This window comes from Heloderma suspectum, chromosome 1 (genome assembly GCF_057233095.1).
Source record: "Heloderma suspectum isolate Gila_16-S chromosome 1, 16-S_ref, whole genome shotgun sequence".
Lineage (NCBI taxonomy): Eukaryota > Metazoa > Chordata > Lepidosauria > Squamata > Helodermatidae > Heloderma > Heloderma suspectum.
The window spans coordinates 11,985,564-12,055,144 of NC_139458.1; the positions used below are offsets into that span (position 1 = coordinate 11,985,564).

The 69,581-nt window shown below is 44.5% G+C and overlaps 1 protein-coding gene and 1 pseudogene across 1 annotated transcript; one reads left to right on the forward strand and one right to left on the reverse strand.

The window, feature by feature from the left end:
* Positions 1-18,958: 18,958 nt before the first annotated feature.
* Positions 18,959-21,556, forward strand: LOC146356910 (uncharacterized; annotated as a pseudogene).
* A 20,428-nt stretch (positions 21,557-41,984) lies between these two features.
* Positions 41,985-59,600, reverse strand: LOC146356911 (potassium channel, subfamily K, member 16-like). Its single transcript, XM_084836034.1, has 5 exons — positions 59,394-59,600; positions 58,398-58,518; positions 52,798-52,964; positions 51,565-51,733; positions 41,985-42,475 (listed from the first exon to the last, which is right to left on the reverse strand). The coding sequence occupies exons 1-5, from the start codon at positions 59,586-59,588 to the stop codon at positions 42,201-42,203; spliced, it is 927 nt and encodes a 308-aa protein (XP_084692160.1). The 5' UTR covers positions 59,589-59,600; the 3' UTR covers positions 41,985-42,200.
* Positions 59,601-69,581: the final 9,981 nt, after the last annotated feature.

The following is a 69,581-nucleotide window of genomic DNA, read 5'->3' on the forward strand; positions in this document are numbered from 1 at the left end:
GGCTCTGCACCTTAAAGGGAACAATGTCTGCACGTATCGAAGCCGAGGCTCACATCCAGCAGTGGCCAACTCCATTCTAATGTTGCTTGGCCAAAAAGCTGAAGTGGCCAAATAGTAACAGCTGTATTACTCTCTATCCCAGTTCGGATGCAGGACAAGCGACTGGACAACCTTGACAGGCGGATCAGCAGCCTAGAAATATGGTACCGTGGAAAGATCGCAGAGAGATGAAACAGAGAGCAGCAGCAGCGTGAATGGGGAGGTACAGCCTGGCAATTGTGGAAATGCCAGAGCCAGCCGGAGCCGTGACTGGGAAGGTGCAGCCTGGCAACTGTGGGAATGCCAAAAGCTGCATTACTCCTCTGTTGGGCATGATGGGGGGTGGGGGGGAGCGCCACCTGGGTTTGTGGCTTGAGGCTCACATTTGAAATTTAAGTTGGTTCCCGTTTTTTCTGTTCAGCGATTCCGCACGTTACATAAGTAAACGTGTTTTAAAATGTTAAATAAACGTGCTACGTTGTTCAGCAAATGTGTTAAAAATGAGGATGCCTTTGGGTGTGCCTACTTCATCTCTCCTTCTCCTAAAACTCACATTCCACTGCTCAGAGCTCGCAGTCCATGCTGGAGTAGGCAACATGCGGCAGCACTCAGGAACTTCCCAACAAGTACTGGGTCAGCGCTTCCCTCATGGCCTTCCCCTCACGGGACCACCTATCTTCATTGAGGCGATACTCTTCCTCATGGTTGGGCATAAGAAGTGGGGATGGGGCGTCAGTGGCAACGCATATCCCCACAAAATCAACAAAAGGGTCTGAGTCCACACTGCTGGCATGGAGGGGGCTTGTGGCAAAGGACGGAGACCCAAGGCCAACCTCAAGGCGTGGCGTTGGCCGAAGCTCAGGAAGCATGAGTGGGGTGGAAGAGATAGTCCTATTTGACAGTGAGGGGTCTGCAGGTGGACTCCCTCCCTCAGTCTAGGAGAAAGGTGGTCTGCACGCAGTTCCTGGCCCTGCTAGCGGCCACCACACAACATGGTTGTGTGGTGCTGCTGTCTTGTAGGAACAAGGCTGCATCGCCCAACGGGTGCATTGTCAGCTGGGGCACAAGGAGCAGGACTTGGGATGTGGTCCTGCTGCCGAGGGTGAGGAGCGTGGTGGTTGGCTAGATGTGACCAGTCCCCACAAGTGGGTACTGTGGGAGGTATTGTGGCAGAGGTTGGATGCTGCTGTGCCAGGAGGGCGTCTTTCAACTTCCCCATGCCAGCAAATATACCCTGTAGCAGCTGGGTGTTTGCATCCATACTGGTGAAGAATTCACAGCGCTCCTCGTGGTACTGCAGTTGTTCCCCTCTGGCAAGTTCCCTGTCTTGCTGTTCTTGTTCAGCTGCTCTCTCCAGCACAGTGACAAAACAACTAGACACCACTCTGTCCTCAGCAATGTACTCGAGCTTTTCCTTGGAGTGCTCCACCAGTTGCTGCAGTAGGGCCTCGCTCCTCTCCCCACTACAACACTGCGTTTTATGCCATGCAAGTGGGGTCGCAGGAGACAGTGTGGACAGGGGGTTCCCAATAGCTGGATCTGGGAAAAGCAGGATTTGGTAAAAGGAGGAGTTACAAGGGGAAAACTGTTATACTGACCCACTGACCCTCCCTCTCCCCTAGTCTTCCCAGTGGAATCCTGACAGTAGCCATGGGAAGCGATCATACTTTGGAAAGAACAGCTGATTTCAACCCAGTCCTATCCTACCACCCAACCAGTACTGTGGATCCCATCTCCCCCAACCCGGTCAGTCCTTGGAATACACACTGTAGCCATGGGTAGCGAAGAAACATTGGAATGAGTGGTGCATTTGAACCCGGACCTGTCCTAACACCCAATCAGCAATGTGGAGCCAGAAACTTCACTGCATTCAGGTGCCTTGTGACTCATCTACACCCTTGCAGGGATCGGTGTTCATTGCTGCTCCCTCCATGCTAGGAGAGTCAGAGCAGTCAGGAGCTACTGCAAACAGATAACGTAGGATATGTTAGGATGTGGTTTACATAGGATTTGCTTCCTGTCCCCCTCCAACCTGCCCTGCCCCCACTACATCAAAGACACTATGCAAGTAGAAAGGAGCAGGAGCAGTTGCATATACTCACCAGCCAAAGGGACATCTGCAGCAGCAACAGGACTGCTTGGATCATCTGATGGCAGCTGCTTGGCATTGTCCTCAGTGGAGGGAAGGAGCTTCTGACTGAACACTGAAGGAGACGCAGAGATAAAACACAGTGCAGGAGGTCACCATAAGGCAATGCTGAGGGGGGAAGGTTCAGCGAGCAGCAGGAACTGCACCTGTTGGTTAGTGCAGGGTGTCCTAGTGGTAGATCTCCTTGAATTGCTACATGCTGAGGGAAGCACTGCATTCCTAAAGCAATGATTTGGGGGGGGGGGATCAGGAAGCAACATCAACCGTGTCTGTGGGTTATTGCATAGCGCAGTACTGCTAGACTGCCTTGCACTGGTATGTGCTCATGGAAGCATTGCCACCCCAAAGAAATGTGGAGTCAGGGAAGGTTCAGGAAGTGTCCTCCCCAATCACAGGGGAAGGTTGAGCTTGGCTGTGAGATGAGATGTGGGGAGGGGAGGGGCTTGCCGGGACTGCAGAACCAGTGCTACCTGTGGTAGACCGCATGCCAGAAGGCCAGTAGAGATGTCGGAAGGCCAGTAGAAGGCCAGCACGTTACACTCTTCCAGTTTCCCAAAAGAGACATGACTACTGAAATGTCAGCATTAAGCACATATGTATAAGGGATGGAGAGTAAACAGCAATTTGGAGAGAAATGATATCCTTTTATTATTATATGAAAAGCAGGTACAATTTTGAAACTACTATGGATCCAAGTTATTCAGTGTTTTAAAAATACTATGGATCCTCTAGATTAGATGGGTGATGATTATATAAATATAAATTTAGATTTCTAAAGTGTCATAATCTATAAATTTACATAATCTCCATCTAGATTAGATGGACAATGATTATGAAATATTATGCAATATTTTATACATGCATTTACTGATCATTGTGTTTGTATTTTTCTAAAATAAAATTTGGAGAAAAAAGACATTCCACAATAGCTGACCGCATCGACTTAGTATAATGTAGTATACAGCAATTTTTAAAAGGGTAGCCTTCCATTAAAAATAACTTTAAAATCAATTTAATACTTCAGCACCGAAACACGATGCTCAAGGAAGGTCTGGAATGGCTTGTTGTCTTTTGATTTGGCTTGGTCTGAACAGCAGAATAGAGATGCTTTATGAATGGGGCAATGGTTTCCAAATTATGTTGCAGGAAAACCTCGATGATTCCTTAACGAGAACATTCATAATGCCCTCGTGTCCTGCTTGTGAGCTGCCCAGAGTAATCTGGTTGGCTACTGTGGGAAACAAAATCTTGGACTAGAGAGGCCTTTGGTCTGCTCCATTGGTGCTCTTCTTATGTTATAATGGTGGACATGATTCATCGAAAGACAGTTTGCTCACCACTGCAGGTCTTCCCCTGTAATGTCTTGAAGAACATTGGGTGTTTCAATTTCAGTTCGAATCACACAGGACAATGGTGGGGCTGAACTGGCCTAAACAGTGCCCCAGATGAACTGTGAACACTCAAGATCAAGGGAAAGCAGTGTGGCACCCGTGGGCACCTCAGACACCTTTTTTGGTGCCCACCAAGGTGCCTTACTCCTCCCACTTCTCTTAGCTTTTTTAAATAACAAAATGTCTTACTGGCAGCTGGGATTGCCTCAAAACAAACTGAGGGCCTCTAGCTGGTCCCATCTTCTTTTCCCATAAATGCCTGTGAGCCACACATAGGGCTCAGAGACAGTCTTAGGAAATGAAGATAGCAGGTGACTGCAGGACAATGCTTTCATTTGCAGTGTGCCCATTTTGCGGTAGTGCCCAAGAGAGTTTCTCAAATTGCCAAATGTCCCCATGGGCCCAAAATGTTTTCCTATCCCTGCCCTAAACGCACAGGACTTCCACGACAGAGTCTAGTAGACAGGTCAATATGGAACTCTAAATCCTGGTTCTGTAAAAGTAGAGATTTCAAAGCCAGAGCTTGTCGCATGCTAATCAGCGTCCCTTCTCTCTGCCTTGCTCCCAGGAGCCCCAGCCTAGGAGCAGCAGCACCACGGTTCATGCATGGAGACTGCTGCAGACGAGAAGCCTGGAGGGGGTTCGACCTCCATCCAGCTCTTCCCTCCAGAACTGGTGCGTGAACCTCGCAGGGGAAGGCCGCCCAGGGAGCTGCTTTAGGAAAGGCTTGTCAGCTTTCCCCAACGAGGCGTGTTCCAGGTGTGTTGGATGGCAACTCCTGTCATTCCCAGCAAGCATGTAGCCCAACCCACCTGGAGGCCCCCAGCTGAGGAAGGCTAGCTACGGGGGGCCCTGCCTCCACTCACCTTGACTGAGTCTCTCTTCTCTTTCTCCCTCCACCCTCTCTAGCTGTACCACATCATCTCCTTCTTGCCCATGAGGGACATGGTGGCTCTGGGCCAGACCTACTGGTACTTCCATGAGGTCTGCGACAGTGAGGGGGTCTAGCAGAGGATCTGCCATCGCCTGCCTCCTTGGCTGCGGGATGAAAACTCTGGTGGCAACCGGCCATGAAAGAGATGGGACATCTTCAACTGTCAGCATAGCCTGGTGCTGTGTTTGCAGGGGAGACAGTGTGTGAGAGGTGAGAGAGCAGCTGGAGGAAATTGCACTCCATGGAGATAAGAAGTCGGTCCTCTCCCCCACCTCAGGGAAGGGGAGGGCCTTTTGGATTCATCTCCTCCAGCCAGACTCACTTCGCCTGCCCTGGGGTCTCTCTGTCCCACAAACACGAAGGGTTTCCACTTCCACATGTTCAGCAGCCAAAAGAATTTCATCAGCAAGTCCATTGCCCAGGTGCTCTCGCACAGCTACTGGAAGTTCTTGCCCACCAAGGACCACGCCTTCATCCTGGACAGCAATGGCACCCTCTTCATCTTTAAAAACATCCAGCAGCGTTGTTCCTGCCAATACATAGAGCGGTGCTGCGGCCTCAAAGATGTATGTGTCCATAACTATGGTGTCTGGGGGGTGCTGGGAGTTGTAGTCCGACACATCAGGGGGGTGCCCGGTTGGGAAACGTTCCTGTCTCTCTCCCAGTCCCCCTTTCTAAGCCTCCTCTGTGTCCCAGTCTTGCTGCCTTCCAGGTCACTCTTATCTTAAGCCTCACCATGTTTGATGTTTTAAAGTTTTCACCATGGCTTAAAACGTTGTGCAAACCCACTCATAGGGCATGGAGACAGTTAGTAATGGGGGAGCAGGATCCAGGCAAGCACTTAGGGGGTCTGGCTTTGAGTGAAGAGCCATCCACTTGCCCATTTACAGTACAGTGTCATTCCCCTCTAGGGAAAGTCAATAAACAGGCCTGTTGCACCTTGAAGATTAATGTCTTTCACCCGGAGCTTGCATTGGCCTCCAAAAGCTCTCGCTGCAATAAATGAGCTCCCCTTTCAGGTGCCCCAGGAGAACTCTTCATTGCCTTTTTTGTAGCACTGGGCCACTCCTTGATCCCAGTTTAATGGGCAAGAGAGAATATGAGCTCCACCTCCACCCCCAGTTCCTTCTTCCCCCACTAGATCCCTGCTTAGTTACAGCCACTGTCTCTTCCTACATCCTGATGCTGGGGACCTCCTCCTTTGTTCTGCTTGCAGTTTGCCACAGACCCCTAGAGTGACACTTCGAACCACAAGTGCACATATGTGCTTGCAAGCAAGGGCTCTGGCACAGCTACCACCCACTACCTCTGTGACTTCACGACTGTCTATCTGCAATCCAGTGGGCAATCCGAAATACGTAGTAAATTCCCAGCAACACGGTGAACTCCCAGCAACAGCAACGGCTTGAATAATCTAAAACGGACTCTTGTTCATAACAGAGCAAACTAATAAACTCCTTCATTAAGTTCAAGTCACGCCTGGTAACGACTTCTAATAATCCTGCATGATAGGCATGTGGTAACTTTTGGGATATCTAAAATGAAGGACAGAGAGGGCGAAAAGAGGGGGGGTCCAGGGGCAGGGGCTGTGGAAGTGTCATTAGGCAGTTTCTTATGTGGCGCATGGATCAGAGGCGCATGTGATGCTCCAGGAGGGCAGACCCACTGCTTGGATGCATGGACAGGAGCCTAACCAAAGGTGACACGCAAAGTTCAAGTTGCTGAACGAATGGACAGGCGTTGCCAAATGAGGAGTGCCCAGCCAAGGAGCGAGCTGAAGGCGTTACCCAAAAAGGGACTGAGACTATAACTCCTGGCAGGTCCGGCCTGTTGGGAGAGAGGCACCACATCAGCAACCCAGGGACTTCCTCTGCGTGCAGGTAGAACTGCTTCTCTCCGTCCCACCCGACACACAGGCTTGAGGTCGGCTGCCCCATGCTGTGTGAATGTAAGTATGCATGGTAGCTTACTTGGCTAGGAAGCATTGTTAGATACATAGCTGAACTACTAAACTGTGTGTATGCTTGGAGGAGAATATTGGATTGTTAGAAGCATTTCCTTGAATAACTGTTACATAAATGGTGTACAACTATAAATACTGGTGTCAGTCTCAGTTGCTTCTTAAGAATTTGGGATTATAGGGGCAGGAGGAAGAAACAGTCTAACAGTCCAGGACCATGGTGTGCAGAGGACTTAAGGAGTTAATACACACAGGCTTGAACACTCAATATTGACACAACATATTATTTCCTTCGGCTGTGTCCTGTAGATAAGGGAAAGCACTCTTTGCTAGCTGCTGAAGTGCTGCTATTTGGCCAAATAGAATGAACTACTATCTTTGTGAATAAGAAGGGGTAAGATTAGGATTATGCCCGTGGCTGCCCATACCTGACCCAGAAATTTGGTAACATGGCTAAACAAGTGATTTCAGAAAGTGAGCAAGAGTGAATCCCAGCAACTATAGGCAGAAAACGGGGACACCAGCAGCAGACTGAATGAACTCTGAAAAGGAACAGCTACTTGCTTCTCAACAGCGGCAACTGACCGTGCCACGTAATCACGTTTCGTGTTATTATATATTCATCAATATATTTGTTAGTTAATTGACTGGGTTGTTTCAAATTTAAAAGATTAAAAACATCCAATAATTACACTCCAGAGTGGCTGCCAATCTGCCCTTCTTCATTGATTATATAAAACTGTTCATTTAACCTCTGTCCTCTTTGACTTTTGTTTCTAGAACTTGACCCGTGCCTGCCCTGGACCAGGCTACTCGTCTCTGGCCCCATGCACTGCCAAGCATTCTGCCCAGACCTAAACCTGACCATTTGGGGGTCTGACCTCACTAGACCCATGTATTACAGTTTCACCTGAGAAAGCAGACAAAACGCGTCGAGAGGTCCAAGCTACAAAGTTTTCTGGGATAGCCCAGAATTATTGTTTACTTCTGTAACTAATTACTAAGTACTTGAGCATTATTTATTACACTTTTATCTCCTTCAAGGAGTCCAGGGTGGCTTACATGGTCCTGCCCCTCTCATTTTAATTTATTTTATCTATATCCCCTGCTTTGTAGAAAAGATTGGCCCTGATAAGAAATTTCTCCCCTCTTCAGTCTGAAGAGTAGCCAGCTTTGTTTTCTTTGTGCTCTTCAGCTGTGCTTTGTGTGTGCTTTTTGTTTGGCTAGCGATGTATTTCACTCCTTAGGAGATAGGGGTACTAGTTAGATGTCCTTTGTCTGGCTGACAATGGGGCTTACTTCTGAGTAAACAGGCATAATAGTGAACTGTGCTTGGGATGAGTACAAAGCACAGCTTGGGACTTGCACTGAGGTAGAGCAGTGAAATGTGGGTTTAAGGAGTGTGCTTGTGCTGTTCATGGGTCAGAGATACTCCTGTGCTCTGCAGGCATGGTGTTAAACAATTCACCGTAGTTTGCCTTTTCTGCCTACTGCAACCCCTTGGCTCCACCTACTGTTAGATGCTCTCCACCCCACCAGTTCCAATGGGCACCACCAGCCACCAGTTTCAGATGCTTTGGAGAAGAGATGTTGGTGTTCCCCTGTCCTTCAGGGTCTGTCTTTATAAAAACCAAGAAGGAGTGAGGGAAGCAGCAGCAGGCAAAGGAAATATCAGGGCCAGCTCAAGTTGAACTACCCCCCAGCCCCAGTGCTTACTGCCATCAACTGCCCTCTGGGAATGAAGAAGGAACTAGGGAGACAGGAGCAGACAAAGAGAAAATTGGGGCCTGCTCCAGCTTGATTGTCCAGCTTTCCCACCTCCAGGAAATGAGAGGGGAAGTGGGGCTGTTCCACCAGCCCTCCTGACAGTCTACTTAATGTTTTCCTTTTCCTTCTCCATCCTTTTTTCCTTGCATGTCATGTCTTTTTAGATTGTAAGCCTGCCATCAGGCTTACAGTCTTTTTGGTGGATTGATTGTAAACCTCTCCAGGAGGCTTTCTTGACTGAGGGGCAGGATAAAAATCCTATAAATAAATAAATAAATAGCCAAGCAGTGGAATCTGTGAAACAGGTTCTTCTGTTTTGTAATTGCTATACTGGACAGCAAATGGATTCTCCCTTTAGTGGCCAGATTACCAGGACGATCAGCTTAATTTTATGTTAAGTACTTTCTGAGAGACAAAATCTCATGGGTTGTGGACACGTTTTTATCCGTGCAATGAGAACAAGGAAACAATTAACTATCTGATGCTGGAATGATGTTTGGAGGGGCAGATTACCGCAGGTAATTTGTTGTTTTGTATATATGTGTATTTGAGCTGATGGTACCTATGTCGTAATACCATAATACTTTGCAACTAAGATTATTGTGTTCTGTTGGGTTTTATTTCTTTTCTGTTTACTGTAATAAATAAACAGATGGACTTGCTATAGAATCACAACAGCTAGACTGGTCAACTACTTGCCTAAAAATGTAAATGCACATCTATTCTCAAGTATGATGAACCAGCTCTTATTCTCTGTTTCCTGAGCTTATACTGTCATCTAGAGGTGAGGATATGCTATAGCCCAAACTGATGTTCCTTCTGATGAAAAGCCCCTAAGAATGGCTCATCAGCAGAGCCAGTTCCACAAAACTATAATTTTTTGTTAGGCCTAAAGCCTTTGAGAGAGCAGGGGAGATATCCTGCACTGAGCAGGGGGTTGGACTCGATGGTCTTGTAGGCCCCTTCCAACTCTGATATAGAATCAAAGAATAGTAAAGATTCACATCTTCAGGGATGGGGGCCAGCATCTGGAATTTCCCTTCCTGGTCTTGCCAAGATGTCTATCCAGTTACCTCAAATGTATTTCTAAGATCCACGTAGGAAGTGGTCTGTACTTAGGTAAAATGCCATAAAAACATTTAGTATTAAATGGTATTATCACTATTAGTGACATTAGATGAGCTGCTTCATCCTTCACCCGTTGTCTTCCTGAGTCAACCCTTATTTTTTAAGGGTGATAAATTTACACCGTTTGGGGACTTGGAGTCTCAGGGCTTGCGCACAGTGAAATATCTGTTCAATTACCTCGAACCAAAAAGTGGACCTCAGTTAAAAGAACAATTACAGGAAATTAAAACCAACTGGTTCCAACTGGCCCAAATTACACATTTTACCTCAATTCCTCAAGTGAAAGCATAGTAGTACGACCTCAAACCAAGTTTGAACTCCTACTGACAGAAATTAATCCCAACTCAAAAGGTCTGGTCTTGCAAATATACAAAATGCTTATAGAAATATCAATGGGGGACAAAAATGTCGTAAGACAGGTATGGGGAAAAGATAAGTATCTCCACTGTAGAAGGTAATTGAAGAAACTATATTAAACCTGATTCACCGTATTTCAGGTAATGTAACGACGCTGGTGAATATCATGAACTACTCACAGATGACGTAAGTCCAGTCATTGTTCCTGTTGGTTGATGCTGACAAAGCCTTTGGCAGACTGGAATATCCTTCACAAAACAGCTATTGAAAATTATGGACTTTGGACCTAATTTCCATAGAATCACAAATGTATTCCATGGGACCCTCCATCCCCATCTGAAGTTATAGGACCCTTCTTGGAGCCAATACCCTGGAGACACAGCAACTGGTGGTTACAATCAAAGACCCAGTTTTTGATGTGATGCAGTCAAGATACCTCTACACTGATAGCGATTCCTATACCGCCAGCTTTACTGCAAACCATCTAGCAGTTTTGGAAGGCTCCTTCTTCTGTTCCGCTAATCCTGAGCATAAGCTACAGTAGCTCCAACAGTGGCCCACTGGCTCTTCCAGTGCTGGGAGATGCTAGTCCTCACCTCTTTGAGATGTCCAACAACCTGCAGCACCCCAACCTTTGCAGTCAGATGGGTTGCCTGCTCCATAAGGGGTTTGCTCATATTCTCCTGGATGGGGCCATTCCTGCATGCATTCCTGACTCCCCTCTTGATCAGATACGTAATTCAGGGAAATGGCAAGGGAAGGAGAAACAATAAAAACTGCATTCTGGTGACAGCCTGGTGGCCTCGTCAACCATAATTCACTGCTCTTCCTATGTCGCAGCACCTGTCACAGCTGCCTATCTGCCCAGATTTCTTGACCCAAGACAAGGGATAGGTCTATCACATGGCATATCCATCCGACCCACTACCACCAGGGTGCTAGAAGTCCTGGAAGCAGCCAATAAGCCCTCCAGCTGTAAATCCTACCACTGTGGAAATATTTTACTGAAAAGCAGGCCGAATGTATTTTAAAGATAAATAAATAAGGAAGTAGGATGAACCCATGCTGCACAAAAAGAAGTCTTGTAAGACACCATTGAAAAAGATTTTAATTTCATATTATACTTAAGATTCATAGATAAAACTTTAGCTTTAGAAATAAATGTGCATGTTTGTGGATAGGTGTGCAAACTGAGCTGAGTTTTTCCACTGCCATCTGCAACACATTATTTCTCTTCTGCAGCTTTATATAGCTTCGATGAATCTCTGAATAGGAAGGGGTATATAGAAGAGGCATCCTGGAGCTGCAGTTTTTAATTACTGTTCTTGCCCACCTCTTCTGTGTTTGGCTGGCAAAAGATGCCATTGGGGGCGGGGGAGGCCCTCAACAATGTAAGATACAATATGCGGTACCATTTAATTGAGCCCTGTCCCCTCCAATTTATACTGATGAGATTACTGCCACTATCCAATAGTTTAGAGGAAGCTTCCTATACAGTATTTACCTCTTAAAAGCTTTTTCTAAATAAAATAATGTATGAGACAGCAATTTCATGTTTCAAGTTTATTGTTGGTTAGCCTTACAGTGTTACTGTTGGCCCTGTGCCATCCCTAGTTATTGGTAGTCCCATTTAAATATGCTAAAGCTGTAGCTAAAAGGCACTCGTAGAGCACCAAGCCTGCGTCCCTGCTTACCTGGGACCCTCTTTTGGGCCAACACGTTGGGGCTGGATGGGGAAGGGGTGGAAGGGTGATTCTGAGTTGCGGGGGCTGCTTCGGAAGCCGTGCGGCACGCAAGGAGCTTGAAAGGGCCAGTCAGCACTGGCGGCTGGTCTCGGTGGGCAGAGCCCTGAAAGTGAGGCTGACAGAGGAACTTCCCTCTCTCATCCACTTCTAGGGGATAAAAAGCAGGCCTCCATGTGATGTCTAACAGTGCAGGTGTGGACTTGTATAGCACCAAGATTTTTGCTGTGCAACAATTTGTAAACTGAAGGGAGGTTTAAATGCAACATCGAAGGCTTTCAGCTTTGAGGAAAAACATGCAAGTTTAGAATGCCAGTGTGCAGTTTCCTATTTAGATTCTAGCAAACTTGTGCAATATGTTAACAATGATTGAGCCCACCATGGCATGAGCACCAATGCATAGCATGGATTCCAAACTACGTCCACTCTTCTTTGCTTGAAAATAGTTTTCACAAATACATGAGCGAACTAGTTGCGGCCTGCGGCACTGAGACCCAAACATCTGACATGCTGTTTTCCTTCTGTTGTAACTGCCATATTTTGATGCAAAGTTTATAGTCTGCAGTGTGTTGTGGGATTCTCACACTGAAGTTCAGCAAAAAAGAGGGTGATATTATCACAGCCTCAGGCATGATACAAAAAACACAAAAGACAGCGATTCTGTTTTTATCTTGTTCTCCCCAGCACACACACACACTTCACCTGTGCATTAACACTGTAGTTTATCTGAATTTTCCGTGAGGAATTAAAATGCAATTTGCCTGTATTCACAATGGTCGAGTGATTATCAGCTTCATTCATTCACGTTGCATTTCTGAAGCAACTGGTGTAAATAGGGCAAATTTTTATGCCGCTTTCTGGCCTGACTGGATCCCTTCAACATAGTACCTCATGGGGCCTTAGTTCCCTTTTGTTTTGCGTAGGAATTAGGGAAAGGTTTTATCATCTGACACAGCTTTTAGTGTGTACTGCCTTGGTGAGGTGGGTGGAGGGAGATGGGTTGCCCAGTGCCTGAGGGGCTGCAGATATCCTGAGCCCTATCCACTATAAAATCTCACTTTTTCTGGAAGCACACATGAGTTGTAGCCCTTGTTATGGCCCCCTTCAATGTAGAAATAGCCCCTGGCCATCTCTGAGGGGACAAGGCTAATGGCTTTTATTTCTCTTTGGCAACTGATGCTTCAAAACAAGGGCACAGCTAAGCGTTTTCCATTAGTTTTAAGGTACTTCAATTTTGAAAAAAAAAGAAAAAGGTCTTTCTCTTGGATTTTAAGTGATAAGAAGGAAACTTCTTAAGCATTGCCCAGTGGTGGCTCATACCCACTAGAGCTGAGGGGGCAGGCGGAAGGGTCACTAGGGGCAGGGTCAAGGGGTCACTACGATAGATACTGGGACAAACTCCATGATTCACCAGAGCCGGTTTTCTCAGTTTCAGTGCAGAAGAGTCATGCACTGGGGAGACTGCTTGCTGGAGAGGGACCAACATCAAGCGGTTGAGCATTTCCACCTGCCTCACCCCACCCGCCACCTTGGAGCCTGACAAAGCCTGCTGACTGAAGACCAGTGCTGGCAAGGGTACTTGGTGGAGAGAGGCAGAATTATGTCAAAACTCTGTGGGTATATGGGGCTTGAAGAAGGACTGGCAATCTCTACCTTCCCAGATGAGAGATATGGAAGGAACTATGACAGGAGATGCAGGTGAGAGCTGGGAGAGAGGAAGGTTGCCACAAATGCAAGGTGTGGTTGCCAACCTGTGGTTGTAGGCTAATTGTGCAGAACCCTCATGAGGAATGGAGATTTGTTTATATTTGTTAATGTTTTTGTATTGTGCTTCATTCTCTCTCCTGTTTAGTGCTCAGTTATTGGATTAGTTTAGTTTATTTGTACTGTTTTATTGGATATTATATATATTGGTAATCTGCCAACATTATAGTTGTATAATTGTAATTGTTTCTATTGTATTTTTAACTATTTCTATATATATTGTTATTTAGTAAATTATACTTATTTTTGTCCATTTGTTATGTTGTGAGCCACTTGGGCACAATTTTGTGGGAAAGCGGCATACAAATAAAACGATGATGACGATGCACCTAGACCATGTGAGCAGACTTGGTGCCAATCGCACATTTAATCCATACCGCTTTTCAAATTGCGCTACAAAAAGGGTGATTTATATTATTATATACCCCTGTAGATTACTGTACATTAGTAAGACCTCATGCAGCATTAGAACATGCGGAAAATTGCTCTAAGCATAGAAGTAGAATTTTGGATGCACCTTTAGTGAATCATTCCTTTAAATGTTCTCATGGATATACTGATTTCAAATTCTTGGTTATCAACAGAGTATATTCCTATCAACATGATTGGTGGGCTTATGATAAGGAAGCAGGGTGGATTTTTAAACTGAATAGAGTAAGCCCCAATTCAAGTTTGGAATTAGGTTTCTTTCTTTGAAACTGTGGTTTGTCCCTTGACACTTTTCTATCTATCCTTCTCTCTCATGGCTGTTTTTTCCCCTTACAATGATGGGGTATTGGTTTCCCCCATTATGTAAGTACAACAAAACATGTGATTAATGGGTGGCGTGGCAATGTTGTGCTAACATACTTAACAATCTGAAGGAGGTATCCGACTGATTTCTGAATCCGTTATGTGAGCAGTTAACAGTTCTTTAGGGATGACTATACCTTTAAATAGGATTGGCTGTAAGAGCACTCATTTTGGAAAATGCATCTACCTGGTTTGATCAAATAGCGGGTTGCAGTTTCATGTATCATTTACTGTCTAAAAGTAGGATTATCTGGTTTAAATAAACCTTACTGGGTTTTATTTTCGCAAAAAAAAATATTGTATTACTCCTTCATGTTTGGTCCGCAGATTGGCAGGCAAAAAGGAAACACCCGATAAGCTGGCATAGGAGTAAAAACATCTGACCGTGTTTGGCCTTGATAAATCCTAAACTGGTGAATTTGTTATCAAAGGTAGATTCCTTCTTGACAGTGATTAATGTTTTGGGGAAAGTAGTTTAATAAACTCTACGTTGGAGAAGCATACCATTGTGATTTGGAAAATGTTTTGAAAAATGTTTTTGTACTTTTATATGGGTATTATTAATTTATAGAACCTAAACTGTTGGATTATGATTTCAGTTTAAACACTGGAAGAATTCATATTACTTCTAACGAAGACTTTCAAAATGGGCGCTCTACCACAAGCCCATCCTGTGCATTCTTAGATCTGTGCATCTTTGAATGTATCTCAGTCCATGCATTTTGAAAGTTCAGTCCTGTTTTATTGTTTTGTATATGGGCTTAGTAGTGCCTTACTTTGCACAACTGCATAATTTTCACCAGAGTCACACATTTGATATTTTTATTTACAACACTAGTTGTGTTGCATTTATTTATTGGTGGTGTTCAGCAACTGTTACCCTTCTTGTTTTGTAGATACATTTCAACATGTAAATCCCTAACTATTGTGTAACCCTCATGTGCTAAATGTTGTTGATTTGGCATGGAATGATCCATAATTCTGAAGCTTTATTTATGCTGCATTATCTCTGCTGGCAGAATAGAACAATTACAAGAGTTTTGTTATTATGTTGAGGAGGAAGACAGCAATTTATTAAGACATGTAGGTACTAGGTGATGGACTCTTCTGTTAGCAGTTGATACTTCGCTAGTGTGCTGGAAACTTCTCACCTGGTATTTCCAGAGTTTAGAAACCAAAGACTGCCAAAAGTGCATAGGAAATACTTTGAGCTTAGGGATAAGACAAGCATTACTAATCAAGTACAAGTACAAATCTTTATTGTTTAAAGCTAAAGGCCATCACAATTTCAAATTAAAGTAACAATTAAAATACATGAGTAAGAAACCAAAAAAGAAGAAAAAAACAGATAAAATACATTACAGTAAGAATACAAAGGAAGAGAATTAAAATATTTATAATAAAGCAAGAAAATGATGCTCCCCCCCCCCCCGAACAATACCGTAGGCACAAGCCTTCCCCTAAGATTGGCTGGCAAGAGCAGTTAAATGCCTTGCCCTCAGCTTCCTGGCAGCACACGCAAATTTGGCAACCTGTAGTGTAATATAATCATCATTACCTGCCAGCAAAGAGCAAAAAAGAGCAAAGAGCATAGGGGATCTATTTTCCAAAGAATTAAGAGTATACCGGAGGAATTTGGCTCTTGGGGACTCATAGAGGGGGCAATGAAGGAGATAGTGATCAATATCCTCAACCTCACCGGACTCACATATACAAAGTTGTAGATGGAATACGACTTTTTAAAATCTTCCATCCAGGAAAGCAGAGGGCATGCTCTGTACTCTCAGGGCTGTAAATGATTTTCTTAGGGGAGGAACAGTGAGCAGGGTGCAGTAGCGCTCCAAGCCATACATTGTTTTATGCAGGGGATACCAGGTCAAGTCCCCTTCATGGATCACTGCCTTGTTGTGGCGAAGGGGCTTGCGTAACTCAGTGAAGCCATAAGCTATGCCGTGCAGGGCCACCCAAGACGGACAGGTCATGGCAGAGAGGTCTGACAAAATATGGTCCGCTGGAGAAGGAAATGGCAACCCACTCCAGTATTCTTGCCAAGAAAACCCCATGGAACGTATCACAAGGCTAAAACATATGACGCCAGAAGATGAGCCCCTCAGGTCAGAAGGTGTCCAATATACTACTGGGGAAGAGCAGAGGGTATTTCCAAGTAGCGCCAGAAAGAGTGAAGCGGCTGGGCCAAAGCCGAAAGGACACTCAGCTGTGGATGTGTCTGGTGGTGAAAAGAAAATCCGATGCTGTAAAGAACAATATTGTTTAGGAACCTGGGATGTCAGATCAATGAATCAAGGTAAGCTGGAGGTGGTCAAACATGAGATGGCAAGATTGAACATCGACATCTTGGGAATCAGCGAACTAAAATGGACAGGCATGGGTGAATTTAATTCAGGTGACCATCATATCTACTATTGTGGGCAAGAATCCCTTAGAAGAAATGGAGTAGCACTCATAGTCAACAAAAGGGTGGGAAAAGCAGTACTGGGATACAATCTTAAAAACGACAGAATGATCTCAGTACGAATCCAAGGCAAACCATTCAACATCACAGTAATTCAAGTCTATGCCCCAACCACTGAGGCCGAAGAAGCTGAGGTTGATCGGTTCTATGAAGACCTACAACACCTTCTAGAACTAACACCAAAAAAAGATGTCCTCTTCATCATAGGGGATTGGAATGCTAAAGTAGGAAGTCAAGAAATCACTGGGATAACAGGCAGGCATGGCCTTGGTGTACAAAATGAAGCAGGACAAAAGCTAATAGAGTTTTGCCAAGAGAACACGCTGATCATAGCAAACACTCTTTTCCAACAGCACAAGAGACGACTCTACACATGGACATCACCAGATGGTCAATATCGAAATCAGATTGATTATGTCCTTTGCAGCCAAAGATGGAGAAGCTCTATACAGTCAGTCAAAACAAGACCTGGAGCTGACTGTGGCTCAGATCATGAGCTTCTTGTTGCAAAATTTCGGCTTAAATTGAAGAACGTCGGGAAAACCACTAAACCATTCAGGTATGACCTCAATCATATCCCTCATGAATATACAGTGGAGGTGAGGAATAGATTTCAGGGATTAGACCTGATAGACAGAGTGCCTGAGGAACTATGGACAGAGGTCAGTAATACTGTTCAGGAGGCAGCAGCCAATCCATCCCAAAGAAAAAGAAATGCAAGAAAGCCAAGTGGCTGTCTGAGGCTTTACAAGTAGCTGAGGAAAGAAGGGAAGTGAAAAGCAAGGGAGAAAGGGGAACATATATCCAACTGAATGCAGAGTTCCAGAGAATAGCAAGGAGAGACAAGAAGGCCTTCTTAAATGAACAATGCCAAGAAATCGAGGAAAACAACAGAATGGGAAAGACTAGAGACCTCTTCAAGAAAATCGGAGATCTCAAGGGAACGTTTTGTGCAAAGACGGGCATGATAAAGGACAAAGAAGGCAGGGACCTAACAGAAGCAGATGAGATTAAGAAGAGGTGGAAAGAATACACAGAAGAACTATACAGGAAAGATCTGAATGTCCCTGGTAGCCATGATAGTGCGGTCACTGAACTTGAGCCGGACATCCTCGAGAGTGAAGTCAAGTGGGCCTTAGGAAGCATTAGTAACAACAAAGCTAGCGGAGATGACAGTATTCCAGCTGAGCTATTTAAAATCCTAAAAGATGATGCTGTTAAAGTGCTGCATTCAATATGCCAACAAATCTGGAACACTCAACAGTGGCCACAAGACTGGAAAGACAAGTAAGGCTCAAGGCTTCGCCTGGAATGTATAGGGTGCGTTTTAATATAAAGAATAACAGTAACGAAAGACAAAGCAAACAAATAAACAAATTAATTTACATGCAATTAATAGTATAATATTATTACCAATAAATAAATAAATAAGAATTATAGAAAGAGAAATTGGAAATATACCAAATATATCCATAGGTAAGCGCATTTCATTCAGGGTTCCATTTAAAGCCAGTTGGCAGATCTCCCAACACACAGTGATGCCACCCAAGAAGGGTTTGGGGGGGGGGAAAGGCAAGGGCAAAGCCGTTTGCCCCCCAGCTAAAGCCCCCTGCCCCCCAGCTAAGCGCCACTTCCGTAGGGCCGACTCTTCCTCATCTGACGATGAGGATCAAGACATGGCCCTCATTCTGGCCAGACTGGAGGCTGCTGAACGGGACTTAGGGATCCCTACATTAATCACCCCTGCCAGGCGGGCTCCCCGGACTTCAAGGGTTACTAGAGGGCAAGCTCGCAAGGATCTATTAATATCTATTTCAGAGAGGCTGGCAGCAATCGAGGCTTCCAAGAAGGTCGTCACCGTCACTGGGCAAACAGCATCTGCACCAGCCCCAGCGCTCGCATGCTCATCTTTGGAGCAGCCCCCTCCGGTGCAAGGGTCGCCGGCACCCGTCTCTCTGGCTCCTGCAGTTTTAGACCGCAGCCAGATCCCTGATATGGCAAACAACCTTGGTTCAGGTGAGGTTTCAGTCCCTGGGGGGTCCGTGCCAACGACTGGCTGTAACCAGTTCCCGCCATACGGGTGGTTCCCCTTTTCAGCGGGGATGAGTTGGCCTTTTCACTCCCCAGTAGGGGGCATCCCAGGGTTCCCTCACCCTGGTGTACCACCCCACCGCTTCAGCTCAGGTTACACACTCCCGGCACTAAGCCATGCCACACCGGGTGGGGCCGCCATTACGATGGGCATCCCTGCATCTGCCCAATCCCAGGGGGCCCCCGTCCCTGCTCCAAACCTCTCAGGTGGGGTTTACGGGGGGGAGCACCCGCGGCCCCTCCGGGTGCTGAGCCTTCTTCGGCCGGTGACAGAGTGGCTCCTCAGCACACCCCATCTGCCATGGCTGCCTGCACAGCTGTGTGGCAAGGCCCCGTAGGCAGGAGCTCCGAGGAGCTTGGGGTGGGCAGCAATGACTCTTATGCCCAGGTAGAGAACAGGGCAATCCCGACCGGGGGTACATCCACTCCCCTGGGATATCACCTATTGCCAGCAACAAAAGAGAAAATACTCCGGGGAGAATTTGTTGACATCTTCTCCCTGTTATTCCGTGAGTCTGAAACAAAGGAAGGGGAGAAATCTGGCGATAGGAATCAGGAGAGGGTCAGGCGTAAGAAGGTGTCACGCACTTGGGCAAATTGGCTGCCCGGCTTTTTATTATATATGGGTATCATTCAGCAAAAGCACCCAGAGCGTGGTTGGGTCCTCACTAAGTATTTGGATATTATATATAGGGCCTACACCGAATACGAGGGCGGAGCCTGGCTGGCCTATGACGAATCCTTCCGTATGCGGGCGGCATTTGACCCCACGTTGCGCTGGGACACCAAAGATCAGGATCTTTGGCTGCAGTTTATGACCCCTGCCAGGCCGGGTTTTGGCGAGCGATCTGATAGTGGGCACATACTAGCTAAGCTGACGCCCGCCTCAGCCCCTATGGCTGGGGTGGGACAGCTGGTTCAACATCGCGCTCTCTGTTGGGAGTTTGGTTCCAAAGGTGTCTGCTTTAAAAACCCATGCAGATTTCGCCACGTGTGCTCCATTTGCAGGGGACAACACGCCTTCATTGGCTGCCCAATGAAGCCAAAGGTCAGCGGGGCCCAAATCGTGAATGGCAGGGCGGTAGGAAGCCTGGGGGCAGCACACAACCTCCACCAAAAGGGACCCAGTCCAATTAAGTTGCAGCCCCTACGGCACCTTTTGATGCGCTACCCGCTTCGGAAGGACACCCGCTACTTGGAAGAGGGATTGTCCCTGGGTTTTAGGATTCCGTTTCAGGGCCAACGCCAGGCCCAAATTTGCCGGAAACAGAAATCTATTGCAGGTTTCGAACACCTAGTCTTGGATAAGATCAATAAGGAAGTGGTCGCGGGGCAGGTCACTGATCCATTCTATTCCCCTCCTTTCCCCAACCTCAGGGTCTCCCCTTTGGGCACTGTGCCTAAAAAGGCCGCAGGTGAATACCGGCTGATCCACAACTTGTCCTTCCCCAGGGGGGAGTCTGTGAATGACACCATTCCTGAGCACCTGTGCTCTGTTCACTACACGCCATTTGATGCGGCAGTATCTATGGTGAAGGCACTGGGCCCTGGGGCCCTCATGGGAAAATGCGACATTAAATCCGCATTCCGCCTCTTGCCTATTTCCCCCAATGATTTCGACCTTTTAGGATTCAGTTTTTCTGGTCAGTTCTACGTCGACAGGGCCCTACCCATGGGATGTTCCGTGTCCTGTGCTATGTTTGAGAAGTTCAGTTCCTTTTTGGAATGGGCTCTGATTGATAAAATCGGGTCCCATAGCAATGTGCACTACCTCGATGATTTCCTATTTGCGGGTCCATTTTATTTATTTATTTATTTATTTATTTATTTCTATACCGCCCAATAGCCGAAGCTCTCTGGGCGGTTCACAAAAACTAAAACCAAACAACACACAATAAAACAATTTAAAATATATAGACCATTAAAACCACAATATAACAATACAACCACAATAAAACCTAGCAGCAGTACAGAAGTTTAAAATACAGATTTAAAACAGCAAAGATAAAAATTTAGAAAGCTAAAATGCCTGGGAAAATAAAAAGGTCTTCACCTGGCGCCGAAAGGAGTACAATGTAGGCGCCAGGCGAACCTCACTAGGGAGCTCATTCCAGAGCCGGGGTGCCACAACAGAAAAAGCCCTCCTCCTAGTAGCCACCCGCCTCCATCTGGCACCCCCCAGTGCGCACGGCTAATGTAGGAATTTTCCGCCCTCACAAATGAGCTGGGTGTACCTTTGGCGGGGGAAAAAACCGAGGGCCCTTCCCCCACTATTAAATTTTTGGGCATAGAACTGGACTCCGTGAATCAGTTGTGTAGGCTCCCGGCGGACAAATTACAGGCCCTAAAGGATAGGATACAGCACATGCTTTATTCTAAGAAAGTCACGCTGTTGGCATTGCAGGAAGTTGTTGGGCATCTTAATTTCGCCTGTCGGGTAGTTGCCCCCGGCAGGGCCTTCCTTAGACGCCTTTGTAACGCCATGCGGGGCCTGCGCTTGCTGCGCCATCGCATTCGGGTATCATCAGCCATGAAAGATGATCTTTTTGTGTGGCTGCATTTCCTTAACGCATTCAATGGCGTTTCCTTCTGGAGGAAGGAGTTGCTATTGGAAGCAGAACTTCAGATACATTCAGATTCATCTGGGGCCCTAGGCTTTGGGGTTGTGTTTCGCGATCGATGGTGCCACACACGTTGGCCGGCTGAGTGGTTAGCCCTAGGCGTCGGAAGAGACCTTACTTTCTTAGAGCTCTTTCCAATATATGTTGCCGCGCACCTGTGGGCAGCCCAGCTTGCTAATTCTGTCGTGCATTTTTGGTGCGACAACCAAGCCACTGTCCAGGTCATTAATTCTTTGTCATCACGCAACAGTAGGGTCATGTCCTTGCTTCGGGCTTTCACTCTGCAGTGCCTGCGTTTTAATATTTTATTCCGTGCACGACACATTCCTGGCATGGATAATGCCTTAGCTGATGCATTGTCACGAAACCAGGTGCAACGTTTCCGAGAACTGGCCCCCTGGGCGTGGGCTATTCCGGACACCATGCCAGCCGCTCTGTGGGAAGTTGGCTGGAAGAGGCGGAACAGCCATCCTGCAGTCCTTAGCCCCCAGCACGAGAGTGGCTTACGCCAGGTCAGGTAGGGAGTTCTTTTCATTCCGGGTGGCTGCACATCTTCCGCAGTGCTGGCCAATACCAGTCGATCACCTTCTGCAGTTTTGCGTGCATGCCCCACGGGCGGGGCCTAGCGGCCCGGACCATCGGGGGTAGGCTTGCTGCACTTGCCTTCTGGTCTAAAATGAAGGGTGTAGCAGATAACACCATGGACTTCCAGGTCCGGCAGATGCTTCAGGGCTGGTCCAGGGGGTCCCCAGTGCCTCCTGACCCTAGACGCCCTCTGTCACCAGACATATTGCTGGGCTTGCGGGATCTGTGGCCTTCCTTGTGCAAATCCCCTCAAGAAGCCTTGTTATTTCATGCTGCAGCTCTTACAGCATTCTTTGGGGCATTCCGGATATCGGAGTTGGTGGTGTCCGCTAAGGGCGACCTCTCTGGATGAGCCTTGCAGTTTAATGACTTAGTTTTCTCAGCAGGGAGCCCTTATTCAGCTTAGGAGGTCCAAGACTGACCAGGGGGAAAGGGGCGTCAGCGTGTCCCTGTTTCCAGCCCCCGTGCCGGACCTCTGCCCGGTCACAGCATTGAGGGACTTTCTGAAGGTTCGGGGAAACCTGCCTGGCCCCCTTTTTTGCCATACAGACTCTTCTCCTTTAACCAAATATCAATTTTGGGCGGTCACACAGCGAGCATTAAAGGCGCTGGGTTTGGGTGCTCTTCGTTTCGGCACACATTCCTTCCGGATTGGGGCCGCCTCCACTGCTGCGTCTCTGGGGTTTACACCAGATAAGGTGCAGTCGGTTGGTAGGTGGCGCTCCAAGGCGTATCTGGCATACGTGAGGCCACTGTCGGGCCCTTAGCTTGGGTGGACATTTCCATTCATTACTTTTCTTGTTCTTCTAGATCACTGGAGTGCGAGTGATCCAATGAAAGTGCTGATATGCAGGCACAGTATGGTTTTTTGGGCCGGTCGGAGGGCCTCCTCCAGCTGCGGATCCCAGCTAGGGCTCAGCCGCTATGCCACCATTCAGTGGTTGGGCAGACGTGGGATGCGTTGGGAGCGCCTCCTGCCCACGTTATTCCAGCAAGGGCTGGTGAAGGTTCCCCCACAGATTCTAGTGTTGCACTTAGGGGGGAACGATTTAGGCCTGCTGAAAGGCAAGGCCCTGATTCTTCCAGCTTGGGAGGACTTGCGGGTGATTCGGCGTCGCTGGCTGGGAATCACCATTATCTGGTCCAACATGTTGCCTAGAGTGGTCTGGAGGGATGGCTTGGATCCTCGTGTCATGGATAAGGCCCGTAAAAAAGTCAACAGAGAGATCGGGAACTTCCTGATCAAACAGGGCGACCGGACCATCATCCACCCCGACATTTCTCCTGCTCGGGGGATACTCTACAGGGCGGACGGTGTTCACCTCACTGAACTAGGCAATGATGTCTTTTTGGCTGATCTGCGAAGGGGCATTTGGGAGTATTTACTGCGCAGGTGGGGGGAGAGCAAATAAGCAGAGGCTTGTTGCCCTCCTGTGGCGACTCCGGGCGGGCTCTCCACTGGGGGAGTGGCCAGGTGAGCATTCGCAGGCACCGTTTCAGGTGACTGGTAAGGCCCGAGGCTTCCGGCTCAGGGTTTTGTGGCCCCAGTTGGGAGATACAGCTTACCTTTGAGGCCAACCCTCCTCACCCACTCAGGTTCTGTGGCCCGAGGGGCGGTGACAGGGGAAGGTCTCCCAGCCCAGAACTGGGTATGTCTGATTGGTGGGCGAGGGTGGACGCCTCGCCACAGACAACAAATGCCTCACTCCACACCTGTCATGTTGGTCTCGTTGTGGTGTGCCCGCCAGTGCTTTCTTCACAGATTGTAATCTATCAATAAATGTGGCCCTGTTTATCCCAAATTGATTGGTGTCGTCTCGTCATTTCTCCCCTGTCCACTCGCAATGTCTGTGCTGATATGTGGTCTTGAGGTATTGGATTAACATAACAACTTGGGAACACATTCTGATTCTTGCACAAAACTTTTTTAGGTGCTATTTTCAAAATGGCAGACAATTTTCTTTGGTTCATTTTTTTTCATTAACCACAAAACTAACTTGTGTTTGGTATCAAATTGTAGGTTTTCAGGTCAAGGAGTTCAAAGAATATGTTATTTTAATTGTCGGAGTACTCCTTCCACCATTTTCCAAGATGGTGCTGAAACACTGTCTGATTTTCTTGACAAATGAACACACAAACATGATTTTGGCTTTAAACTATATGTTCTTTGGGTCGAGGAGGTCAACAATGGCATTAATTTTGATGAAATGGCAGTCCTTCTGCCATTTTTAAAAATGGCACCAAACTTTTATTGATATATACGATCATATTTAATGGGATGTCCTCTTTTCAGGTTTGGTGAAATAATATGGAATTATGACTGAAATGGCTGGAACTAGTGCAGTGCCCTGTGGTGTTCTGTTGCAACAAACATCTGAGGACTACTTTGACAAGAAAAAGTTCATCATATGTCAAACGGATTCCAAAGAAAACATAACTTCTACCGAAAATCGACAAAAGGGAGTTTGGGATGTATCCAGAAAATCGACAGAAGAGAGTTCGGGATGCAACCGAAAGACATAGTGCTAAAATGGTTGTAAATGATGAATGCAGACGATCAAATAGTGTACCACTGCAACAATAAGCGGTATTTATTTATTTATCATATGGCACATTCACATCGCGTTACAATAAAAACATAGAGCATAATATGAAATATAAAATATAGACAGGAAGATCACAAACGTATGTCTAGGTTACAGATATAGTTTTTTGCTTCAGTTGTCACAGCCAGAAAATCAGCAAAATCTCCATTGTAGGTTCGGTTTTGACACTCTGTCACTATGTGTTGGATAGTTTGTTTTTCAGTCCCACAATCACAATTTGATGATGTTATTTTGCTCCATTTATAAAGGGCATCTGTATATCTACCATGACCCGTGCGAATTCGGTTCAAGGTTGTCCATATCACATGGGGCTGGTCAAATCCAGGTGGTTTTCCAAGACACAGGGCAAGCTTCGGCATTGTGGAGGACAGTTTCCTAGCCAATTTTGTTTCCACGTGTTGTGGATATTAAAATCATCTTCTAGAAGAGCTTTAGCGGTGGAAATGGCTGGATGTCTCGATCTTAGCCTATTTTGCTCCAAGTAGGTTACGTCATTTAATACTGGTAGCTGGAGATTGTCAATAATCTTCCGATATTCTTGCAAAAGGGCACTCTTTCGTCTTGCATCTGGAGGTGGTATGTGGCTCAAAACAGGCAGCCAGTATGTGGGAATAGGTCGTATCGTCCCACTAACGATGTGCATTGACTCATGCAGTTGTGTATCGCTCTTTCTCGTGTACGGACTATTAAGCCACACTTGGGCACAGTACTCTGCTGCTGAATAAACCAGACTGAGTGCAGTCGTTCTCAGCGTATCCGCTGTCGAGCCCCAGTTAGTGCCGCATAATTTGTGTAGAATGTTATTTCTACTTCTCAGTTTGGCAGCAGTCTTCATAAGGTGTTCTTTAAAAGAAAGTGTCCTATCCAGTGTGACCCCAAGATATTTGGGATGCATGTTATGATTGAGCCGGTTTCCTTTAAATTGAACATTGAGCTCTCTGCCTGCTGATCTGTTACAAAGGTGGAATGTCGCCTTTGTTGGATTGGGCTGTAACCTCCACTTATGAAAATATCCAGTATGTCTAGATCAGAAGTGAGGACATCTTCAGTTGTCTCAAAGGATTTATGTTGTGTGGCTATAGCCCAATCATCCATGTAGCCAAACTTCCTAGACTTTGTGTGTGGTATGTCAGCTATGTATAGATTGAAAAGGAGAGGTGCAAGAACTGACCTTGTGGTAGTCGGTTGTTTAAAATTTTAGGGACGCTGGTATCCTCTCCTATAGTCACAGAGAAAGTTCTTCCAGCAAGCATATTATCAATAAGTCGGGTAGTTTTTCGACATGAGGTTACTTGTATTAATTTATAAAGTAGTCCATGTCTCCACACTGTATCATATGCTGCACTTAAATCTATGAAGGCAACTGACGTTTTTTGCTTCATCTGGTATCCTGCTTCTATATAGGTTGTTAGTGAAAGCAACATAAAAAGTGCTATATAAGAGATACACCATGAAAAAATCACTTAGAAAAATTGCAGACAGCAAATTGTAAGTTACTGAAATGAGTACCGAGGAAGAGTTATCTCAACAGTCATCCAGTACTGGTCCAAATAGAAGGTCAATGTCAAATCCTCATCTACCACCAAGCCAGGAGACACTAGACAATCTCAACTGCATTATATGTGGCTTTGTTAGAGCAAACAATGAAAAAACAAAATACAGAATCAGTACTTCTGATTGAGCAAATACGTTTCTCGCAGCTGCAAGTTTTTCTTAAGAATGGTGTTTTTGACCAAGTAGCAGATCTTAATAGTGATAACCATGTATTTGCAGCAGATTTATATGCTCATCCTAACTGTATACGTGCATACATAAGGCATGAGAAAAGTTTGAAGGAGCAACATGACTGCCAGCCATCACCCAAGTATCAGCTTTTCCAGAAGGCAAATGAAGTTTTAGAGCCATTTCTAAATGGTGGGTGTGGTTTTACCCTAACAGAAATAAAAGAACTGATGGTGAGTGAATAAGATGACACAACCTTGATTTACAACAATGAAGCTAATCCCCCCCCCCCCCCCCGCCAAGAACATACACTGACTGGATTTGATTCTGTCACTCATAATGACTAAATGAACCTTTAATGGACTTTTTGAGTGATATTACTCCTGAAGTTCTGGCTGCCAAAATAAGATCACAAGAGGCTGTTAGGACCACAAGATCGGTATTATGAAAAGCATTGCAAGATGTGGATTTTACATTACAAAATAGACTATGTGATGCTTCTGGGCTCAAGGAGTCATGGCAATCAACAACAATGCCAGATGTCTTCCTCACATTTTTTCATCTGTCTTTAATACTAGCAAATCAAGATTATTACAATGTAAATATTTCTCAAAAGAAAATGAACCAGATGATGATAATTTCGATAACATTTCAGACCAAGATAAAACCACTCTTGTGGATCATGTTGTTCAGTCGTTGAGTCGTGTCTGACTCTTCGTGACCCCATGGATCATAGCACGCCAGGCCTTCCTGTCCTCCGCTCTCTCCTGGAGCGAAATCATTGCAAATGTTTTGTCTCTTCCAAATGTTTTCTGAACTGCATAATGGTCAGAAAAAAAACTCACTATACTTGATGACAGGTCCCACAATATATGATAAATGCCAAAGTAAAGAGTCAGTAACATCTATGAACAAAATAGGTGTTTCATCTAGCTACAATGATGTGATAAGGCGGAGGAATTTGTTATCAGCATATGCTGAAGAATCATGTGCACCGCATAAAACACCATTTCCTAGTCACTTTATCAGAGACAGCTTCACCATAGCAGCTCTTGATAAATTTGATTTCCAAGAAAACGCTTTATTATCAGGGACACATGGCACTCATGATACAGCTCTTGTGCTCTTTCAGGATTGCTCTGGTGGAGTAGCGCCTGACAAGCCACCAATATCAGCAACATGCATAGAGATATGGAGCTGCAGGCTTGTTTCAGACCTGCCATGCCAGAAGGTGAAAAATTAGTACAGGCCAGTCATTCGACCTAGTCTTCCAGAGGACTTCATTGTCTCAGATATGGGTATATGTCTTCCGGTGATGTTGTTGCAAAAGCAGCTATGAATGATTTTCTCATAACGCTTCTTAGGTGTGGACTGTCAAATGAAGAAAAAAACAAAGTTCCAACATGGTGTGGAATTCATACCATAATCTCCAAGGATACAGTTCCATTGTCAAGGGTTGGTTTCTTGCCAGTGATACCACATCCAGTTACTATGTGACTGTGTATACAGCTCTAAAATCTTCCAGAATGTACATGTACAACTTAAAGACCAGCCTGTCTTACTAGTTTTCTGTGACGAAGGGATTTTTCATATTGTGGCAGATATTTTTCTGTCTTGTCCAGAAGAATTCACTGATCTGTATCCCATGGTGGGCATGTTCCATATGACAAAGTAGCATTAAGGTGAGCAGGAAAATACAACAGTGGAAGTGGCATGGATGATGTCCTTACTGAAGCAGACATTTTTGGCAGTAAAACTATCCAGTCAGTACTGAATGGCACTCATTATGTTCGGTCTTTCCAAGGTATGATAATACTATCAGAGGCAATACAAACATTAAGTGAAATGCTTTTTGGTGCAAAGAGGACAAATTAGCATTTGTGGAAGTCATTCTAGAGGTTAAAAAGGTACAGAATGTATTTGACCTAACAGACCAAAAAAAAGCTCACAAAACCAGCAAAACGTAGCACAGCTTGAGAAGCATCTCTCCCCTGAGGATTTTGAATTCAATGCATATTCACCATTGAAAACCATTGTTGTTGCTGACTTTATGCCCCAAGTATGAATGGTTAAGATGTCAGCAATGAAAAACTTTGGAGAAGTTGTTAACAATGTAGTCAAGGGATCAACATCTATATGTTCTCTTCAAGAACTTCATTTTGTTTTCGGCAGCTATTTGCAGCTGTCAGTAAAGGAATGCTAGAGGATAAGAAGAGAATCTACCAGTGGTACAGTAGATCTGGCTGTCATCGAAAACAATACGCCAATACCTGTTCAGCTTGAAAAATTCTGGTCATCTACCTCAAACAAGACAAATCTGCAGAAGCTAGCATGAACAAGATTGCAAGAGGAAGCAGGAAAAGGTGTATTCCCACTGATATCTAGTGGTTCAGTCATTGATGATGAGCTGGAACCTGCAGTTCTATTCACAAGAGAAGGGAGTCATGTTCTTGAACTAAAGAATACATTGGAGGAGGATAACCTTAGAATTGTTCCACATGTAGACTGGGCAGTTTGCAATGGTACAGAGAGAGTTGTGCTTTCAAATGATACTGATGTCATCTTGCTTCTTTGGTTTATGTCCAATTGGGTTTCCAAAGGTATGTCTCAGTTATGGGTACGTTTTAGAACAGGAAAAAATCGTCGCTTCATTCCAGTTCATGTACTCTTCAAAAGGTTAGGTCTACAGCTGTCAAGAGTGGTCATAAAGGCTCATATTCTAACAGCAGATGACGAAATGAGCAAAACTGGGACAAAGCTGGAGTTCTAAGTGCCAAACTAATGAAATATCTTACTGAATTGGGGGAAACACCTGATGACTGTCTTTTTTGTGTGTGTGTAAATACTTTTTATTCTGTTTTTTATCTTTATAAATGAAATAAACAATATCAACAACCCAGTCATTATCTACAGTTTCCAACAGTACAGTATTCTTGAGGACACAGCAATAACGAGAAAGAGAAAGGAAAAAAATCAGAAGAAAAGGAAGAGGAAAGCAAAAGGGGAAAAGAAAAAATATTAAAAAGTTACTTCAAAGGATTACATTTAAACTGCATTACACACAAACTTCAAGTATCATTCTATTTAAAAACTATACCTATATCATTGCCAATATTACACTTCAGTAGAGCATCAGCCTTAAATGTCAGTATCATATCATCAGACTTATAGCAAGGAAGCAAGTATACAATTCATTTCCACTAACCATATATTGCCCTTCAGTTAATATATAATAATAGAGCTTAAAAATTTAGCCACCCAAAGATATTACTAAACAGTCTCATAATAATGAAGGTAATAAAAATAGTAAAAAAAAGAAATTAAAAAGGATAAAAAAATAACAATCACTAATATATTTTATACTATCTATATTTTAGATAATATCATATATATTTTGTTGTTGTTCAGTCGTTCAGTCGTGTCCGACTCTTCGTGACCCCATGGACCATAGCACGCCAGGCCTTCCTGTCCTGCACTCTCTCCCGGAGCGTGCTCAAGTTCATATTCATTGCATCCGTGATGCTATCTAGCCATCTCATCCTCTGCCGTCCCCTTCTCCTTTTGCCTTCAGTCTTTCCCAGCATCAGGGTCTTTTCCAGGGAGTTTTCTCTTCGCATTAGGTGGCCAAAATATTGGAGCTTCAGCTTCATTATCTGTCCTTCCAATGAGCACTCAGGGTTGATTTCCTTTAGGATGGACTGATTTGACCTCCTTGCAGTCCAGGGGACTCGTAAGAGTCTTCTCCAGCACCACAGTTCGAAAGCATCAATTCTTCGGCGCTCAGCCTTCCTTATAGTCCAGCTCTCACAGCCATACATTACTACTGGGAAAACCATAGCTTTGATTAGACGGACCTTTGTCGGCAAGGTGATGTCTCTGCTTCTTACTATGCTGTCTAGGTTTGCCATAGCTTTCCTCCCAAGGAGCAAGCGTCTTTTAATTTCATGGCTACAGTCACCGTCTGCGGTGATCTTGGAGCCCAAGAAAGTAAAATCTGTCACTGCTTCCATTTCTTCCCCTTCTATATGCCAGGAAGTGATGGGGCCAGATGCCATGATCTTAGTTTTTTTAATGTTGAGTTTCAAACCAGCTTTTGCACTCTCCTCTTTCACCCTCAACAAGAGGCTCTTGAGATCCTCTTCGCTTTCTGCCATTAGGGTGGTATCGTCTGCATATCGGAGGTTGTTGATAATTCTCCCGGCAATCTTAATTCCGACCTCTGATTCATCCAACCCGGCATTTCTCATGATGTACTCTGCATATAAGTTAAATAAGCAGGGTGACAATATGCAGCCTTGTCGTACTCCTTTCCCAATTTTGAACCACTCGGTTGTTCCATGTCTGGTTCTTACTGTTGCTTCTTGACCCTCGTACAGGTTTCTCAGGAGACAGGTAAGGTGGTCTGGTACTCCCATCACTTTAAGAATTTGCCACAGTTTGTTGTGATCCACACAATCAAAGGCTTTATATATATATATATATATATATATATATATATATATATATATCATATATATATATATATATATATATATATATGAATGTGTACATATCTATACACGCACAAATAGGATTTTTATATACAGTATACCATACCTAATATAAAATGAAGTAGTAAGAAGGAAACAGGGATGCATATAAACAGTCCTCCGCACTGGCATACTGCCAGGCCCTTGTAGCCTAAACAAATCCGAAGAGCAATCTTGATTGAAGAATTCTCAGCTCATGAAGCTGGAAAAGATGTCTGTGTTTTACTTTGTATGCCAGCTAACCAAGTTTCCGCCAATTCATGATTTAAATTTTTTTTCATCTGGCCAGTGTAATCCAAAAATAGCATAACTTTATCTTGAGCTGGCCCCCCAAAAAGTCCTTTCATTTCTCTTGCCAAGCGCAGAATATAATTTTTTGTAGAGACCCTTGCAAATTGGACTATGACAGTTGCAGTCCCATTAGTGCAATGAACTGCACCTGGAAGGTGGTATGCATCAAGTAAATAATCAGCTGGCAGAACAAGTAGCTCATGCAGAAATTTATCCAGGAATTTAGGCAGGCTTATCCCATCAGACAAATCTTTAATGCCAAGGATATGCAGATTTGCTCTATGAAAATATGCCCCCAGTTGGGAAATTCGAGCAGACAGGATATTATGAGAGGCTTGCACAGTAGTCTCTTGCACAGAAATCTGTTCTTGGAGGGCATTAATCTTCAGTTCCATCTTTTGCTGAGAGCTATTAATTAAATCCACAGCCCCTTGAAGGATAGTAATGGAACCTTGGATTGTATCCAGCCTCTTAGCCTGTTCTGCTAGTTGAAAAGATAACGTTTTTATCAAAGCCAGCAACTCCCCTAAATCTGCATCATTTCTAGCAACCTTTGGCAAGGGAGGAGTTGGGGGGGTTGGCGGTGGTCCCACAGCTTTGTTCTTTCCCTTTGATGCTGCCATCCCCCTCTTCCAAAGACAAAGTAAGTAGATATAGTTACAAACAGTCATTTAAACAGATTTTGCAGGTCCTCAGGTGTTGTTGTTACTTTCAATTCAAAATTACTGACTAAAATTGGCGCTCGTCAGCCCTGAATTCTCCTCACTATGTAGGAGTTTCAAAACAGCTTTGAGTAGGTGACACTCCGGAAAACTAACCGTAGAGTCCAGCCTTTCTGCCGCTTCGCAAAAGGAGTTGTTCTTCCAAGATCTTATCCAGATGGTACTCTAGCTTCCCCTTTTAATTCCAGGGGAAGATGAAAAGGTTTTTCAGCCTTTTAAAAGCTGTTTGAGGGGGCGACCTGCGGAACCTCCACAGAACACTTGCCAGAGAGACATGGCAGCAACTGGAAGTCTGATGACTGTCATTTTGAGGAAGTGGAGAAGTACCTTGTATGTATCTGGAAGCCTCATGCAAAATGTGACACTTTTTGACAGTCAGCGTTCCAGTGAGTATAAAAGATCAGTACCATTCAGTACCCACATCATGCTCTATAAGAGGGCATATCACAAGAGCATTTTATGCAGTGTATGTACTTCTTAGAGTGTTCATCCAAAAGTAGACCCATGTGATTACTGTTGGGAAAATGATAATGATGTCCTACGACCAAAAAAGTTCTTGGACTTCCTGCCAAATTATCTTTTGTGTGTTTGTAACGGTAAGGTTTGTGGTACAATGAGATGACCATGTTGAAACACAGTGGTCCAACGCACAAATTTTTATAAATGTTTTGAAAAAAACCTGCAAAAACACTTATGTTGAAATGCTTTAGTAGTTCTGTATAAATGTGTTTTTATGTTTAAGTAAGTCTTTAGATACATACTGAGAAAAAAGGTAAAAATGTGAACCAACAGTAGTACCTGACGAGTATACAAAATAAAATATACTCAAATATAATTCCTTTTTTTTAATGAATGATCCAGTAAACCATTACTAAACCATAATGTTTTAGCATACATCATGAAAAAATAACCATATAAGCTACACATTCACATTACATGGCTACAGGGATAAAAGTTTGGGCGCCATTTTTTTAAAATGCTGGAAGGACTGCCTCTCCATCAAAATTAATACCATTGTTGACCTCCTTGACCCAAAAAACCCTATAGTTTAAAGCCAAAACTACATTGGTACATTGATTTATCATGGATCACTGCCTTGTTGTGGCGAAGGGGCTTGCGTAACTCAGTGAAGCCATAAGCTATGCCGTGCAGGGCCACCTAAGACGGACAGGTCATGGCAGAGAGTTCTGACAAAATGTGGTCCACAGGAGAAGGAAATGGCAACCCACTCCAGTATTCTTGCCAAGAAAACCCCATGGAACGTATCACAAGGCTAAAAGATATGACGCCAGAAGATGAGCCCCTCAGGTCGGAAGGTATCCAATATACTACTGGGGAAGAGCAGAGGGTATTTCCAAGTAGCGCCAGAAAGAGTGAAGCGGCTGGGCCAAAGCCGAAAGGACACTCAGCTGTAGATGTGTCTGGTGGTGAAAAGAAAATCCGATGCTGTAAAGAACAATATTGTTTAGGAACTTGGAATGTAATCAGGTAAGGAATATTACAGGAATGTAATCAGGTATAATCAGGTACCTTGAATCAAGGTAAGCTGGAGGTGGTCAAACGTGAGATGGCAAGATTGAACATCGACATCTTGAGAATCAGCGAACTAAAATGGACATGCATGGGCAAATTTAATTCAGGTAACCATTACATCTACTACTGTGGGCAAGAATGCCGTAGAAGAAATGGAGTAGCACTCATAGTCAACAAAAGGGTGGGAAAAGCAGTACTGGGGTACAATCTCAAAAACAACAGAATGATCTCAGTACGAATCCAAGGCAAACCATTCAACATCACAGTAATTCAAGTCTATGCCCCAACCACTGAGGCCGAAGAAGCTGAGGTTGATGGGTTCTATGAAGACCTACAACACCTTCTAGAACTAACACCAAAAAAAGATGTCCTCTTCATCCTAGGGGATTGGAATGCTAAAGTAGGAAGTCAAGAAATCACCGGGATAACAGGCAAGCATGGCCTTGGTGTACAAAATGAAGCAGGACAAAGGCTAATAGAGTTTTGCCAAGAGAACACGCTGATCATAGCAAACACTCTTTTCCAACAGCACAAGAGGTGATTCTACACATGGACATCACCAGATGGTCAATATCGAAATCAGATTGATTATGTCCTTTGCAGCCAAAGATGCAGAAGCTCCATACAGTCAGTAAAAACAAGACCTGGAGCTGACTGTGGCTCAGATCATGAGCTGCTTCTTGCAAAATTCCAGCTTAAATTGAAGAACGTAGGGAAAACCACTAAACCATTCAGGTATGACCTAAATCATATCCCTTATGAATAGACAGTGGAGGTGAGGAATAGATTTCAGGGATTAGACCTGATAGACAGAGTGCCTGAGGAACTATGGACGGAGGTCCGTAACATTGTTCAGGAGGCAGCAACGAAATCCATCCCAAAGAAAAAGAAATGCAAGAAAGCCAAGTGGCTGTCTGAGGAGGCTTTACAAGTAGCTGAGGAAAGAAGGGAAGCGAAAAGCAAGGGAGAAAGGGGAACATATATCCAACGGAATGCAGAGTTCCAGAGAGACAAGAAGGCCTTCTTAAATGAACAATGCCAAGAAATCGAAAAAAACAATAGATTGGGAAAGATTAGAGATCTCTTCAAGAAAATTGGAGATCTCAAGGGAACGTTTTGTGCAAAGACGGGCATGATAAAGGACAAAGAAGGCAGGGACCTAACAGAAGCATATGAGATTAAGAAGAGGTGGAATGAATACACAGAAGAACTATACAGGAAAGATCTGAATGTCCCTGATAGCCATGATAGTGCGGTCACTGAACTTGAGCCGGACATCCTCGAAAGTGAAGTCAAGTGGGCCTTAGGAAGCATTAGTAACAACAAAGCTAGCGGAGATGACAGTATTCCAGCCGAGCTATTTAAAATCCTAAAAGATGATGCTGTTAAAGTGCTGCATTCAATATGCCAACAAATTTGGAACACTCAACAATGGCCTCAAGACTGGAAAAGGTCAGTTTACATTCCAATTCCAAAGAAGGGCAACGCCAAAGAGTGTTCAAACTACCGCACAATTGCACTCATTTCACATGCCAGCAAGGTGATGCTCAAAATCCTACAAGCAAGGCTTCAGCAGTATGCGAACCGAGAACTACAGGAAGTACAAGCTGGGTTTCGAAGAGGCAGAGGAACTAGAGATCAAATCGCCAACATTCGCTGCATCATGGAGAAAGCAAGAGAATTCCAGAAAAACATCTATTTCTGCTTCATTGACTACGCTAAAGCCTTTGATTGTGTGGATCACAACAAACTGTGGCAAATTCTTAAAGTGATGGGAGTACCAGATCACCTTACCTGTCTCCTGAGAAACCTGTATGAGGGTCAAGAAGCAACAGTAAGAACCAGACATGGAACAACCGAGTGGTTCAAAATTGGGAAAGGAGTACGACAAGGCTGCATATTGTCACCCTGCTTATTTAACTTATATGCAGAGTACATCATGAGAAATGCCGGGTTGGATGAATCAGAGGTCGGATTTAAGATTGCCGGGAGAATTATCAACAACCTCCGATATGCAGATGATACCACCCTAATGGCAGAAAGCGAAGAGGATCTCAAGAGCCTCTTGTTGAGGGTGAAAGAGGAGAGTGCAAAAGCTGGTTTGAAACTCAACATTAAAAAAACTAAGATCATGGCATCTGGCCCTATCACTTCCTGGCATATAGAAGGGGAAGAAATGGAAGCAGTGACAGATTTTACTTTCTTGGGCTCCAAGATCACCGCAGACGGTGACTGTAGCCATGAAATTAAAAGACGCTTGCTCCTTGGGAGGAAAGCTATGGCAAACCTAGACAGCATAGTAAGAAGCAGAGACATCACCATGCCGACAAAGGGCCGTATAATCAAAGCTATGGTTTTCCCAGTAGTGATGTATGGCTGTGAGAGCTGGACTATAAGGAAGGCTGAGCGCCGAAGAATTGATGCTTTCGAACTGTGGTGCTGGAGAAGACTCTTACGAGTCCCCGGGACTGCAAGGAGGTCAAATCAGTCCATCCTAAAGGAAATCAACCCTGACTGCTCATTGGAAGGACAGATATCGAAGCTGAAGCTCCAATATTTTGGCCACCTAATGCGAAGAGAAAACTCTCTGGAAAAGACCCTGATGCTGGGAAAGACTGAAGGCCAAAGGAGAAGGGGACGGCAGAGGATGAGATGGCTAGATAGCATCACGGATGCAATGAATATGAACTTGAGCACGCTCCGGGAGAGAACGCAGGACAGGAAGGCCTGGCGTGCTATGGTCCATGGGGTCACGAAGAGTCGGACACGAGTGAACAACAACAACAACATTGATTTGTCGAGAAAATGAGACATTCCAGAGCCATCATGGAAAATGGCAGAAGGAGTACTCTGACAATTAACATAATGGTTTCTTTGAGCTCCTTGACCCCCAAAACCTATAATTTGATACCAAACACAAAATAGTTACTTCTGTGGTTGATAAAAATTAGCGACCTAAAGAAAATTGTCCACCATTTTGAAAATAGCTCTTAAACTGTTTGCACAAGAATTAGAATATCTACCCAAGTTATGTTAATCCAATACCTCCTAATCATATATAAACACAGAAAATCTCTGGACCTCAAAATTTTTATGGGAGTATAGTGTAGGGGCCTGGATTAATTTAGGCAAATATATTTTAATGGAACAACTATTTTGGTGAATGCTAGACACTCTTTTAATTACTCTTCTAGTAATTATAACTATTATGTACTTGGGGATTCTTGTAGCTTGCGTTATTATTGCAAAACTTCATTATTTACTACACTTGAGCAATAAATATATTTACTGATAGCAGTTTTGTGTTGTGTGGCTAGAAGATGCTTCAGGGACTTATGTTCCTAACTTGCCACATATAATTTTTCCTCTCAATTAAAGAAGTTGCTTCAATGATTAGCAGTAGAAAAGCACAAACCATAAAGAATCTTGGAACAAGGCAGTTCCTTAACTACTTCAGAACATATGCCATGGTTTATAAGAAAAATAATCAAATCCAGCTATTATGACAATCCTTTCATAACTGCTACTTAAATGTCTGGAACAGCTTCAGATTTTAGTCACAATTTAAATTCCTAATTTATTGCAATGATTTTTTTATCATTCTTTCAAACCCAAGGAATTTCAAGATTGGCTTAAAATTCAAAAATTTAAGATCAGCATTTTAAAAATGTTAAGCCTCATACAGTAACTTAGGAAACAGAACACCAGTGTATATTATTCCCTAAGACAGACACAACGAAGGGCTGATAGCAAATAATTTACTGTAAGGAATCTCAACTCCTACAAGGTAACTTTTCTACTGTAGTATTTTAATAGTTTTCCATTGTGATCACCTATCTTTGTAACGAGATGGAAATTTATGGTTGTTTTTTATATATACAAAATCCATTCAGATAATAGCCTAACAATGCAATCCTATGCATTTCTACTTATTCCCAGGTTAATTACTAAAGTTATTTTTAATAATTGTGTTGTATTTCTTTTCTTGTTGACTGCTTTGGGACCCTTAGATTTGGGGGGGGGGGGGCTCTAGCTTCCCTGTCTTTCTCCTGGCTGCCATTCCTAACCCCACTCAACTTCCAAACCTTCAAACAAGAATTTACAGTGTTCAAATTGCTTTTTTTTATATAGATTTAAACTGCAGTTATTATCAAAAACAGGAGGACACACTTTGAGCGTAAAAAACTTGTACTGTGGAAACATTAGGAGCAGACACCCTGAGGAGAAACAAAACCGCTGCCATCAACAAATACAGCTTTATGTTCCATGGGGAAGCATTCATGCTCAACATAGAGAACCTAGGATTGCTAGGGCTCTGTATTTGACATGGATTAGCCTCCTTCTAATGGTCTCCCCACCAGAGAAAGGACTAAAATCCCTGGGTGATAACAGGAATCATGCTATGGTCTCTTTGGCTTGAGAGTTTCTGCTATTACCTCCACCCGCCCTGTTAATGAAGTTCACCCCGACTACCATGGGTCCAGGCTCTGCCTCCTAATCTCTGAGGCACCACCCACCCCATGGCTCTCCATCAAAGGCATTAAAATGGCTAAAGCTGAACAATGCAACATGCCCGGCCCAAATATACCGAGATGTGCATTGTGATTGGCTGAGGGTATCATGTGGTCTAGTCACAAGTTATCTTGCCATACAATGCAGCAAGAAGCAAAGCTGTGAATAAATTACCAAAGCACAGGGCGAGGAAGGCATATCTGGTTCTTATATGATACCATGATCCATATATGGGCAAGGGCTTTTGTTTGTTTGTTTGTTTGTTTTCCTTTCCCATGGTAACCTGGAAAATCCTCTCTTTGTTTTTGCCTAGAAGCACCAAGCAGCACACTTTTCCCAAGCTCTGAGCTTCCCTTCGTGGGTGTTGCCTCCTTTTTAGTTTCCCACTGCAGAAAGGAGCAGCTGCAGCTCACTTTCAAAGTCAGATTGGTGCATCCTAAAAAAACCCGCCCCCAGGCCCTTCTTACCTTCCAGAGCCACTTGAGTAATCTCCTTCTTCTGCAGTTTAATTGGAACCTGCAAAGCCTTGCTAAAGGTACCCAGGTTGTGTGCGGCTTCTCTTTATTGTTTGTATTTTATTTTTGCCTCCCCAGCATATTGGATTTTCTCTTTGCTACTTCCTGTTTTCTCCTGTGTGTGCTCCAGTTTGTAGGTGGAGCCCAGATTGCATTTTATCTGAAAACAAAATTTGCTTTGTAAAGAGGATAAGCAGCAATCTTTGCACAAGTCTGCTGGAGAAGCATTTGTTCATTGAGAAGAGGCAGTTCCTGCATAGGTTCTGGGTAAAATGTGTTTACAGCCTGAAATCACAGGACTAATATGCTTACTCTTGAATAATGGTGGGACTAATTTCAGAGTAATGAATATGAATTTGAGCATGCTCTGGGAGAGAACGCAGGACAGGAAGGCCTGGCGTGCTATGGTCCATGGGGTCACGAAGAGTCGGACACGACTGAACGACTGAACAACAACAACAATTTCAAAGTAAATATGCATAAATCAGCTACATCAATGAAAAGTTTTTCCTGTCGAGTTTTTCACTCCTCTTGTTAGCTGAATATAGTCAGGTTGTATATTTTGCAAATGTATATTTGTATATTTTAGGCAAATGGTTGTACATCTCTGACCTAGATCTCATAGGGATAGGAGTGCTGTGTTATAGCACTATCATTTCACACTGCAGGGGAGGGCTCACAGGATTGGATGCTCCTCTATGCAAAAATCCCTGCAGACAGAAAACTAGCCTATTAGGGAGAGGTTAGGCTGGAACCCTTTCCTTTGACATCTAGATTTATGTGTGAAGGGAATGTTTTTGCCTGGAAGAACATTCAATTATGTGAGCCTCCACCTGCATTGATACAGCCCAGACACAGGCTTACCATCTCAGTGAAGACCAAGCTACACATGATGCAGGAGGTCCGTGTGTCTCATAACATCTTTTTATAAAGCTTAAAAGCTACTGGGAGAGGGATAAACTGGCTCAGGGCAGACAGAGGAAGGGAATGTCATCCCCCCAACCCAATGCACCCCATGCTGCTTTCTTGATTGAACCCATTTCCCTGAAGCTGCTAATAGCCCTACTGAGGGGGAAAAGACAGGTGCCCATATTTTATCTGTTATTATGCTCAGGCAGGCTTATAACGTATCTGGGTATGTGTGGGTATTGTTTCAACTGGGAAAATGGCATGGGAGGTGGAAGGAAGGGTTGAATATCACTCTCTCCACTACCTGAGCCTATTTAGGGAAGTCTGTGTCTGCTTTAAAAAAAAAAAAGTAATAAATAATGACATGATTACAGACAGTAACACCCAATACAATATTCAAACATGGCAAGTGTATACTTGTTTCCTCACTTGGAGACTTTCCTCTTGCAGGAAAAGTATCACTTCCAAAGTGGGACCTTTCTCTCATTAACAGTGAAAATCTGTGGCCAGAAGTAAGCCCCATTGGGTTCAATGGGACTTACTCCCAGGTAAATATACATAGGATTGCAGCCTAAAAACACAAATGATGTTCAGTGATGTTTCAGGAGGGAAAAGCCCGTATCATTTTATTAGTAATATACTACTGTGGAAAGAATCCTTTAACCTCACCCCAATGTGTGATGTGTACCCCAGAATGGCAACGCAGTTATAAGAGTGCCGTTGGCATCTGCATAAGGTGGCCAACAGATGCTTGTGCTTGTATTTAGTCTTAACCAGAGTTACTCCATGTTTGTCATCCTGTCTTGGCCCCACCGTCTGTGAGAAGTAGATTGCAGTTTGTCATCAGTTGTTCTGAGAACTGCTAGGGAGTGTGAGTTCCTTCCCAGAGAGGCACAGCTCACAGCCTGTGCTATGAACTGATAAACATTGTACTCTGTGCAGCAACCCAGTATCCAGCTGGCAAACGTCCACCCCGTCTAGAGAGAGAACGTTCAGCTCCTTTCCAGATAACAGTATGTGTATGTCTCCAACTAGTGTGTCTAGTAGAGCATGGCTAGAGTTCTTCCCTATATGTGACATATATTGCTGTATAAAAGCTTGCCCCACTGAATGTTCTGGGCTCTCTGCCCCTTTGCTGACAGAGTGCCTGCGAGCCTTGTAATAAAGCACTTTTAGATCCAGAAGTCTTACCCATGTCTAGTGTGATCCATTGTCCGGCTAGACAATGAACAAGGAGCGTGTTCCGCTCATGTAACACCACCTAGGTGCATAATTTATTATTATTATTATTATTATTATTATTGATTTCATTTCTATACTGCCCAATGGCCAAAGCTCTCTGGGCGGTTCACAAAAATTAAAACCAAAGACCACACAATAAAACAAACACAGTATCACAATAAATAATTAGAAAGGGGCGTGCACTGAAGCTACAGCTCAGAATTTAGGGATTTGAGTGGTGTGGTGTGTTTTTTTTAACCACGGGAGGTGTCAATCCTTGCCGTACACACCACAAAACAAACAACTCGGTTCTCAGTTTGAACAAATGCACACACTAGCTAATCCTTGTAACCCACCCGAAGCCCATTTTTTTGCACCAAGAATTGCTGCCCAGGCCTCCTAACTCTTATAAATTTCTGAAGGCTCTACTCCACCTTTCATATCAGGTATTTTGCATGTCCCCCACCCATTTAAAAATCCAAAGTGTGTTTGTTTGCTCATTTGGTTAAAGATATATACTAGAAAAACCCCTTCATCCTTCACCATTGACTATGCTGGCTGGGGCTGATGGAAGTTGGAATTCAACAATATCTGGAGAGCCTTCCAGGTTTTATCCACCCCTGTTGTAAGGTGTGCATATATGTTTGTACTTTTAAATGTCTATCTTCAACATTTGGTGCCTCCTCCAAAAGTAGTTTTGGAAATTCAAATATCTAATGTCTGAGAGAACATATTTGTATGAAATATTTTGAGCCTGAATGTTTTACAGTGTAATCCTATGCATGCCTACCCAGATGTAAGTCCCACTGAGTTCAGTTAGGGTTACTCCCCTGTAAGTGAATATAGAATTGCAACCTTAATGAGGAATAGGGCTATGATAATATGTTGTGCTTGTTCAACAGCTGAATATGTTACTTATAACTAACCATTTTAGCAGGGAAATTCTCACTAATTTTCAACATTTCAAACATGCAAATGTTAAAATTCAAGATTTGGGTTTAGAAAATGTGTTTGGTTCCATTTTAACTTTGCAGCACCTTTCTCATACGTTCTGTCTGTTTTCTAGTAGTCCCTAGCAATTCTATTTTGTCCTTATTGTTGTGTTTTGTGGATTGTTGTTGTTGTTCAGTTGTTCAGTCGTGTCCGACTGTTCGTGACCCCATGGACCATAGCACCAGGCCTTCCTGTCCTCTGCTCTCTCCCGGAGCGTGCTCAAGTTCATATTCATTGCATCGGTGATGCTATACTGCCAGGTTAAAATTTGTAATGTAAGTTGCCAGAGCTGTTATTGTTCAGGTTTCAGTTCCTTTCCTAGGGCCTCAAGAAGTTAAATTACAGAGTGGGAAGTAGATGCACCCTTGCCTTAGAAGCTGAATACTGCAAAGATAGAAAAATCATTGTAAAGTTAGACGTTCCACAGTGAATCTTGAACTCCACGTTTTGAGTTTCAAAATCTGACATTACAGAGTCTTGTGGCATCTTAAAGACAGAGAAATCTAGTGTGGCATAATCTTCGAAGGGCCAGAACACATTTCACCAAATCTTAAATTAGGCTGTTGTTGAGTGGCAATTTTGAAATTCCAAGTAAGACCTTGAACTTTGAAATTCCAAGTAAGACCAAGTAAGAGGCTAGAAGTATAAAATATATTATGAAGGCAGGATGTATGCTCTACAAAGAAGAGAATTAGCATCCCATGCAACATTCCTGGTTATTTCATACTTTATTTGGAATTACATAACTGAAAGATCAGCAGGTCAGTTTTCAGGAAACCAGCAGAATGTCACCATTCTTGCATATAATTATATGGTGTATAATTATCAAAATCGGAACATAAGTCCTCTTGCTGTTATAACTGATTTTTCTGTCCATCTCCAGCAGCATGTAATGATAAATCATTTTCCAATGCAGATCTAGAAGATGGTCCCCTTTCTGAGTGTTTGTTTTGCTTCTTTCGTATGACTGCCTTAACTTGGAGATATTCTTCGATGGGTTTCTCTTCTGGTTCTTCCAGTAATGTTGTCAGTAGATTAAACAGCAAAGCTATCCAGGCAAGTCCAAAGATAATCCAAATAGCTACCAAAATCCGGTAGCCCGGAAAATAGTTCTTACCATGTTGTCTCCCTGGGGACACAGGAAAAAGAAATGTAATATTTGCATAATTAAATAATTAGTGGACACATCATGTAAAAATGCAGAACAGACAATGCACATGGGCTCTGCACCAGTGACTTTTTAAAGAGGGGAAGACTCTTTAAAGAGGCAAGCACAATTTATCCGAATAACTTCTGTATTCAGTGGAGCCTTCTCTTGAACCCTTCCTGACTTCCTGTTCTCTGGCAAATCAGAGTTTGGTGGTTGCATTCAAACTGGATAAATTCTATGTTTTATTACTTTATTGTTATAAACCATTATTACACTGAAAATCTCACTCTGCTGTATGGCACACTTCTTACGCTTTCACAAAGGAGCCTAATTGTGTTCCATTTTGAATGAAGGAATGCTTTACAGAGCTGCAGGAAATTTGCAATGATAACCCAAGACCAGAGCGTGCTATTATACCTGCATTGTTGTTTTCTGGGTTTTGCAACACTCAGAGAAAATATATAAACAGTGTAAAATGAAAGATCCCAAAGGCAAAACCTATGGTTTCTGCTCTCTGAAACTGTCATGCTATGCAGGGTAAGTGTGAATTGGCATATTTTATCAGTTGGCATGTTTCCTGAAGTCTGATGGTAATGCTTTACTTTCCCAAAAATAGAGTGGATGCACAAATAGCAGGGCAGAGGGGTTCCCCCACTTGACAGAATTCTTACCTAAACTGAAGGCTATGGTTGATCCCCAAGAAGGGGAAAGGTAGAATCTGAAGTGTCAAAGAATTAGGGGATGTCTCCTAGCAAAATGAAGAAGCTGAAAATACCTCTAGTGATCAATGTAGCTGTGCGCACAACAGTCATCATATAATGCTCATTTCATAGTTCTGTTCCTGTTTCCCAGCCCTTGCAGTTTGCACCAGGAAATACATTGCCCCAATTCAAACATCAGACCAAACCGTGGTTTGGGATCAGCTGGCAAGCTACATCAGGAAATTGCAGCTTAAACTGCATTTCCCAAAAAGAGATGTTGATTGTTTCCTTGGAGCCCAACACATTTCAGCCTTCTTCAAAGGCTATATATATTTTAAAATGTTATATAAAAATACCTGCAGAGACCTCTGAGTATGCATTTTAGTCACCGAATATGAAAGCATCTCCAAATAAACAATTAATAGCATCTTGAGATGTGATCTCTCTTTTTGGTGGTGCTTTCCAATTTTTGTGATTTTTTGTTCTTAAATTGTCTTTTCATACAGTGGTTGTTTGTGCTAATTCTGGGTTGGAGTGATGTCTGAAAACAATCTATAGGGCCCATTCACATGTAATGATGGCAAATCATGGGTTAACTAAACAATCCAAAGTTAATCTAACAGCTAATCGTAGGTTAACTTTGGGTTGATTAACCCACAATTAACCCATAGTGTCCAGGTTCGCTTGTCATGGAGCAACCTCCAATCACACCGATTGGAGGTTGTATATTCAAAATAGCGGTGGCACACAACCGTGGCAAATCATTCTTTTTTTAATTATTATTAATTACATTTCTATACCATCTCATAGCTAAAGCTCTCTGGGCGGTTTGCAAAGATTAAAAAATTAAATATGCAAAATGTAAAAACATAAAAAAAATACGACAGTACACACAGAGACAATTTATATCTAAAAACAACTTTGAACAATCAGCCAAACCATAAAACAAATCCAGGATTCATTAAAACTCATCACATGGTGCCAAATGCCTGGAAAAAGAGAAAAGTCTTGACCTAGCGCCGAAAAGTTAGCAGTGTTGGCGCCAGGCAGGCCTTGTCAGGGAGATCATTTCACAATTGGGGGGCCACCACTGAGAAGGCCCTCTCCCTAGCTGCTTTCTTCCGAGCCTCCCTCAGAGTAGGCACCTGGAGGAGGAATTTAGATGTTGAATGTAGCATATGGGTAGGTTCGTGTCAGGAGAGGTGCTCCGTCAGGTACTGCAGTCCCGAGCCACGTAAGGCTTTATAGGTTAAAACCAGCACCTTGAATCGCGGGTTAATTAATCCACTATTTGCTGCCGTTACATGCAAACCAGGTCAAAGTCACTGCCACAGTTCTGCACCACAGAGGTAAAATGGAATCAGTGCTGAGCAGAAAGAGAATAAGAATCAGCTCTAAATCTGTTTTACTTTTGGAAGCTTAAACCATGATTTGGATTCCAAACAATAGTTAGCCCAAACCATAGTTTGGCATGATATGTTAAAAATACATATCTCTGCACAGAAATACAGGAGGATGAGCTTAGTAGCCCCATCGACAGCATCTGGGTTAAAATAAACGGAGCAAAGAATAAAAGGAACGTCGTGGTCGGAGTCTGCTACCAGCCACCCAATCCAGGAGAAGGTGAAACTTTTGAAAAGCAAATAACCAACGTTACAAGGAAGCATGAGGTAGTAATAATGGGGGACTTCACTTTCCCTGATATTTGTTTGGAGAAAAATTCTGGAAAACATGGCCCCTCCAGGAAATTCCTGACTTGTGTGGCGGATAATTTCCTCTTACAGAAAGTAGAGGTAGGAACTAGAGGATCGGCTATCCTTGACTCAATCCTAACCAACAGAGATGACTTAGTGGGTAAAGTAGCAGTTACAGGAACTCTGGGGGAAAGCAACCATGTTATACTTGAGTCCATGGTTCTAAAGGAAGCAAAAGCCGAGTGTAGCCAAATGCGTACCCTGGATTTTAGGAAAGCTGATTTTAATAAACTCAGAACAATGATCAGTAAGGTCCCATGGCAAGCGACTCTAACAGGAAAAGGAAATTCTCAAGGCACAATTACAAACAATTCCAACAAGAAGAAAAGGTGGAAGACAACAGAAGAAGCCAACGTGGCTTCACAAAAAGCTTAGAGATGAGCTGAAAACAAAAAGGTACATATATAAGAAGTGGAAAGAAGGCCAAGCAACAAAGGAAGAGTACAGGCAGGTAGCACAGAATTGCAGGGATGGCATCAGAAAGGCTAAAGCTGAGAACGAGCTGAGGCTAGCGAGGGATGCTAAAAGCAACAAAAAGGCTGTCTTCAGCTGTGTGTATAGTAAAAGACAGGAAAGAAATGGTGATTCAGCTATTAAATAAGGATGGCAAAATGATAACAGATGTTAAAGAAAAGGCTCAATTCCTACTTTAGCTCAGTCTTCTCCCAAAAGGGGGTCTATGACCCCCCTGACAAAGGCGAAGTACAGGCTGAAGGGGCAGGATTGCAGCTTGAGATCGATAGGCATATGGTCAAGGAACACCTAATTACTTTGAATGAGTTCAAATCTCCAGGACCAGATGAACTGCACCCTAGAATAATAAAGGAACTGGCAGAAGAACTCTCAGAACCACTGTCTATTATCTTTGAGAAATCATAGAGGACGGGTGAAGTGAATGGTAAAAAAACTGCTATCAAGGGCTTGATCCTGGATGAGCGCGCTGACCTGGCTTGTATTACAGAGACCTGGCTGGATGAAGCTGGGGGGGTTAATCTCTCTCAGCTCTGCCCTCCAGGGTTCTCTGTTCAGCAGCAGGCAAGACCTGGGGGGCGGGGAGGTGGAGTGGCAGTGGTCTATCGTGATTCGAGCCCCCTTACCAGGTGCCCTATCCCGCAGTCTGCTGGGTTCGAGTGTGTGTATTTGAAGGTGGGTGCCCGGGACAGAATAGGGATTCTGTTGGTGTACCGTCCACCCTGCTGCTCAACAGTCTCCCTTCCTGAGCTAGCCGGGGTAGTCTGGGGGTTGGTGTTGGAGACCCCTCGGCTTGTTGTGCTGGGGGATTTCAACATCCATGCTGAGGCTGCCATGTCGGGAGCATCTCAGGACTTCATGTCCGCCATGACAACTATGGGTCTGTCCCAGAAGGTATCTGGCCCCACCCATGCTGCTGGGCACACTCTGGACCTCGTTTTCTGTGCTGGATGGGGTGATAGTGATCTGAGAGTGGAGGAACTCTCTATAGTTCCGTTGTCATGGACAGATCACTACCTGGTGGGGTTTAGGCTTGCTGGCACTTGGAACCTCTGCAGGGGTGGAGGGCCGATTAAGACGGTCCGCCCCAGGAGGCTGATGGATCCGAATGGTTTCCTGACGGCTCTTGGGGATTTTCCCGTTGCCTCGGCAGGCGATTCTGTCGGAGCCCTGGCTGTTCTCTGGAATGGATCAGGAGCTGCACCAGCTGCACCAAGTGGAGCCGCACCAGCACCCTAGTTTTCTAGGGAGCTGGCGGTGATGAAACGAGTGAGAAGACGACTGGAGCGACGTTGGCAGAAAACTCGGAGCGAATCCGATCGAACACGGGCTAGAGCCTATTTGAAGGCCTACTCTGTGGCAAAACGGGCAGCAAAGAGATTTTTTTTTTCTGCCACTATTGCGTCTGCAAACAGCCGTCCAGCGCAGCTGTTTCGAGTTTTTAGGGGTCTTTTGCACGCTAGCCCACAAGAGGATAATTTAAACCCCTCAACAGCCCGCTGTGAACAATTTGCTCAGCACTTTGCAGACAAAATCACTCGGATCCGCTCTGACTTGGACGCTATAGTTGCTACAGACCCAGTGAATGTAACTTTGGCCCCTGCTTGTCCAATGTTGTTGGATACTTTTCAGTTCGTACAGCCTGAGGATGTGGACAGGATCCTTGGAGAGGTGAGAGCCACCACGTGTGTTCTAGATCCTTGCCCTTCCTGGCTCAGAAAAGCAGCCAGAGGTGGACTGGCCGAGTGGGTAAGGGGAGTGGTTAATGCCTCCCTTAGGCAAGGCAGAGTTCCAGCCTGCTTGAAGGAGGTGGTGGTGGGACCTTTGTTAAAAAAGCCCTCCCTGAACCCCACTATATTGGATAATTATCGGCCAGTCTCCAATATTCCATTTCTGGGCAAGATATTGGAGCGCGTGGTGGCCTCCCAACTCCGGAGATTCCTGGATGAGACAGATTATCTAGATCCATTTCAATCTGGCTTCAGACCCGGTTATGGGACAGAAACAGCTTTGGTCGCCTTGGTGGATGACCTACTCTGGGAACTAGACAGGGGGAGTGTGTCCCTGTTGGTTCTGCTGGACCTCTCAGTGGCTTTCGATACCATCGACCATGGTATCCTTCTGGGCCGCCTCGCTGGGATGGGACTTGGAGGCACTGTTTTACAGTGGCTCCATTCCTTCTTGGAGGGCGGACCCAGAAGGTGGTGCTGGGGGACTCCTGTTCGACTCCCTGGCCATTGGCTTGTGGGGTCCCTCAGGGTTCTGTTTTGTCCCCCATGCTATTTAACATATACATGAAACCACTGGGGGAGGTTGTCCGGAGTTTTGGGGTTCGGTGTCACCAGTACGCTGATGACACCCAACTCTACGTTTCCTTTCCATCTAATTCCAAGGAAGTTGTTGGGGTGCTGAACCGGTGTCTGTCGGCAGTAATGGACTAGATGAGGGCAAACGAATTGAAGCTTAATCCAGACAAGACAGAGGTGCTCCTGGTCAGTCGAAAGGTAGTTCAGGGAATAGGGATACAGCTTGTGCTGGATGGGGTTACACTCCCCCTAAAGACATAAGTTCGCAGCTTAGGTGTACTTCTGGATTCAGCCCTGAGCCTGGATGCCCAGGTTTCAGTGGTGGCCAGGAGTGCATTTGCACAGTTAAAGCGAGTGCGCCAGCTGCGCCCGTTCCGTGAGATGTCTGACTTGGCCACAGTGACACATGCCTTAGTTACATCCCGTTTGGATTACTGTAACACACTCTACGTGGGGCTGCCTCAGAAAAGTGTTTGGAAACTTCAGCTGGCTCAAAGAGCTGCGGCCAGACTGCTGACTGGGGCTGTCACAGGGAGCATACAACTCCCCTATTAAAACAGCTCCACTGGCTCCCAGTCTGTTTCCGGGCACAATTCAAAGTGCTGGTTATGTCCTATAAAGCCCTATACGGCTCGGGTCCAGGTTATCTGAAAGACCGTATTCTCCCCTATGAGCCTACTCGTGCCCCCTTCTCGCCATCCCGCCATCATCACAGGCACGCCTGGTGGGAACGCGGGAGAGGGCCTTCTCGGCTGCCCCAAGGCTCTGGAACTCCCTTCCCAGGAAGGCGAGAGTGGCACCCTCCTTGATATGGTTTTGTAGACATGCAAAAACTTTTTTGTTCCAGCAGGCCTTTGGGGATAACTAGTCTGGACCTGTGAAAATGTGGTTGTCTTTTAATGTTTTAATATTTTTACTGTTTTAATATTGATGATTTAATTACATTTTTAACTTTTGTACAGTTGTATTTCTATTTCTATTCATAGGTTTTAATAGTAGAAGTTTTAACGTTGTAAGGCTGCCTTGAGTCCCAGTATTGGGGAAAAGGCGGAATATAAATATAATAATAATAATAATAATAATAATAATAATAATAATGTGCCAGATGACTAGAGGAGGGCTAATGTTGTTCCTATCTTCAGAAAGGGTAAAAAAGAGGAACCTGGGAACTACAGACCAGTCAGTCTGACATCAATCCCTGGGAAAAACCTAGAGCAGATGATAAAGCAATCCATCTATAAGCACCTTGAAAACAATGCAGTGATTACTTGAAGCCAACACGGATTTGTCAAGAACAAATCCTGCCAGACAAATGTGATCTCATTTTTTGATCAAGTAACCTCCCTTGTGGACTGTGGGAATGCTGTAGACATCATATACTGTCACTTGAGGCACAGGTGAACTCAGTGGCACGGAGCACTTTTTATCAGCTTAGGCTGGTATACCAACTACGCCCTTATCTGGACAGAGATAGCCTAGCTACAGTTATCCATGCTCTGATAACTTCTCGTCTGGATTACTGCAATGTGTTATACGTGGGGCTGCCTTTGAAAACGGTCCGGAAACTTCAGCTGGTCCAAAATAGGGCAGCAAGATTGTTAACAGGGACTGGCCTGCGAGCTGGTATTACGCCAATACTTTTTCAGTTGCACTGGCTGCCAGTCCATTTCCGGGCCCGATTCAAGGTGCTGGTGTTAACATTCAAAGCCCTTAACGGCTTGGGGCCAGGTTACCTGAAGGATCGCCTCCTCCCATATGTGCCTGCCCGGACCTTAAGATCATCATCAGCGGCCCTTCTCCGTGAGCCCCTGCCAAAGGGAGTGAGGCAGGTGGCTACTAGGAGGAGGGCTTTTTCTGCTGTGGCATCCCGGCTCTGGAATGAGCTCCCTAGTGAGGTTCGCCTGGCGCCTACATTGTATTCCTTTCGGCGCCAAGTGAAGACCTTTTTATTTTCCCCGGCATTTTAGCATTTTAGCCTTCTAAATTTTTATCTTTGCTGTTTTAAATTTGTATTTTAAACTTCTGCACTGCTGCTAAGTTCTATTGTGGTTGTATTGTTATATTGTGGTTTTAATGTTCTGTATATTTTAAATTGTTTTATTGTGTGTTGTTTGGATTTAATTTTTGTGAACCGCCCAGAGAGCTTCGGCTATTGGGCGGTATAGAAATGAAACAAACAAACAAATAAATAAATAATATACCTTGACTTCAGCAAAGCTTTCAACAAAGTGCCCCATGATATCCTGATGAACAAACTAGCTCAAAGTGGGCTAGATGAAACAACGATCCGGTGGATCCACAGTTGGCTACAGAATCGGACTCAAAGAGTGCTTATCAATGGGACCTTCTCAAACTGGGGAGAGGTAATGAGCGGGGTACCTCAGGGCTCAGTCCTGAGCCCAGTGCTATTCAACATTTTTATTAATGACTTGGATGAGGAGGTGCAGGGAATGCTAATAAAATCTGCAGATGACACAAAATTGGGCAGGATAGCTAATACCTTGGAAGACAGAAACAAAATTCAAAGTGATCTGGATAGACTGGAGCGCTGGGCAGAAAACAACTGAATGAAATTTAATAGGGATAAATGCCAAGTTCTGCAGCTAGGAAAAAGAAACCAAAGGCACAGTTACAGGATAGGGGATACGTGGCTCAACAACACTACAAGCGAGGAGGATCTTGGCATTGTTGTCGATCACAAGCTGAATATGAGCCAACAATGTGATGTGGCTGCAAAAAAGGCAAATGCTCTTTTGGGCTGCATTAATAGAAGCATAGCTTCCAAATCCCGGGAAGTACTAGTTCCCCTCTACTCGACACTGGTTAGGCCTCATCTGGAGTACTGTGTCCAGTTCTGGGCACTGCACTTTAAGAAGGATACAGACAAGCTGGAGAGGGTTCAGAGGAGGGCAACAAAGATGATCAGGGGACTGGAAACAAAGCCCTATGAAGAGAGACTGAAAGAACTGGGCATGTTTAGCCTTGAGAAGAGAAGACCGAGGGGAGATATGGTAGTGCTCTTCAAGTACTTGAAAGGTTGTCACAGAGAGGAAGGCCAGGATCTCTTCTCGATCCTCCCAGAGTGCAGGACACTGAATAATGGGCTCAAGTGACAGGAAGCCAGATTCTGGCTGAACATCAGGAAAAACTTCCTGACTGTTAGAGCAATACGACAATGGAACCAATGACCCTGGGAGGTGGTGGGCTCTTCCACACTGGAGGCATTCAAGACGAGGCTGGTCAGCCACCTGTCAGGGATGCTCTGACTTGGATTCCTGCATTGAGCAGAGGGTTGGACTCACTGGTCTTGTAGGCCCCTTCCCACCCTACTATTCTGTTCTGTTCTATGATTCTATGATATTTGAACTGAGCCTTTATATTCTTTAATGGAACAGATTGGTTCATTCTGTGATCCCACAGAATGAGCTCAGTTGACCTATATAACCAGTGAAGCCTACTCCAGATTTAGGTTTCTTAATTGTGCATTAGAATTTGGATCCCACAAAGAACAGTGACCACCATGCCACCGTAAGATAACACTATTTCTCCAAACGGTGGTGGTGGTGGTTGTTATTAATTACATTTATATCCTGCCTTTTTTCCTCTTTAATGAACCTAAGGAGGCGTACATAATCCCCCTCCTCCTCTCCATTTTATCCCCACAACAACCACGCTGTGAGGGAGGTTGGGCTGAGAGTCTGTGACTGGCCCAGAGTCACCCACTGAGCTTCCATGGCCGAGTGGGGACTAGAAGCCAGATCTCCCGACTCTCAGTCCAACGCTCTAGCCACTACACCACACTGGCTCTCCACAACCCAGGTTACAGGAAGCCTTACCTATGACGTAGTCTCCAAAGCCAATGGTGCTGAGGGTAATAAATGCAAAATAAATTGCTTCACTGTATGTCCAGCCCTCCATCTCTCGAAAGACGACTGATGGCACACAAAGGAATACTAGAATTCCCATAACCAGGAAGAACAGAAGAGTCAAGCTCCGTGTAGTTTTCTGAAAGACAAAGCAAAAATGGCAGGATTGACACCACAGCTGCCCAGGTTACCTTGGCCTTATTTTTACCCTTTTTGTCTGCCGTTGCTGACCTTTTTACCTCCCCTCCCATTGCTTCCAATGACAGGGAAAATAACTATGCCTGCCCCAGGCTGACATAGGGTTGTTGTTTTTTTGCCTTGTCAGGAAAATGGAAGGGCTTAGGATCCAGCGGATGAACCCCTCAGTGCGAGATTCTAACCACTACACCACACTGGCTCTCTTAAAAGCTTAGAAAAGCAGGGGGTTGTCTAGTATCTAAGTTATAGTAATCAGGGTGCCTGGTGGGCCTCCTTGGAGAAGGCATTCCAATGGCAAGGAGCCACTACTGAAAAGGCTCTCAAGTTACCACCTGCCAAATGTCAGATAGGGGGAGCACCTGGAGAATGGCCTCAGGTGGTGATCTCAGGGATGGGTAGATTGATTCAAGAGAAGGCAGTCCAACAGGTATTGGGTCTGATGCCATGTAGAGCTTTAAAGGTTAGGCCCCTTGACTGCCATTTTTCTTGGTACAATGGTGAGCTACAAATCGAATAAGTAAATAAATAAGACCAGCACTTTGAATTGACTTTGGAAATTTACTGGAAACCAGTAGAGTTGTGTTATTACAGATGAGATACCGATACTGGTGATGCTACACATCCTGTGTTGGCTTAGGTTATTTGAGCAATGCCACATTTGTGATATTGGGGCACCTGATTGTATACATCTCCTTGCCAACACAGCAGATCAAAGGATCAGCAGATCTGAATCCAAATTTGGACTTTTTAACCTAATTTGGTTAAAGTATAATGGATTTAATCAAATTTGTCCAATATATCCTGCTACACCATTGTAACTTTGGTACTGGGATGTTATGCTGGTGATTCAAGTAGCTATGCAAGTGTAAACAGACCTTGGCTGCCAATGACTCCAGCTTGAACAAGTCACGGATTAGACTGTTCTTCAGATAAATTATCGAAGTCTTGTGGTTGGTGAACAAACCAGGTTTATTAGTAATCTGGGGATTACGCATACTGAATTACCTTCTTTACTCCTTTCCTGTACAGCCATTTAGCAAACCTTTCGCAGAGCGTTGAGAGAATCTTGCCAATACGGTGCAGAAAGACGATGTTCAAGGGGATTCCAAAGAGAGCAAAAACGACACAAAAGAGCTGACCGACTGCTGTTTTGGGAGAGATGTTTCCATAGCCTGCCAAAATACGAATGGGTTACAAAGTACATCTCAGTAAGCAGGGGCATTGCTAGTAGGGCTGTGCACCGCCTCGTTATGAAGTCCGAGTAATGAGGTGATCGGAGCAAAATCCTCATGATACGAGGCTGGTCAGAGCAGTACCGAGGCGCCCCAGGGCGAAGCACCCCCCCACCAAGTGCCTTCTCTGCCTCGTATATTCGGAGCTCTACTTACTTAATGCTGAGCAGTCCAGACAGGCTGTCTCCAAAATGGATCAGCTTCTGAACACTCACGTGGAGGGGCATGAGAAGGAGGAGGAGAGAGGGGGAAGGCGAACGGACGCAGGAAGGGGGGGGAGGCAGGAAGGCGAGCGCAGGAGGAGGAGGAGGAGGAGGAGGGAGTGTGCTTCCGTGAATAAGAACTCTCAGCCAGAACCGATGTCAGCAGTCTCCAGTCAGAGGTGGAGGAAGGCGGTATACATACTGTGGTGAAAGGCTGCATTCAATTATTGTGCTAGCTGTGCCTTTGGGAGAGGGCTGGTGTGAGTAGATGATTGTATGTGTGTGTGCGCGGGCGCCGTTCCTAGGAGTTGCTCCTTCAGTTCATTTGATTTTGATCGCCATTAGGCTTTTCTCAAAATTTAAATTAAAAGGAAACAGCCTGGTTGTATTGGGAGCATTTCCTCACTCCTTGATACCTTTGGGACAGTGCCTTTTGCAGCACCTCTTCCAGCCGCCCTCTCCTATTTCCCTCTACCTCCAACTCGTTTGTTAGTTGTATTTCATTAGATTCATCTCTCCTTTCCATAATTTTTCAAACTAACATAGCTTTTCCTTGCAAATTGCTGCCATGAGCCCCCTCCCCCACCATTCCTGTGTTTGTTTATCTCGATTTTGGACTCCAGAAAAGGCTGCGTTTGTTGTTTAACCTTGACCGTCACTTCTGCTTTCTCCATTCTATTTCCTTGTAATTTCTCTCCGTCAACTCTGTTTCTTTTAGATTTTTAAAAACTCAGTCTTGTTCCAATTTTTAAAAGCAAACATTGACTTCTGGCTCGGCATGCTCCCCCCCCCCTTTTAAGTCATATTCCAGCATTTACTTTTATCTTTCTAAATTCTTAAAGAAAGGCATATTATAGCAGCCTATAGTGTTTGTTCCCCCCACCCCACCTTGCTGAAGTGAACCGTCTGTGTCTTCTCCCTGTATTGATCCTCCCAAAACAGAAATAAAAGAAGGGATTTTTTAAATTTTTGTTTGATTTATCTAGGCTCTTATCTTACTGCCTGTGCTGTACTGTATTTCTTGAAGTTACCCTGCCTTCCATAAAAGAACATGAAATATAAAACAATAAATTAAAGAAACCCATCATTTGCCTAGGTAATTCTGCTTTTCTTTAAGCTCTTGTGTATCTGTGTGTGTGTGTGTAGGATGTTTTTCCACCAACACTATATGTCCAAATTTCAGAGCAGTGTTGAAAAATCACGAGATACATAGTATTTTATATTAATCACCTTCTTATTCCAATAACACTCCACTGTGTGTCAAAGCAATCCAGCGCAATATGAGGCATCTTCGGGGTGTTCGCAGGGGCAGAGGTGGGGAGAAGTTACAGCTCTTGGCTTTGGGAGTTTTCCTGGGAAACCTCAGATTTCACCAGTGCCTTGCACACAAGCCAGTGGGCCAAAGTGCCTGGAATGCAGCAAGTGGGATGCCCTCGAGGGGGCTGGGAGGGGCCCAGGTTTCACACCCATCTGTGGAAACAGGAAGAAGTTACAGCTCTTTGCTTTGGGAGTTTTCCTGGAAAACATCAGATTTTAACTCCACCTAGCACAAAAGCCACTGGACCGAAGTGTCTGAAATTTTGCAGGTTTCCTCCTCTCCAGGGGGGTGGAGATCTCCCCAGATTTCATGCCTGTATCCTAAAAACTGAAAAGGTAATGACCGCTTGTGTTTTCCCATGCAAATCAATGGGAAAACGCCAAAACTGCGCGATCCAGATATCTGAATCTCGCTTCAGATTCAGATCCGAGTCAGATCAGAGGGGGTCCGAATCGGTCCAAGGTGGATCAGAGTCACTTCAGATGATCCGAAGCAGCATCTGAAGCGGATTGGGGGGTTCGTGCACAGCCCTAATTGCTAGGCCTTGGCTTATGAGGCTCCAGACCTAAATCTTTTCTGCAAGGCCCTGAGCATCCACTGATGCCAATGGAAGATTTCTTCCTCAGCCTAATTGCCGTGCAGAGGGAAATTTTCAAGGGGGATTCCAGTTGGGGATGGGAGGGAAGCGTTAACCCTCCACTCATGCTGGAACACCTCCAAGAAGATTCTCTCCCCCAAGGCAGTTAAGCTTAGAAAAAACACTTCCATTGGTGTTAATGGAAGCTTTTCTTCTGAGTTGACTTGCATGAGGTGAAGACAATTTTCCTCCAGGAGGAAGAGAAAGAGATGTGAGGGAGGGAGGGAGGGAGGGACAGTGAGACATTGCGAATTAATTGTAGTTGAAGAGGAAATACTAATTTGGGAAGATCTGAGGCAGGGTGCACATTAATTGAAGAATTTATTTTTTGAGGTGATTTGAGAAATTAATTGGCTTTGCTCTCTGTGAAACTTATATAAATCCTAGTAATTATTTCTGAATTTGCATATATAGATATAAATTTCCCTATGTAAATTATATACAGATTTGTGTCTATGGGTCTGGGCCCCATATCTTCTAGGTGCCTAGCAACTCTCCTGCCAGTAAATATTCTTGTGCCAGCAAGGGCAAGAGATCCACCCAATATTCTAAGCAAGTCACAGAATAGGGTCTGAGCTAAATATTTATTGAATTTACTACATTTATGTACTGCCTTCTACCAATGCACTCTGAGTGGTTTACAATTTAAAACAGAGCCCTTCGGAGTTTCCGAGTATCTCCCTCCTACTGTTGGATCAGACAGGGCTACCATCTCTCTAAATCCATGCCTGGTTACTAATGTGACTGAACTTCTCTATGAACAGCCCCCTATTTGCACGTATTCACGTCCTTGGGACTTTCTCATATTGGAACAACTTCCAGAGGGGTAGCTGTGTTAGTCTGTTGCAGCAAAAACAACAAAGAGTCTTGTGGCACCTTAAAAGAGTAACACATTTCTTCTGGCATAAGCTTTCATGGACGGTAGCCCACTAGAGTGCCCACTGTGGAGCAAAGAAACTTCAAAAGCAGATTAAAGCAAGAAATGTCTGTGTTAGAATCCAACAGGTTCAGTTGTGTAGCCAGAGGCTTTATCACGCTACACGTGTTAATTGCCTTACCTAGTGCCAGGATGTGTGTGTTATCAGCAGCAACTGTTTTGTGAATGGCCTCTATTAATGTGTACACTTCTATCCCCCCACCACATACACCATATGAGCCAGCGTGGTGTAGCAGTGAGAGTGTTAGACTGGGACTCAGGAGATCCGGGTTCTAGTCCCCACTCTGCCATAAAGCTCACTGGGTGACTTTGGGCCAGTCACAGACTCTCAGCCCAACCCACCTCACAGGATGGTTGTGAGGATAAGCAGGATCAAGTACATCCCCCTCGGCTTCTTGGAGGAAAAGGTGGGATATAAATGAATGAATAAACAAGATATGTACTGTATAGAAACGTGAAACTCTTAATAAAACATCATGTGTCTGATCAAGTGGACTATAATCCATCAAAGCTTAGCTAGAATAAATGTGTTAGTCTTTAAAGCGCACTGAGACTTTGTTTCTCTATTGGAGGGTTTCCAGTACTCCTTAGAATGCATTCACACACATTCTCCCCAACTGAAGTATGCAGCTGAAATTAGCAACATGTTCCACATAGTTTAAGGACTAGACAGTGTTGTTTCGGGCTCAAATCCCGGGAAGATTTAACCAGGCACTCCACAGTAATCAGGCAACCAATTAGAAAAAAAAAATTATCTACTGTTCCAAATATGCAAGTTGACAGAGCCAAGAAAAGCAGTGGCGTGGGACACATCAAATCCAAAGGCTGTTTTATCACACGTAAGAACCAGACAAGCCCTCTCCTTGGGTCTCATACATACACTACAACTTATGGATCTTACTCAAGGTCACAATGTAGATTAGTTTCTCTCTAACGCATTTGAATTGCCCCTTTGTACTTGCCTTGCCATCAGAAATATTCAATAGTGATCATAGAATAGCAGGGTTGGAAGGGGCCTATACGACCAACGAGACCAACCCCCTGCTCAATGCAGGAACCCAAGTCAAAGCATCCCTCAGAGATGGCTGTCCAGCCTCGTCTTGAACGCCTCCAGTGTGGGAGAGCCCACCACCTCCCTAGGTAATTGGTTCCATTGTCGTATTGCTCTAATAGGAAGTTTTTCCTGATGTTCAGCTGGAATCCGGCTTCCTGTCACTTGAGCCCATTATTCCGTGTCCTGCATTCTGGGATGATCGAGAAGACATCCTGGCCTTCCTCTCTGTGACAACCTTTCAAGTACTTGAAGAGCACTATCATATCTCCCCTCAGTCTGATGAAAAAATGGAGTCTCCCACTTAGTGCATGGTTATGCGTAGAGAAGAGATTCATCCAGAGTCAAAGGCTGCATGATTTTTATGTATTTCAGCATGAAGGACTGGTGTAATGTACTGGACAGAGGCTGCAATCGTATGTAAATTTACCAAGGAGTAAGACCCATTGAATGCATAAGATTGTGCCAAGAATTCTGGAGTTGGATTGGATTGAAGCTGAGAGTTCAAAATTGGCATAAATTCACCTATTGAACCTTATGGCTGAGCAAGGACTTGAATTTGGGTCTCCCTGGTCGAGTTTACTTCGCAGGAAACTCCATGTATGCTGCCAAGAACTCCTTGGAAAATGGGCAGAGTATTCTCGAAGCATCTGTCAAGTTCAGTGTGCAATATATAACCATCTGAAAGTTTCTGGATGTGAGGATCTGGCATTCTTTATGGGAAAGAATCTAATAAATCCTCTTTCAATATAGCATCACCTTTGAAATCTAGATTCCCAACATCTTTTATTTTCAGAATCTGAGAGAATCCAGACAACATCAGTCACATGAGAATAACTGCCTCAGGGTTTAATTCTGTTATACAGTAAATAAGAGCTTGATATTTTATTCTCTTTTCCATACCCCTTTTAATAGATAGGACAGATAGACTCACCCCCCCACACACACATCATTTTGTACTATCTTACAGCAGTTATGGGAATTATTTATAGTTTGACCTAGGAATGAAAAAGAGGGAAAATCAAGTCAGTTATCACCACAGCTAGCAGTTCAAGGTTTCTGTGGACAAAAAAAGAGAGGGCAGGATGGGGGAGGTTGAGATGTAAAGGACAATGAGTGCCTTGTGAACAAAAGTAAAGCTTGAAGGTGTATATAACACAGTTTATCAGCGCAAGGCCGCTTGGATGCACTGAGTATTCTTTTAGGGGAGAAGCATAAACAATTTACCTATTGTGGATAACATAGAGCCCACGAAGAAGAAAGAGTTACTGAAATCCCAGTTGCTGTGTTCATCAGGAAACTCATTTCCCATTGGATAGATTCCTGTCCTAATAGCTTCCATCAAATTCTGCAATTGAAGGCAAGGTTCAGTTTGAATATTAATAGCCATCCCCTATCATGATATTCCTCTGAACCAGCCTTCCCCAATCTGGTGCCTTCCAGATGAGATGGACTGCAACTCCCATCATTCTAGGGTTTATGGGAGCTGCAGACCAACATATCTGCAAGGCACCAGTTTGGGGAAGGCTGGTCTAACCGAATCACTGAGTCCTTTGCTTGTGATATTCCCTGTCTACCTTAATTAACATGCTGGCCAAACCCCAAAAGCCATTTCAGATACAGAAGAAAAGACCTCCTTATGGCTCCCTATTGGTCTATGTTCTTTGCTGTCTTAGCTTCCCTCCCCCAAAACTGTGATCCCCTGTACCAGGGGGGTGGAACCTCCTTCAGCCCAAGAGCCAAATTCCATTTCAGAGAAACTCTTGGGGGTCGTATTCCATGTGGTGGGTGGGGCAGAAGGCAAAAGGGGTAGAACAAAGGTGTGGGCCCCACAATACCAGCATATTTTAGCCTAAAGCACATATTGCCAGTAGCTAAGCTTTAGGAGAGGCATTTCAACCTTTTAGAATGGGGGAAAACCCGCACAAATGTTGGGAAACCCCAAATGATTGGGGAAAGAGGTAGATTCAGGAGAAGGGGCTGTGGCCATCTGCAGCTCTACAGCTTCATGTTAAGCAGGTCTAGGTGGTTTAGGGTGCTTCCCTATTGAATTGTGGATTGTAACATTCCTGGTCAAGGAAGTAGAGCAGAAAATTCAAAAGCCACCTAGAACAATGTTTTTGAATACAGGCTTAGGTAGACATCAGCTCTATCCTTGCTGAAATTATTTATTTTCTTTCTTACATTTCTATACCACCCAATAGCTGAAGCTCTCTGACCTACCTCCACAAAGACCTTTACCTCCTCTGGGCTGAGAGAGGTGAAGTTCTTCAGGAAGTCCTCCTTCATTCTAAAGACTGTGTCTTGATGTGTCCTCTCAGCATCCCTCTCCAGAACCTGAAAGATGAGTGCGCCTAACAGGAGGTAAGCAAAGTAGCCGGCTATCAGGAAGCAATTCTGCAGTCTGCTGTGGAACATGGCGGTCTGTGTGGGAATGAGAACAAAGGTGGAAAGGGATACAGACAGGCTGGTAAACAAGTCCTTATCTGTAGTTCCCCTTGAACCTGGCAGTGTCCAGGTCCTCTGGGATTTTACATTGACATAAGCAATCTTAATAGATCTTTGTAAGGAAGCTTTGTTTTGTTTTTTAAAACCCCCAACACTCAGTGTTAAAAACAATTCGGAGACTTCCTAAACAATGCAAAACACCGTTTCACTGACTTCTCAGGAGAAGTGGTTAGAGTGTTAGGATATTAATTAGGCTACCTGAAAGACAGCATTCTCCCATATGAGCCTGCCCAGTTCTTAAGATCTGCTGGAGAGGCCCTTCTTTCAAGACCGCCATATTCGGAGGCGTGTTTGGTGGCGACGTAAAAGAGGGCCTTCCTGGTGGCCATTCCCTGGCTGTGGAACGCCCTGCCACGGGAGGCTAGGTTCGCTCCCTCTCTGCTATTCTTCCACTGGCAGGCAAAGACTGCTTTATTCGAGAAGGCCTTTGGTGCATAAACAGATCTGTTGGGCTGGAGACTGTTTTTACTCTGTTACTGTTGTGTGTTTAATTGTTCAATGTATTTCTTTTATCATTGATTTTATCAAGTTTTATTAGTGATTGTAAGCTGCGTTGAGTGCCATTTTTGGTAGGAAGGCTGGATACAAGTGAAAGAAATAAATTACAACCTAACACATGCACCCCACACACACTTTTTTTTTGAAGCCATGTGGTTAATTGGGGGACGGGAACAGGGGGGAATCAGAATAACATCTCAGCGTGGAGCTCTGCTTTCCTTCCACAAATGTGGTTCCCAAATCCAAAAACAGCCTGGAGTGGGGGCATGAGAGAGTGCTTAGCCCAACTCATGCCTGCTGATTCTCCCTTGGAATGCCTTTGCCAGGTCACTACCACCACCACCGCCAATGGTTGCATTTCCAGTCTCAGCTGGGATAAAAAAAAGCCTGGATGGGCTTTTCCAGGGAGTATAAAACACTCCCCTATGATTTTCCCCTGCAAAATGCCCTTCTGTTCCCGCATTAGCTTTACTTACACCTTACCCAGAAAGAGGAAATGCATCACCTAAAAGGAGGACCGTGAAAATGAGGTTCTGACTTTGCCCCCGTGGGCAAGAGAGTGTAACCAGAGCTGACTTAACACTATTGGAATCTTCAGTATGTTTGAAAATGTATTTTAAAACATAAGCAAGAAAACAGTGAATATTCTTTTAACTTGTTAAACAAATGAAACATGCTACACAAGAAGTCTTAAGATATGGACAGTTTATAAAGAAAAGTAAATGCAAAAGGACATCACATATAGAAGCAGAATGTGAAACATGCAGTGCAGGTCATATATAAAGATTACACTATGCAAAATGCACTACAGTTTAACTTGTGTTAAGGCTTATTAGAAAACAGTGTTAGGGGAGTCATAGGCCTAATTAGCAGCACTTGAATTGTTACTTAGCTCCACTTAAACTTCCACCAGTCCGAACTAGTTAAATGCCGTGTTTGAAGCTTTCAGCTATGTAGCAGTATGGTCTAAATATTTAGAGAAAAGCAAAGAAGAAAAAGTGTGGGGAATTAAAAGGAATGGATAGCTACCCATCCCAAGCACAGATGAAGAACAGGCTTTCGGAGACCCAGAGGAAGGTCGAAAGAGACCTCTGCTAGGCTGTGTTTCCACCAGCGATTTACTCCAACCTGGCTGCGCGGTGAGGTCTCTGTGTTTCCATGACATTGTGGCCATTCAGCACCAGCCTCGCATTTGATCGCTGAGAAACCGCTTCTTCTGAGACTGCTTATAGTCCGACTTTTCCAGCTTACCACGGCTCCATTACTGACCTGTTTCCACAATCACACTGGGTCTGGTATCATAGTCCTGCCCATGGGGCGTGTAGCCGAGCCTTTGTGGGTGTGTCACTCCGACCTTAGTGACCCAACCCTTTCCCTCCCTGTTTTCTGGAAGTTTCATCTCCATTTTGGAGCAGGATGCCGAGGGACCAGCTTTTAAAACGTCACTGAAAATAAGCACTAGAACACAGCCCATGACCCCAGTCAGGGGTGTGTGTGTCTCTCCCGTTGTGCTGAATGAGGCTTGCCCTCTCAATGACCACAGAAATAACAGAGAAGCCCCTCAATTGACATGACACATATCAAAGCCCAATTCCTTAAATGCATTTAAGCGTGATCTCGAGGCTTCGGTCCATTGCCTTAGGATGTAACTCATTCACAGCTTCCATATAGAGATCCTGTGCGTTAAAATGGGGTCTGGTTTCGGTCTCTTTCCCAAAACAAACCCATCAGTGTCTCCTCAGAAGTAGCTCCCATTGTGGTCAGTGAGGTTCTGTGGGTTAAAATGGGGGGTAGTTTCGCTCTTTGTGTCCCCCCCCTCTTCCCCAGCATATGTGTGTCTTCTTGGAAGCAGGGGCGTCATTGTGAGGGCCCACCTGGGCACGGGTCCCAGATCTTTTTTGAGCAGTGCCCCGGATCTTTTGAGCTGTCCTAATTACCATTTTTTTACATTTCCCCATTGACTTGCATTGGAAAATAGAAATGGCCATAACTTTTTTAGTTTGTAAGATAAATACATGAAATTTGGAGGCCTGGTAGCTCTGATGGAGCTGATTGAAACTGCAAAATATCAGATAGTTAGGTCCAGTGGTTTTTGTGCTAGTCACAGGTAAATTTTGCTTTTTTCAAGAAAATCTGTCTATAAATTTTTTGTTCTTCCACATAAGTGCATGGAATTTTGGGACCTGGCAGCCCCTGTGGAGCTGACTGAGCCTGCCAAAGTTCAGATGGTTAGTTCCAGTGGCTTTTGTGCTAGACATGCATAAAGTTTCCTTTTCTCAAAGGTTAAAACAAAAAGTAAAAGCTGTCAAGCCACACAGGGGATTAGAGATCTTAATCAGAAGGTGTTTAAGGTGACCTTTAGGAGGTCACTATCCCTAATCTCTGGTGTGTGTGGGTGGGGGGAGGGTTTGAGGTGTGAAAAACCTCCCCCCCCCCTACTTTTCTGCTCTTACATGCCCACTGTTGGGAGCTTGCTTGCAGTTAAATTTTGAAGAGGGAGATGGAAAGGAAGAAAGAGTTCCATGTGAAATACTGGTATTTCACACAGCATCTGATTTCAGTGCCCCAAACTGGAACCTTTGAATTCTGCAGAAGTTTAGTAGCTTCAGTACAGCAAAGGATCCAATCAGCCTCCACAAACTTCTTTCTCCCCCTCCACTTTAATTTCTCCTAAATAGCTGTAGGACTCGAATTATTCCAGAAGGAAGGTTAAGACTATGTGGCGTCATGATCGAGGAACTGCTGAGGCTTTTAAATAGGTTCTAGAGTTTTAAAAAAGCTAGAAAAAGCCCTCAGCCACCTCACCTCATAAAGTTAATTTAAGTACTACAAACCCTCAACGACCTCCTAAATTCCTCTGAAGGAACCTCTCTGAAAGGAGCCACTTGGCTTACAGAATTCTCCCCACCCCCACCCCCCAGCATTTCCAATCACCATTCTTCTTTTCTTCTTCCCTCCCCTCCCCTGTTCTTTCTTTCTCTTCTTTATTCCACCCAGAGCATATATTGGGGAATTCTCAAAGAGAATTCTCTTTGGTGGGCAAGAGAAGTTCTGAACTGTATTTGACTTTACATTACATTACATTACATTACAGTTTATTGCTTTTTAGCCAATCAGGCCGTCCGCACACAAAACAAATAGAATTCTCACATCAAGTATTTGACTTTATACAAACAGACAAGAAGGTTGGTTTTTCTCCTTCTCACTCAAGTCTTTGAGAAAAGTGGGTTCACGTGGTTGCAGAGAAACAAATCTGGGGCTGTTTTGTTTGTCAGTTGCCATTATCCAGCAATTGGAAGGGCTGTAACTCAGTGGTAGAGCACATGCTTGGCATGCAGCAGGTCCCATGTTCAATCCCCAGCATCTCCCGGTAGGGCTAGAAAAGAATCCTGCCTGAAACTCTGGAGAGCCGCTGCTGCCAGTCAGTGTCAACAATACTGGGCTAGATGGACCCAGGGCCTGACTCAGTATAAGGCAGCTTCCTATGAACAGAAAGCTTTAATTAAAAAAATAGGAGTTTGGGGTTTGTTTTTTAAGTGGAGGGGAGATAAATATTGCTAATTTATGCAATCCTTTGTATGCCTGCTCAGAAGCCCCATTTTGTTTAATGAGGCTTACCCTCAGGAAAGTGTGCATAGGATTCTAGCACAAGTTACTTTTGCAGGGAGGTTTGCACTTTGATGTTCTGCATGTTTACTCAGAAATAAGTCCTGAGTTGTGAGCATGGTACTGCAGGCTTAATACAGTGCCTACCCAATTCTGGCTAATGAATTGACTGCCCTCTCAGCTCACTCCTATGCATGTTTTGTCATGGGAGGCGGGGGGTAGTACATGAACTCTAGCTTCAGTGGTGAGGGAAAGGCACTTAGTACATGCTCAGAGTTCCTCCATAACTTAGCCCTAGTTTTGAAAACAGACTCATTGGCTGAATCCTGGTGAAGGCACAAATGAAGTTGGGGGGGGGGGAGATGCAATGAGAACTTGTGCATAACGAGGAGGAGGTAGAGGAGAGTTGCATAAAACAAGACATCTGTATTTATGAAGAGTTGCTGGAGGATGGTAGGATGAGGAGGGGTGGTTGCATGGAGGGGAATAGAATTGGTATGGGGAGAATGTAAGTGCTCAGTGGTGAAAGAAAAGCATTCTGCATATGCTCAGAGGCACTCTGTATTTAAGAACATAAGAAGAGCCGTGCTGCATCAGACCAAGGCCCATCTAGTCCAGCATTCTGTTCACACAGTGGTCAACCAGATGCCCATGGGAAACCCACAAGCAGGACATGGGCGCAATAGCACCTTCCCATCCATGTTCCCCTGCTGCTAACATTGGTGAAATGTAAATAAATTCCAGTAATTCTAAATTTGCATGCATGTATATCCTTCAGAAACTGCAGGTTTCTTGCCTGGGGGACACCTCTAATCACCTGTGCATTTTCATACCGATCTACCCAAAAACTTTTGGGGAGGGGGTGAAGGGAAGGGAAAGCAAATCACTCCCTCCTCCAAATTGGAGAACTCCCCTTCCACATGAACTGCTGCACCTACCCTTCTGAAACTTTGCTGGTTTCTTACTTAGGGACACCTCTAGGCTGTCTGTAATTTTCAGAACAATGGTCCACAAGGAACATAGAGAGAGAGAAGTATGTCCTCTTTTGGAGACCTCAAAATGTCAAGGCCACCCTTGCACAAAAGCCCTTGTAGCTATCATTCTGAAATTTGGCAGGAATCATCTCCTCTGATGAGGCAATGAATCCTGAAATTTTGTATCCAATTCTTCCAAGGAATAAAAATGTTATTGGCAGTTCCCTTTAAAAGAAAATCAAAATATAAACCCTGCACCTATTTTTCTGACATTTGGCAGGTGTAATCCCCTTCTAGGGGGGTACTATGCCTGAAATTACCATCCAGTTCTGACAAAGAGAAAAAAAAAACACATTTTTTTTTCTGATTTCCTATGGTAGTCAACAGGAAACATAAAGACTCATTTTTCCAAACCTTGACTCAGGTTTGGTGCTGAGCTGAAGTGGACTGATTACAAATTGGCCTGATCAGAAGCGGGATGGTTTCCAAAATGCTGAATCAGGGTCTGAGTTGAAGGGGGGGGGGGGTCAGTGCACACTTATGTATGTATGTAATCTATGCACAACACATAAGCACACCATGTAAGCACACCACACACACACACACACACGCACATATATATTAGAGATCTGCTTAGACTCCGAGATATATATATATATATGCATGTGCAAATTTGTGTTATGGGCCTGCGCCCCGGATCTTTTAAGAACCTAGCAACGCCCCTGCTCGGAAGTAACCCCCATTCTGCTCAATGAGGCTTGCTCCTGAAATGCAGGTGCATCTGGAAAGACAGGCCTACTTACGAATCAATGTTTCACTCCTGTTCCATTCCATAGCTTCCTTCTAAGCCCTCTGTTCCCAGCACTTGAACCCCAAAAGAGTAACAGGCAGTGGTTTGCATACGCTAATTTGTATGTATAGATGCAAATTTAGAAATGCTTAACATAATTCAAGTAGAAATACAATACGGCTCACCATAATGGGGTAGACTGTGACCAAATGACCTGTTTGCCTACTCAGTCTACAGCCCAGGTGCTAATTGTTGATGGGCAGCCTCAAGGCCCCTGGACTCTCCCTCCTTATGGGTCTTTCTTCTTAAATGGGACTCAGACTGGACAGCCCTTCAAATACAGGACTGTCTTCAGTGAAGTGAGACAAATGACCACCCTACAGGGGTGCATTGTAATGAGTTATTCCACCCCTAGTTACTGGGTTTTACATTTGTTCTACGTAAGAACAGCCCTGCTGGACCAGACCAAGGTCCATCTAGTCCATCATTCTATTCACAGAGTGGCCAACCAGCTGTTGACCAAGAACCCACAAGCAGGACATGAGTGTGACAACACCCTCCTGCCCATGTTCCCCAGCAACGGGTGTACATAGGCAAACTGCCTCAGATAATGGAGGTAGCATACAGACATCAGGACTAGTAGCCATTCTAGTAGCCTCCAGGAATTTGTCCAATCCCCTTTTAAAGCCATCCAAAGTGGTGGCCATCACTATGTCTTGTGGTAGCAAATTCCATAGTTTAATTATGGGCTATGTGAAGGAGTCCTTCCTTTTATCTGTCCTGAGTCTCCCACCAATCAGCTTCATGCGATCCCAAATATACAAAGAATGTGGGGGAGATTGTGGTGGTTTGCTAAGCAGAATTGAACCATATCTGCATACACAAGCTGGCAATTATAAAAGTTCACATGGATCGTAGGAGCTAAGATGCACTTTATTAATGTTCCCTCTTTTGCATTGTTTAAGACTAGGCAGTACCCATGTGCTGATGATACAAACCTATATTTTATTTGTTTATATGCCACCCTGTAACACCGGTTCTTTGGGCAACCTACATAATTTTTAAAGGATTATAAAACAAATAATAAAAATACAATTACAGTATTAAAAACAACAACACAGCAAAGACAAATCAATAAAATCAACAGTTGAAAAGCCAGAACTTCTCAAAATGTTGTTATCTATGCCCATCTGCCATTGGTTAGTGGACAAGAGGACAGCTGTGACAGACTGACCCTGCTTATTAAGTATGGATTCTCTCAGCCCACATTTGGCTGCATGCAGAGGATTGTGTGTGAATCAGCAGAGACTGCCTTCTGATGGAGGACAGCAGGGAGGCTCTGTTGCTATGGATAGTACCTCCCGCATCTAGATTGTGGCCTAATGTCATGCAACAAACTTGCATGGTGAGCAACTACAAAAAGGAAAATTCAGCGCCTGGTCTTCCTTGTGTTGGGCTTTTGTGGCCACACAAAGAGAGTTATTTTCTGCTGGGTTGCCATATTTCTTGCCTTTTCTATATCACATATCTGCTGAACCAGCCCACCTTCCATCTTACTTTCTCTAGTGACTGGGACAACGTTTCTCCCGGTAAGCACGAGGATGGAAAGCAGCTCTTGCCTTCATGCCACCACACTCACCCTCACTGGGTCGGTTGCTGCCTGGAGCCTTCTGCATGACCCACTCTCCAACTTTCAGTGTCTGCTGGGAGACTCGCACCTCCCTTTAACTGTGTAGGGTAGGGGCAGCTTATCTGCCCCAGGGGCTCTATGAGGTCATGGGTGCATTACCTTTGCACCCATGGAGGATGGGGCTGCTCACTTGTCCCCCTGGGCCTCTGTGAGGTCACCCCTGTGTACCAGCTGGGCTGCCTACAACCTCTGGGTCTGGGAAATTAATAGGAGGATCTCCCCAGCATCTTTTAGGAAATGCACTGGCGACAAACTTGGAATAGTTGTGTCCTTCAGTAGCAGGATGAGCGCTTTTGCAGATTAGTACCCCCCCCTCCTCCTAAAGGAAATCAACCCTGAGTGCTCATTGGAAGGACAGATACTGAAGCTGAAGCTCAAATATTATGGCCACCTAATGCGAAGAGAAAACTCTCTGGAAAAGACCCTGATGCTGGGAAAGATTGAAGGCAAAAGGAGAAGGGGACGGCAGAGGATGAGATGGCTAGATAGTATCACCGATGCAATGAATATGAACTTGAGCACACTCCGGGAGAGAGCGGAGGACAGGAAGGCCTGGCGTGCTATGGTCCATGGGGTCACAAAGAGTTGGACACGACTGAACAACAACAACCCCTCCTCCCCCGTTTTCATCTCTTGCAAGCAGTGGGGCAGCTAAGACTGGACCTTGGGGCAAAGGTCTAAAGCCCCACAGACTAAGGGCCCCCCAAATGACAACCCAGAAAGCAGATGGGTCAGTGGCAAACAGGCCCAGTGTCAGCTCCTGGGCTGGTGTGGGTGTGCCAGGGCTGACTGGCAAAAGCAGCTCACCGCAGCACTGTTTCTTCCTCCTTATTTTTAAAAACTAATTTTGTAGTTAGGGGTAAGCCAGCTGAGTATGTCCATGGTTACAGTTGCTCAGTTTATTATTTTTACTTTTAATATATATTCCCTTTCCTTCAACAAAATGGTGCTTATTCCCAAGTATAAGTGTTTAGCAGCAGAAACAAACTCCATTTTATTCTGGCGGTCATGTTCGTGCTGTGATTTAGGTGAGTTTAAAATGTGAAACTGCAGATCCTCAAGAGTATTTCTTTCTTTTTTATTAGAATTGGCAAACAGTTTTGTCTTTGTTGCTTTGTTTTGTTGCTCTAATATATCAGGAATGTAGAAGCAGTTGTAAAGCATGGAATGGCAGGGCAGAGGGAGAAGAGAAACGTTAACTGTGTGTTTCACAGCTGATGGAATATGCATTACACATACACACACACAGACACCCCTCTAGTAAGACTGTTAAGTCCAACCAGGGTCTAAAATTAATGAGCTGCACCACTGCCTACAGGTGGAATTGTGGAATTGTATCTACAGCATCAGACATCATGCGACTTCTGCCTGGCCCAGATGTCTGTCACTGAAGCCTTTCTATGGGACATCCAGGACAAATCCCTTAGCACTGTGATAGCTGCTGTTTCCCTTCAGTTCTCTTTCCTTGCTTGCAGGAACTCAAGGCGCACCAGTGGCAGTAAATGCTAAAATAATTGGGACAATAAATAGATTTGTTAAAGGTCACAGCAATTTTTGCTATATTTGAAAAGAACTCATTGAGAGAGTTTGAATTGGACAGCACACCTGTCCTGAAAGACCTGCCCTGGTTGCCAGTTGCCTTCCAGGTTCAATTCAAGTGTTGGTCGATGGGCTCCATCACATGGGTGGAGAAATCCGCATCAGTTTCAGGGCTTTCTCCATCCGGTTTCATCACAGGATTAGATCGGGGTCCTTTACACAATTGTTTCAGTCTCATCATATTCTGTTCCTTACCTTTTCACAGAGTGGCTAGTTTCTGCAAAAAGCCATTACATGCACTGGAGGCATTGTGAAATTTCCTCCCTGGTTCCTGCCACTTTCTCTCCCCTTGCAGGTTAGTGGTGGTTTGGTTGTGATTGACATGCAATGCGAGTGGACAGCAACATCCACCAAACTGCCTGAACCCATGCCGGTATTCCAGCTTCCCGGTGAACTGGAATGCCGGCATGCTGGTCATTTTGTGTTGTGGAGTGAGCAGCCAAAATCAGAAACAAAAGTCGGTGCATTGCATTTCATCATGGCAAGCCGATGTGGTGGCAAGCCGGCGGGTGAGTACACCGACACGCCCACCACCCTGACATCTCTGCTGTCATCATCATGACCACTGTCCCAACAAACCAAAACAACAGCCCACAGCCACACACGCACAGTGGTTTCTTTGCACTATGGGAGAAATACACAAGGAGGTCATGGCACTCCTGTTCTACAGGCTGAAAAAATACTGCATTTTTTTTCCATTTGGAGATAACACAGGATAGGCAGGAGGAAAATGGCAGGAAAATCAC

What these genes read in the sequence shown, in the direction of transcription:
- LOC146356911 (XM_084836034.1), bottom strand. Translation starts at nt 59,588, where the DNA reads ATGTTCCACAGCAGACTGCAGAATTGCTTCCTGATAGCCGGCTACTTT. An exon ending in CTCTATGTTATCCACAATAG is followed by an intron (nt 52,965 to 58,397) that starts GTAAATTGTTTA and finishes GTATTTTGGCAG; the next exon opens with GCTATGGAAACATCTCTCCC. An exon ending in ACAGGAAAGGAGTAAAGAAG is followed by an intron (nt 51,734 to 52,797) that starts GTAATTCAGTAT and finishes TTTGTCTTTCAG; the next exon opens with AAAACTACACGGAGCTTGAC.